Source organism: Clarias gariepinus, chromosome 5 (genome assembly GCF_024256425.1).
Source record: "Clarias gariepinus isolate MV-2021 ecotype Netherlands chromosome 5, CGAR_prim_01v2, whole genome shotgun sequence".
NCBI classification, from domain to species: Eukaryota; Metazoa; Chordata; class Actinopteri; order Siluriformes; family Clariidae; genus Clarias; species Clarias gariepinus.
The window spans coordinates 14,038,155-14,110,243 of record NC_071104.1 but is presented as its reverse complement, the minus strand read 5'-3'; the positions used below and the strand labels follow the sequence as shown (position 1 = coordinate 14,110,243).

Here is a 72,089-nt window from a genome sequence, read left to right as displayed (position 1 = left end):
AAATATTCTACCAACTTAAAAGACTACAAGCAGACGTTGTTTTATTACAAGAGACTCATAGACCTGCCACAGCTATAGATGAACTTAAAACAGCTGAGTTCCCTAATGTGTTCGCAGCCTGCTATAACTCTAGGCAAAGGGGGGTAGCAATTTTATTACATAAAAATGTTACATTTACAGTACTCAACACAGTTATAGACCCAGAGGGTAGATATCTAATCATTAAATTATCTATATTTAATAAAAAGTTATGTATTGCCAGTATATATGGTCCAAATGTTGATGACCCCTCCTTTTTCCACACTTTTTTTACTGCACTTTCTGAACATCTAGACTGTACACTGATTCTTGGTGGAGACCTCAACTTTGGACTAAATAAGGAAAGGGACAGGCTCAGCACAGCTGGAACTCAGCGTAATTGGGAATCCACTAATATAGTTAAACAGTACATGAGCGACTACGGACTTTGCGATGCATGGCGATCTCTTCACCCCAACTGTAGAGAATATACTTTTTTTTCAAAAGTTCATCACAGTCACTCTCGTCTGGATTATTTTTTAGTCAGCAGCTCACTGCTGGGTGACATTTCAGACACAGAAATACACACCATAGCTGTCAGCGACCATGCTCCTGTATCTTTAACTTTAAAAAACAAGAAGGACACTCCACCAAGTAAAAACTGGAGATTTAATACATCATTGCTTAAAGATGAAGATTTTATTAATTATTTTAAGAAAGAATGGGCTTTATATCTAGACTATAACGACCAGCCTGGAACTTCAGCATCTGTTCTCTGGGAAGCAGGCAAAGCTGTGATGAGAGGTAGAATAATCTCATTCTCATCACATAAAAAGAAAAGAGAAAATAAACATATTCAGGAATTAGAAGAAACAATCAAATCTCTAGAAGAAGCTTATGTATCCTCTCAGGAGAAGGAAATATTGAAGAAAATATGTAAAGCAAAACTAGAATTAAATGAAATTATTGATAAAAATACTCAGTTCTTAGCACAAAGACTCCGCTGGCAAAACTTTGAATATGGTAACAAATCTGGTAAATTCCTAGCTAACCAGTTAAAAATAAATAAAGAAAAAACAACTATATATGCTGTTAAAAACTCAACTGGAGACACAGTATATGACCCTGAAAGAATAAACAATACTTTCAGGGACTTTTATGAATCTCTTTATTCACCACAGATGAACCCGTCTAAAGAAGAAGTTGACCAGTTTCTTGATCATATAACTCTTCCGAAATTATCGGACAACCAAGCGATGGCATTGGATTCTCCACTGACATCAGATGAACTCCAGGAAGCCTTGAACAGTATGCCCAATAAAAAGGCTCCAGGTCCAGACGGCTTCCCAGCGGAATTCTATAAAGAATTTTGGACAATTCTGGCACCAACATTCAACAGAATGTTGCAGGAATCTAAGGAAAATGGTAGACTCCCGCCAAATATGAATTCTGCTAACATTAGTCTCTTACTAAAACCAGGCAAAGATCCGGTACTGCCTAACAGCTACCGTCCAATATCACTTATTAATGTTGACATAAAAATAATCTGCAAAACGCTCTCAAAAAGAATAGAGAAGGTAACCCCTCTCATAATCCATCCAGACCAAACTGGTTTCATAAAAGGAAGGCACTCCTCAACTAATACGCGCAGATTACTTAACCTGATAGACTATTCATGTAATAAAAACCTTGAAATTACAATATTGTCTCTAGATGCAGAAAAGGCTTTTGATAGGGTTAATTGGAATTTTTTATTTGCAACTTTACACAAATTTGGTTTTGGAAACTCCTTCATAAACTGGTTAAAAATATTATATAATTCTCCAACAGCATGTGTCAGGACAAATGACCAAACATCCTCCAGCTTCCATCTTAAGAGGGGCACCAGGCAGGGATGCCCTCTCTCCCCTTCACTTTTTGCAATTTTTATTGAACCACTAGCAGCAGCTATTAGACAGACTATAGCGATTAAAGGCATTAAATGCAAGAATATAGAACATAAAATTAGTCTTTACGCAGATGATGTGTTACTTTTTCTCCAACATTCACAAACCACTCTCTCTGAGGTAATTACATTAATAAACTCTTTTTCAAGAATCTCAGATTATTCAATAAACTGGTTAAAATCTACTGTTCTTCCGATTAACTGCTCCTTTCAGTCCTCCTCCTCCACTCCACTACAATCTGGAAATATTAAGTATTTAGGTATTAATGTCTCACCTAGGCTCGCAGATTTAACAAAATTAAACCACATCCCACTCTCAAAGACGATAGAAGATGATCTAACCAGATGGAAGTCTCTACCCATATCACTCATGGGAAGGGTAGCTTCAATAAAAATGATGGTTTTGCCAAGAATTAATTACCTATTTGCAATGATCCCAAGCAAACCGTCATCTGACTGGTTTAGATCTCTAGACTCCTCCATCTCTAAATTCCTTTGGAAAGGTAAACCCCCGCGTATTAGCTTAAAAACACTACAAAAGGCCAAGGACAAAGGAGGTCTAGATCTGCCGAACTTTCACCACTATTTCTTAGCCAACAGGCTTCAACATTTATCAGGGTGGTTAAAACACACCCTCTTAGATGAGGCTTGGCTAGATGTAGAACAGGCACTATGCAATAATATAGAGATTTCAGATCTACCATTCATTAGCTCAAACATCAAACGACATGTTTGCTTCAAAAGTATCAGTATCAGCTCCTCTCTGACAGCATGGTGGGAGTTTCTTAAAATGACTGAGTCTTCACTAATCCCATGCAAACGCACTCCCATATGGAACAACCCTGACATAGTACAAAACAATAATATGATAAACTTCAGGGACTGGGGTGGTAAAGGTATTAAATACTTGGAACATATATTCGAAGGGACAGATTTTATTCCTTTTGATATATTGGTCAATCAATATGGGATGAACAAGAACAGATTTTTAGAATATCAACAAGTTAAATCTATAATAAAAAAGAAATTTAATTCCGATCGTATCAAATTACAAATACCACCAAGAGTGGCAGAATTCCTTAACCTCAGGACCCCCAAATTATTATCTAAAATATATAGGACACTATCCAAAATAGATGAATCAGTATCGATTCCTATTGCAAAATGGGAGGCAGATTTATCAGTCAGCTGGGACCACAATTTCTGGTCTCAGATATGTTTAAAACCTTTTAAACTAATTAGAAATCCCAGTTTACAATTAATACAATACAAAATTCTGCATAGAGTGCACTACACAGGTCATCGGATGTTCCGGATGGGTCTTACAGCTTCTAACAACTGCTCACACTGCCAAAACAACACACCTGACAATTACATACATGCTCTATGGTTCTGTCCACCTGTTCAGAAATTCTGGTATGAGATTTGTGAAGACTTATCAAAGTGTCTTAAATGTTCCATTCTAGCCTCTCCTTCAGTTTGCTTGTTAGGTGACCTAGAGGGTGTCACTACAGAGGTCAACACAACCCACATGGCTTTCACCGCCTTATGCATTGCTAAGAAAACTGTCCTCATGAACTGGAAAAATAGAAATAATCTTAATATCAACCAATATAGAGATCGTTTGTTAGACTATATTAGTCTTGACACGGCGTCTGCTGCCACATTAGATCAATCTCTCTGGGCTCCTTTGATCGGCTCCATTACCTAGTGTGGCTGGGGGCCGCAGTTCTGTCCGGTTTTGGTCCTGGTTGCTGATGCGGCGGGGGGGCATGCTGGCCTGGGGCGTCTGGGCGTTCTCGGGGGGTGGGTTTCTTGGGGGGTCCGGCGCTGGGGCTGCGGTCCTGGCCTGGAGGGGGCGTGGGTGGCTCCTGGGTGGTGGTTTTTCCCACCCTACCGTCCGCAACGCGGCGCTGCTGGGGAGGCCCGTATCGGCGGACGTAGGTTGCCGGCCTGGCGGCCGCACCGCTCCAGGTTAGGTCCGGGGGGGGTTTGGGGTCCTGGGGGCGCTCTACCTCTGGGCTGGGGTTCCGGCTGGGCCTGGGGGGCCTGGGTCCTGGCTGGTGTGCTGCCGGGATGTGGCTTGGTGCTTGCCCTGGTGCCCGGCCCTGGGCGGGGACCTTCGACGCATCAGTGGAGCTGGGGGGCCTCTTCAGCTGGTGAGTGCGTTTCTACCATCTCTTTGCAGGGGGGGGGTCCATTACAGGAGGAGGACGGGCCTAACTTGGGTGTCTATTGTTCTATGTAGTCTGGGAGTCGACTGAATGTGGGGGTGGGAGTATTTTTATTTATTTATTAATTTTTTTTTTTTTTCCTTCTCCTTCCCCTCTGTTGTGGGGCCTGGTGGGCTGCCCCGGGCTCTGCGGTGGCCGGTGGGGCCGCTGCCATGGGCACTGGTTTGGATGGGCCTGGGCCCCCGGCCCTGGGCGGTTTTTTTTTTTTTTTTTTTTTTTTTTTGGGCAACGGGGGTGCCTATGGGGGTCAGTAGGGGAGCTGGTCCCAAGGGGGGGGTACTTGCCCCCTCCGATTATTTTCTCCCCATCCCCGATGCTTCCCTCTTCCCGCTCCATCACAACACCATACAGGTAGGGCTTTGGGGTGCGGGGGTGTTGCTGGGATGCAGGGGAGGTTTTTCTTCCCTGTCTCCTTGTAACCACCTGCATCTCAATTTTATATCACATCTTAGACACTCTAATTACTTACTGTCATGTTACACATACATATAGGGCCTTGGGGGTGGGCACACTGAATGGCGTCCAGAGGGCGGGCTGTTTAATCAGCCTTACCTCTGGTGCCAGTGCCCACTTCCCAATTTTAAGTGGCATGTAGACATTTAGGGTTACTGGGAGGGGCAGAGCTGACACGAGCTGCCGGAGGGTGGTCAGTGTTTTGCCCCTCCCTTGTTTTAAAGCACTTTAGAACAACACACACCAACACTACATTAGAGCGGGAGGAGCGAAGCGGGGGTCTTCCTTTTTTCCACACCCCCGTTCTCTATCCGCGGTCCAGGGCCGGGGGCTGAGAGGAGGAGCTGGCCGTTCGGTCGGGGTCTGGGCTGGTGGTCCTTTCCGCTGCTGCGGGGACCAGGGGGGGTCTTTCTGTCCCCACGACGGAGGGAAGTGGGTATATGGGGAATGTGAGTGTGTATACTGTCTATTTTTGTGTGTCTACATGTGTGAGTGTGTGAATATTTGTTTGTGTGTATGAGGGTGGGAATGTATGTTTGTGTATGTGTGTGCCTGGCTGTCTACGTTTAGGTGTCAGGTCAGGTCCTAGACTCCACCTCTCTCTCAACATCCCAGGCCCCCCCTGCTTTGCCACCACACACAGCTGTGGGGTGCTCCCAGCCGCTGGTGGGTTGTTGGTTTCTGGCTCCGGGGCGGGGCGCTCGGGTGAGCGCTGGCTCACCTGCGGCGGTCGCTGGGCGGAGTCTGGCTCTCCTGGCTTGGCTGGGCACCGGCTGGTGGTTGGGGGGGGCTCTGGGATCTCTGGACCCAGGGACCGGACTGCCTCGGAGTGGACGACCACCGGCGGAGCCTGCGGTCCTGTCACCACGGCCCCCTGGGGCATCTACACTGGGGCTGCTAGATGACCCCCCTCTGGGCTCTTCGCTGCCCCTTTCGGGGTGGGGGGGCTGTCCCTGCGGTGGTTCTCCTGAGACTCCTGTGCTCTGGGGGGCCTCTGGATGTCTGGGACCCGTGTCTCCGCCGTATCTGCTCCATGCCTCGCGGGACGGGACTGTGGTCCCCCACACACACTATTAAACATTTACATGGAGAAGCCCTATGAACACAAGCGCGCTCACACACACAGGTGTGCACACAAACGATCACACTGGTGTACAAACAGGTGCTCACACACACACTGTCTTTGCTGTTGATTTAAAACAAAATGTTTATTTCAAAATATTTTATTAATCAACAGGTTTTGGGATTTGTGGTTTGCCGCGAGTCGTGCAGGTGTTGGTTGTGGCTGCGGTTTCTCTGCTGTTGTGTCTTCTGTTGTTTTTTTTTCTCTTTTTCTTCGGCAGGTGCGGAAGCAAATTTTGATTGTATTCTCTCCCCCCTCCCACCCCCCCCTCTCTTTTTTTTTTTTTTTTTTTCTTCTATTTTCCCTTTTTTTTTTTTTTTTCCCCTCAATTGTTTGTGTTTATTTATTTTTATTCCCTTTTTTTTTCTTTTCTTTTTACTCTCTTCTCTTTTTTTGGTCCCCCGGTCTTGTCTGTTATAATATTGGAAAAAAAAAAAAAAAAAAAAAAATGGCTGTGAATGATGATAGAACAGCTACACATACACTCTATGTGTTATCTGTGATACTGACAGGCCGGAAAAAAAAAAAAAAAAAAAAAAAAACATTAGTCCTGTGTGATGTTCAAGACCTTCCGCACACAGCTTTGAGCTGGCTCAACGAATTTAACACTAGAAGCGTAGAGTACCAGTCATTTGACCGCAATGGGGGGAAAAAATCTAATTCCAGGACTCTCTAGATAGAGCAGGAGCAGAGATTTAGTTCAAGCCTAGGTGTGATCACAACCCCCTCTTAACGACCGTGCCAGGTGGAGATGGAGTTTCAGGTAAAGGTCGCTTGCATGCCATTGCCCCTGCTGCCTTTGCCGTTTTTTTGTGCACACATAGCTCCTTTACCAACTCCAAAATAAATCTCCTCCTGCTTATGGTCACATTCATGCACTGTTTATAATGAATATGTGCATTGATTGCAGCCAGGTCTAGGAGGTTGTAAAACGCAGCCACAGGCCAGCGCCGGGTGCCTCTCTTTACTGAATACAGCTGCGCCAACTTTAGTGCTGTTGTAGTAGGAAATTGTTTCAGGCAGTTTCTTTTCGCCATTATCAGTTGAAACTGCCTGATGCATTGTGCTCAGAACGCATACATTTTTCTTTCGTTTTGCCTGGTAAATCGTGAGCGTTATATTTCTTCCTTTCCCCAGGAAAGGCTCCACAATACGCATTACAATGGTGTCTGATAACTGCCGACCAGCCGCCCTACTGTCGTCTTTGTGATCACACCTAGCGATTTGCTTGTTCTAGGCTGTCGATCAAATATCTCTCCACTTGAAATAGAAGCACAAAAAACGCGAGACGGAGGGGCAACATGCAAGGGATTTTATGCATCTCAACACATAGTATACTAAGCTGTTTATAAAGTAGACACAGTTTTTTCATTTTGTAATCTTTCTCATGTTTACCTTGTACTGTACAATATATATATATATATATATATATATATATATATATATATATATATATATATATATACACTCAACAAAAATATAAACGCAACACCTTTGTTTCTGCTCTGATTTTTCATGAGATGGACTTAAAGATCTAAAATTCATTCCAGATACACAATATTACCATTTCTCTCAAACATTGTTCACAAATCGGTCTAAATGTGTGATAGTGAGCACTCCTGCTTTGCTGAGATAATCCATCCCACCTCACAGGTGTGCCACATCAAGATGCTGATCTGACATCATGAGTAGTGCACAGGTGTACCTTATACTGCCCACAATAAAAGGCCACCCTGGAATGTGCAGTTTTGTCTTACAGCAAAATGCCACCGATGCCACAAGCATTGAGGAAGCGTGCAATTGGCATGCTGACAGCAGGAATGTCAATCAGATCTGTTGCTCGTGCATTGAATGTTCATTTTTTCACCATAAGCCATCTCCAGAGGCGTTTTAGAGAATATAGCAGTATATCCAACTGGCCTCACAACCGCAGACCCCCTGTAACCACACCTGCCCAGGACCTCCACATCCAGCAGGTTAACCTCCAAGATCGTCTGAGACCAGCCATTCAGACAGCTGCTAAAACAATTGGTTTGCATAACCAAACAATTTCTGCACAAACTGTCAGAAACCGTCTCAGGGAAGCTCAACTGCATGCTCGTTGTCCTCATCGGGGTCTTGACCTGACTCCGGCTCGTCACCGTAACAGACTTGAGTGGGCAAATGCTCACATTCAATGGCGTCTGGCACGTTGGAGAGGTGTTCTCTTCACGGATGAATCTGGGTTTACATTGTTCAGGGCAGATGGCAGACAGCGTGTGTGGCGTCGTGTGGGTGAGCGCTTTGCTGATGTCAATGTTGTGGATCGAGTGGCCCATGGTGGTGGTGGGGTTATGGTATGGGCAGGCATCTGTTATGGACGAAGATGCACAGGTACATTTTATTGATGGCATTTTGAATGCACAGAGATACCGTGATGAGATCCTGAGGCCCATTGTTGTGCCATACGTCCATGAACATCACCTCATGTTTCAGCAAGATAATGTATGGCCCCATGTTGCAAGGATCTGTACACTGTTTTTGGAAGCTGAAAATGTCCCAGTTCTTGCATGGCCACTCACTCACCGGACATGTCACCCGTTAAGCATGTTTGGGATGTGCTTGACTGGCGTATACGACAGCGTGTACCAGTTTCCACTAATATCCAAGAACTTCGCACAGCCATTGAAGAGGAGTGGACCAACATCCACAGGCCACAATTGACAATCTGATAAACTCTATGCGAAGAAGATGTGTTGCACTGCATGGGGCAAATGGTGGTCACACCAGATACTGACCGGTTCTGAGTCCCCAGGCCCCAATAAAGCAAAAAAATGCACATTCCAGGGTGGCCTTTTATTGTGGGCAGTCTAAGGTACACCTGTGCACTACTCATGACGTCAGATCAGCATCTTGATGTGGCACACCTGTGAGGTGGGATGGATTATCTTACTCACTATCACACATTTAGACTGATTTTGTGAACAATGTTTGAGAGAAATGGTAATATTGTGTATCTGGAATGAATTTTAGATTTTTAAGTCCATCTCATGAAAAATCGGAGCAGAAACAAAGGTGTTGCGTTTATATTTTTGTTAAGTATATATATATATATATATATATAGCTCCCTGCCATGGATTGCCCCCCCCCACATAATAGCTATCAAATATTATATTAAAACATAAATTCATAGGTTTATTATTATCAAATATTATATTACTATTATAATAAACTTTAGGCACGCCGTCAATTTAAGAGACAGCCGTCAATTCTTGTATAAGGTTTATTTTGTAACACATTTATATTTCAGGGGTTTGTCATGAATATGCAAATAAATAATTATATATAATAAAATAAATATTTTTATAATAAAAAATTGGACGAAACTAATTTTATTGTAAAATAAACAATATAAAAGTATACATGTTTTATTTGAAAAAAAATATTGATATTTCTATTTTTTCATATACATTTATTTTTATATTGCTTATTTTATTGTCTCATGTAATTTGTAAACCAAAACCCTATGAATTTCTGTTCTAATATAATTTTTGATAGTGATTATGAAGGGGGGGCAATCCTTGGCAGGGGGGCATTTCAGCGCATAACACATGGTAAAAATAAAAGTGCAAAATTTCTCTCGCAATTTTTCCATTTCGTCAATCAATCGGAGGGGTTGTGATCAGTGTTTCTACTGTCGATGCATATCGCCTTTTAAACCAACCGGCTATACTTATCATCAACAACAGGTCTGCTCGAAGAACCAACTTAGCAACATCGTAATTAGCACAATGATCTTATCTTAGATGTGTCAAGTGACGAATGAAGAACGGACCCAAGGTGCTAAACAAGAACTAGGAGACTACACAGGCTAGGAGAATTCACAGGTTAGGGTATAAAGCATAACAGGTTAGGAGCTAAACATAACTGGGGTTAAACAAAAACATAAGAAACCCAAAACAGGACGAAACACAAACAACTTAAATAACAGAAACAGAAAAGGAACTAAACAGACCAGGAGTCAAGGGAGAAAGGGCTTGACACAGAGACATAAAGAATTCACAAAAGGTAACTTAACAGATGCACGACAAAGGGCCAACTAAAACACAGGACTATTTATAATGAAACTAATGAGCCACCTCGGTTCAGGTGAGCGCTCCAATCACCTGACCGAGGTGCACTCTGGGAAATGGAGTTTAACTTAGAAAGGAAACAAAGGAAACAAAATGGAGTCTCTGCGGATGGCGCCCTCTGGTGGTATGCCGTGACACTGGCAGAGAAAAGAAAAGAACTGCAAGCACTAATCAAGAAGGTTGGGCAAGGTGGACACACTGCGTCACTGTTCATTCCACAGCCCAAAAAATAAATACATAAAAATAATTATAAGACAGAGCAGTGTTTCTGTGTAGAGCAGTGTGTGTGTGTGTGTGTGTGTGTGTGTGAAGGGGAGAGGAGGGCTATGTGTGTGTGAAGGGGCAATCAAGTGCAGACTGATACAAAGAGAGAGAAAATGAATCTTTCCCCTCTTTAATAATACTTGCTTTTGCTTTGCCTGCGCACACACGTGTGTTATAATAAATCGTACATGTGCACTGTACACACACGCATACAAACACAAAATAAAATATGTTTTACGCGCACACACGCAGTCACAGTGTTATAGTAAACAGGAGAGGCGTGTACGGATGTTAATTATCCGAGTTAGAGGTGCACTAAGACAGAGGAGGGAAGACGATTACCCACAATTTCGCAGTGCAAGAAATAGAAAAAACATTGGCTTAGTTGATCACGTGACGCTCTGCGTCGAAACAAGAAGCGCGTGCGTGCTATATGATACTCGGTACTTGTAAACGAAAACATGCTTGTTTTTTAAGTCAAAATTTATTACAAATATTTGCTCGTCTTGCGGACCACCCGCAAACCCCGCTACTAGCAATCCGTGGTTCCACTGTACTTATATTAGTAAGCATGTGTGCATGCAAGAGTAAAAGAAAGAGAGAGAGGGAGAGAGAAAGAGAGAGGGAGAGACACACACACACAAACACACCTGAATTAAGGGTCAGGGTTCATACGGCAAAACCACTGTTTAAGGAGCTTCGTAGGGTCAACACAGTCTGGAAGTTTTTGCCACTTTAGACAATCATCATATTGAACCCAGTTTTAATCTGGTTCCTCCCTATAAGTGCAAACAAACACTCAAATCCTTCAAACAATGAACCACTGAACTCCACTAGCAAATAAAGCAAGGACATTGGGACACATGAACCCATAACAGCTCTAATAACTTCGAAGAATAAAATAACTAAAAATAAATACTACTAGATTGCATGTCAAAGCAAATGATTATGCACATTTTATATTTAAATGCAGAACCTTCTTGCTTATTCTGTTTCCATCCACCCCCTTAGAGTTCTGTCTGCATAACTTAAATAAAAATAAAATAAGATATTTAAAAGAAAACCAGGCCAGGATAAAGCAGTTACAACCAGTGTTGCATTTTTTAATGCACATATTTCACAAACCTTAGATTTAAGTAGATTTAAGTATTTTTAACGGTGTTGTACTTATAGATTATTAAAGATTACTTGAAGCCCTCTGAACTGCTAGAATTTTCCTTTAAAATCTATTTGCATATAACTATAAATGTTTTCAATGTAATGATAGTAAAATTGGTGTATGTTTTTAGAAGCTAAAAATTGTTTAAATTAAAGCATTTCATGAAAAAAAGAAAACATTTTTACTCGCTAAAAATCTGTAGTGCCTGTAACCATGTCTAATTCATGTTGCAAAATTTTAACAGTTTTGCATTTTAGAATAATAAATTTTTTTTCAGGTTTGTCTTTTAACGTAAAATCAGCCAAGTTTCATCTGAATGACAAATAAGATTATTGAGATATTTTAATTTTTAAAAAGGTACGGACACTACACCTAAATAAAACATTTTTTAATCACCAATACCGTATTTTGGCAGATACTATTCTAAGAGTACTTTCTTAATAAATCAATCAATAAATAGCATATTTGTGACCCAAGAAATAAAAAGTAAAGAAATAAAATACATGAGTCTTGCTTTTTGTGTGAGTGTAATTGTGTGTTTTTAAGAGAGCATTTTTAAGCTTACATAATATCTTCGAAATATTCAGTGTTGTTTTTCTGGTGTCTGTACCGGACTTCCTTCCAGTAGTCCTCAAGCTTGTAACCTACTGCTACGTACCATGCTGCTACATTCAGTATTGTTTTGCTGCAAAGGGACAAACTAGCATGCTTAAACACACTCTACACATAACAAAACTGCTGCTAATCAGAGTGGGTATAAAAATCAGTCTGTGGTCTGTGGCCTGTGGTCTTGAGAAACTGAACATATACAGTAATTCTTATACCCAATGAAGCAAAACATTATGGTCACTCACTGGCAAAGCAAAAAAATCATCTCTGTATCAAACTGTTTATTTTTTCTTCTTTTATATTGCTCTTGATGGATAACGACTAATTCCCCTTTGACATTTTTCTTCATATTTTGGCCTTTTCAGGCGCTGTATCTGCTGGATATGCTTCTTCTTTTTCTTTTTCTTCCTTGTGGTATTTACACAACTTAAAGACTGAGAACTAAGGGCAATTTTCCTAGATGTTATTCTAAAAGTGTATATGTAAGTTGAGCTGAAACCATTTGTCCATGACAGCTTTACATCACAAACTAAAATAAAGGATCTGCTGCTAACACACTTGTGTTTGCATTTTTTAGGAAAAAAATATTATGCGTGGTTAGGAAGTTTTGTCAAATTAAAGTAGCTGAAATAAGGCAATGATACAGAACATTTGTTCACAAGACTTTTTGAGAACTGTGCTGGTGGACTAGTGTTTATGTTTTAAAATGATGTGAAAATGATCTTGTTTGCTTGCTCACAATATACAACAATATAGTGATTATCATTTTTTTAAGTCACTTTTTGAGTGTAAAGAGTCTATGCGAGAAGGTGTGAACTATCATTACTAAGGCAGTGATTCACACCTGAGAAGACAAAGGCCTGCATAGTGAGCTGCATAATGAGCCATCAGACAGGTATGTGACTGAGAGAGGAGAGTTATAAGAAAGAATCTAAGGACAAAATAAGTTTCAGTGATTAGGTTATTTGAGAATGTATTTGACACAAAAAAACTTGGGATTCACTTGCGAGTTCAGTTAAACAGTTTATTAGGCCTAAACAATTAAAGTTGACTTTTTAGCAGCATTACTATAACAGAAAATATAGCTGTTATCACAAATTACACATAAATTACATGTTAAAATATAAAAGTGTAAGAACAGTGCAAAAAAAAAAAAACACTGATGATGCCAATAAGAACTTAAATCACACTTTCAGTTTTGATCGTACAGACAAGATCTATATACTGTATTAATCGAATCTGTAAAGTGTCTACTTTTATTTGTATGCACACATGTTAAAAATAAAACTTTGTGCATTAATAAAATAAAGAAAACAAACTAGGTGCGCTGTCCGTCGCTTTGGTCTGCGTAGACTGCAGGGAGAAACACGTCATTAAAATGAACTGAAACTCCACAGAGAGACACAAAATACATATCTATAGAAAGTCTGAATTGTCTACTTTTACATTAACCAATTCAACTCGAAAACAAATAATCTGTTTTTATGTAATCCGTATGAAAGTAAGGAGTGGTACAGACATTAAATGATTACCTGGCTCACCTCAGTTCATTTCCATATGAACAGCTCGAACACTGGGAGGCGGGATCACGTTAGCTGTAATGAGCCGATACAGGAGAATCTGTACCGCTCCTTACCTCTTTAGTTTAGTTCTCATTGCGTGGCCACACATCACTTCCACATTTCCACATTACCGATTAGGCGCGTGGTACGTTGCCTAACATCACTGAATGAAACAAGGCTTCTAGTGTTAATCCATCAGTTGAGGATTTGAATTTAGATGTGCCTAATTTCCAAGAGGAAATATCAATGCTTGAAGCAGCTAAACCTTCAATACTTTCAGGGAATCAGTTGACTACTCAGCTTAGAGCCTACTCGAATTAAGACAGAGAGAAAAGGAGGAGTTCTCCAGACTCATTTCTCAACAGGAAGAATGCCTGCGAGCAGAGTTCAAGTTGCAGCTTTAGCATGCAGTGTAAAATGGACGAAATGAAAGATCTACTGAAACTGAAGGATGCAGCGGTGAAAGAAAGTAGTCGAAAGATTAAGTAAGACTTGATAAACAAAGACACTTCAACTCCCATCTCAGGTAAACCATCAGTTAAATTCCGCTTAATCACAAGGACATCAAGGACAACAAACAGTTGCAATGAAGTGTGAGGATGAGTTAAATGGTGGATGCACTTTGCTACAGATCGTGAAGAAACTTCCCAAAGATATAAAAAAAAGAGGCTTACTGTTAATTATGAGATAGTCAAGTCTGGTCGTTTGCCAAAGTTGGACGACGTAGTCAGTCTTGTTAAATCAGAAGCTGCTAAGCGAGCAGATCCTATCTTTGGAAATTTTGTTAGTTCAATCAGTCGAAACTCTCCAGTAAGTTCCAAATAAAATACAAGTCTCAATAAGAAAAAGCAGACCTTTGCAACAGTCAGCAGCTAAAGACTTGACAATATCATTTACATCAAAGTCAGCATTTAGATTTAAATGCCCAAAGTGCGCTGACCGACACTTTCTAAATCAGTGTCAAGCTTCTAGGGCTCTATCTGTCCCAGAGCGTCTAATCTTTTTTCAACAAAAGCAACTCTGCCTGAACTGTTTTATGGGAGGTCATCACAGTGCTGTCTGTACTCGCAGCTGGGTATGTAAGGTGCCTGGATGTGGCGAAAACATAACAGTTTCGCTCTGCTTGATAACGGTTCCAACGAGACGTTTGCTTTTAAGGATTTAGTTCATGCACTTACGTTGGAGTCACGTAAAATGAATATCAAGCTAAACACCATGGAGATTAAAGTGGATTTGCGAATTGAGGATGCTCAATGGAAGAATTTATATCTCATGAAGGGAGAGATCATCTGACCATAGGTTTGGATAACCTGGTCACACCTGCAAGAAGTTGCAGACACAATCAGCATAGCAGAGGTGGATCTAGCTGATGAGGTTCATCTGTTGATTGGTCTAGATCAACCTGACATACTTGCTCCTAGAGACACACGTTGTGGTGAGTCCGGCAAACCCTACGCAATTCCTACTGGCCTTGGGTGGAAACGATGGTTCTACAGCTTCAGCTAATTTCATCCAGGCTGATTATTCTCTACAACAAGCAGTTAAAAGAGTCTGTTGTCTAACTGACGAAGTTGACAAGCAAGTTCTGGATCTATGGAATAAGCAAACAGTCAAAAGGGATGGTCACTACACATTGCTGATTCCATTCAAGGAACATCCACCACAAATACCCAGTAACTGCACAATGGCTGGACACCGATTAGACCTTCTAGGAAAAAGATTAAAGAAAGATCCGACATTGCTTTAGAGGTATACAGAAGATAGCAGAGACTCTTTGCAGAAACGATATGCAGAAGAGGTTGTTGACATCAATCAAGAAGATGGTCGCGTGTGGTACCTGCCACATCATCCAGTGCTACATCCACATAAGGCTGAGAAGGTTTGTATTGTCTTTGATTGTGCAGCAAGATATCAAGGTACTTCATTGAATTATCACATTCACCAAGGCCCAGATCTTACCAATAAGCTACTAGGAGTTCTTCTTAAGTTTAGGCAAGAACCTATTGCTCTAAATGCGGACATTGAGAGTATGTTTTATCAAGTCCGAGTGCCATCAGATAAAAGAGACATCTTGTGGTGGGAAGATGACGATCCTGACAAACCACCTAAACATTATCGCATGACAGCTCACCTTTTTGGAGGTGTCTGAAGTTCTAGTGCTGCCAATTTCATTTTGCAATGAGTTTTTTTTATGTGGATTGCCTCAAATCGGTATCAAACGAGAAGGTTCCCATCAAACTTGCTTATGAGCTCTGCAGAGGAGGCTTTAGATTGTTTAGCAGAGGAGGCTTTAGATTAAATAAATCATTGAGCAATTCTAAAGAAGTGATGAGATCAATACCAGTGGAAGACTGGGTCGAAGTCACTACATAAGGTTAATCTTGATCAAGAGGATTTTGTAATAAAAAATTTAAGAATTATGGGATCTTGTAACATTATGATAAAACGTGTTTAATTTTTTGTCGCTCAAAATATGCATCACAACCGCCGGCATGTGATTTATTGTACTTTTCAAGCCGCAATTTGCATTCCATTCCAAAGTGTACTTCAGAGGGTGCGCCCTACTCCATGCTCCTTTTGCTGTGAATGTCAGTGTAGGAAACTTCCCTCTACAAAACTCCACCATTCGGAACACTTTACAAAGTCACCAGCGCTGATGTCACTTTCTCTGTATTATTGATGATAATAATAATAATAATAATAATTGATTAATCTTTTTTTGAGCTCCTTTTATTTGGTTGACTGCTAACTGCACGTGGTAAAAGGATGAGGTCACAGAGAAGCAGACAGAATTTTTGGGTTGCTGCAGGTAGATAATTTAAGTTCAGCTTTTTATTTCTTCAAAACGGAGAGTAGGGAGCGCCCTGCCCCCAGGGGTCATGAAATGCAAAAGTATTTTTTTTAAATAACGAGCGCACAGATTAATTAATCATGTGTGCCCGGATTAATAAACCAAGGACGAACAGACATTGAGTATTTTATTTGAAAGTAAGATTTAGTTTTCTCTGTAGCAGTTTGTTGATTACATAAATGCAACACACTGTAGTTTTTTTATAAATAGCATAAAAAAAAAAGATAATTGCAGAGCTATCTTCAATTTAAATGTTAAAAAAGATTTGTGGCTCTTTGTGGGGGTTTTTTTGTGGGATACGGGTCCAAATGGCTCAATTGTGTTTAAAGGTGGTGTATCCCCAAATTGGGAAAGACTGTAACTCCTAAGAATAATAAGGGGTGAGGCAGTTTATGGAACCGGCTGTTATGAGAGGTCATATAAGAATGCACAATGCAGTTGGAATGCAGTTGGAATGCAATACAATGCAGTTGGAATGCAGTACAATGCAGATGTCATGCAGTTGGAATGCAGTTGAAATACAGTACAATGCAGTTGTATTGAAATAAGATTCTGTAACGTTCATTATAAAAAAGAACTGCAGTTTCTGCGATAAAAATGCTGTAAGGATGTGCAGCAGGTTAGAGTGATTAAAGATAGAGATAGAAATGTACTGATGCCAGGAGGGTGATGGAACGATATAAGGAGTACTTTAAAGAGTTGATGAAGGAGGAAAACGAAAGAGAACAAAGAGTAGAAGAGGTGACTGTTGTGGAATAGGATGTAGCAAATATAAGTTAAAGTGAGATGAAAAAGGCTGGTGGAGAAGTACAAAGAAGGTAATAAAGAGTTTGAGTTGTGGACTTCAGTACAAAGCAGGTGAGGAACTACCAGACCCCCATCATCAACAGGAGCCCAGTGGAGAGAGTGGACAGCTTCAGATACCTCGGTGTTCACATCACGCAGGACCTGGCATGGTCCTGTCACATCAACACTGTGGTAAAAAAGGCCTGGCAGCGTCTGTACCACCTCAGACGCTTGAGAGACTTTAGACTGCCCTCCAAGGTGCTCAGGAATTTCTACTCCTGCACCATAGAGAGCACCCTGACGGGAAACATCACGACCTGGTTCGGGAACAGCACCATGCAGGACAGACGAGCTCTACAGAGGGTGGTGCGATCAGCTTTTTCTATGCATATTTGCACACCATTATATTTCTATTTGTACAGTACATTTCTATTTTCAGTTTCTATTTTTAGTTCTATTTTTCCTAGTTAAATTTTATTTAATTTTTTTATTTAAAATTTCTATCGTATTTCTTTTATTCATATTTATTACTATTATAAGCTTTAATTCTCTTTTTAAGGTCACTGGCGGTCGTGTAAGCATTTCACTACATTTCGTACTGTGTTTGACTGTGTACAGTATGTGACAAATAAAATTTGAATCTGAATTTGAGTTGCATTGTGTCTTTGTAGATTTAGAGAAAGTGTATGTGCTGTAAGAGAAGCTGTAGTGTTGTATGAGAAAGTCTGGAGTGGCAGAGAAGTATGTTAGAGTGGTACAGGACATGAGAGCTGTAAGACAGTGTTAAGATGTGCTGTAGGTGTGAGAGAAGAGTTAAAAGTGTCAGGTGTGTTGTGCGATAAATAAGTATCAGTGAGAATGAAAGGAAAGGTGTTTAGGACAGTGGTGAGACCTCCAAGTGGCGATGCTCTACCGCTTAGAGACACTTTAGGCACTAAAGAAAAGTCAGGAGGCAGAATTGGAGGTAGCAGAGCTGAAGATGTTGAGGTTCTCCTTGGGAGTGACAAGGATGAATAGGATCAAGAATGAGTTCATCAGAGGGACAACCCATGTTAGATGTTTGGAGATAAAGTCAGAGAGGCCAGATTGAGGTGGTTTGGACATGTTCAGAGGAGAGATTGTAAATTTAAAACTTTGCTAAGAGATGAAAATTTAATAGACAGCAACAAACAGTATGTTGACATACACTTAGCACAAAAACATGGTTAATGTCTATAAGCAACATGCACAAAGGCAGGATCACCTTTCTGTGTCAGTTAAGAGCAAGAAGTTATCAGCAGTGGTGTGTGTAGAAATCTAGAAGCAGGATACAAAGTGTAACAGCAATGTAAAACTGATTAGAAGTAAGTAGTAAATCTAAATTAGGGGTATATGTTATTATGAGGACATGAAGTTAGTTGGTGTAAGAGAAGAGGATGCAGAGGATAGGCAGATGATTCGCTTTGGCGACCTCTGAAAGGGAACAGCCGAAAGACAAAGAAGAAGAAGTAGATTACAAAAACAGTGTATAGCTCTGAGGATACAGGGCAGAGCTATCAGAGCAATTAGGAACCTTCCATCCTACAGGCTTTTCATGTGCAGAACATTACCAGCAGTACTAACAGTCTACTTCACTGTTTACTGTTTTAAAAATACATACTGGGAGTTGTTTGCACAGAGTATAGACTTGTACTTTGGCCTACAAATCCATTTTGGCCAACATAGCCTTTTGTACTGACACATAAAGGTGTTCCCAAACCAAAAACTATGGCTTTGTTCAGGGCAAGAGACACTGTCTACAGGTCAGGAAACAGGCTGACTTACAGGAATGCCCAAAGTAAACTGAGAAGGGCATTAAAGAAGCTACAGTAAGTGCTACTTTAAAAATAATCTCCATATAGAGAGGTATTAAAACCATAACAGACTACAAGAATAGCAGCTCACTGACCAGCCATACTTACTGAAGCCCTAAATCAGTTATTTGTGCACCTTAACAACCACACCAGCAGAGTGAAAACTCAAACACCACCACCACACAGGGATGGGCCTGTACTTGTCTTTGAGTGCCACGGGTGATATCCACTGTGAGGATGATTGACATCTCTAAAGCAGCAGGACATGTCAAGCAGTCAGGTCTTACAAGGACTGGGGGGGGGGCAGTCAGGAATGTGAAGGGGGCACCATGTGTACACATCATGTTTAAGCACTGTTTTTTACCCTGTGCTTATAGTAACAGTATTGACCTTGCTAAATTGTGTTGTTAGCTGCGTCCAAAGCCTAGAGAAGTGGATTGCACACTCAGGCCTCTACCTTCAGACCTGTCCAACTTGGATGTCCCACTTGAAGACTAAGCTCCTGCTGGTGTAGCTCTTAAGGTCACTGAGGCACGCAAACCCCCTAACCATAATAAGGTGGCAATCCCTCAAGGGATTGTATGGAATACAATATGGAATTTGTAGTCTGAATTTGTAGTCTGTTAGTGAGTTACAATTAATTAATTCGTTTATGCTTTCAGGCTTTTTTGTTCAACAATTTGTTCTCCAGATGTCAAATCCATAATGCTGGAACTGCAAGGAAAAAAAGAAAAACCCACATGAATGAGTAGGGGAGTATACACATTTAACTGGTACTAATTTGATGTATGTGAGAAAAATAAAAAAAATACAAGAAGAGAAGAGCAGTGAGCAGGTAATGCCATAATGGTTCATCGTAATAGTGCATCAGTTGTCCCTAGTAGTAGATTTAATTTTTTTTCTGAGTATTAATCATTTTTATGTTGAGTGATTGTCCTTAGTGCAGCTGTTTAAATGTAGGTGATGAGTTGTTCTGCAATGCTTTAGGAAGGTAACCCTCTGGGTCACCTTTTGATATTTAGTTTATCCTCTTCTATTGAGGAAAGTGCATCTGCTCTGATTTTCAAGCATCCGTAAAATTGATCTACTGTAGCACATTCATTGCAGAGCACCAAGCATACACATATACCCATCAACAGGCAGTTTAAAGTCACTAATCTCTCTATCAGGTTGTTTTTAAAGGGGGAAGAACACCTAAACCTCAAGCTGTGACACTCTCATCACACAAAGATTGTCTGAAGTCATGCATAATCCTTATATTAACTAGGGCTGAAATAAATGCACATATTGATCACATTTTGTAGAACTGTCATCATTTGTAGAACTGTAATTGCTTGATTAATTTAATATTTATAGTTTTCAACGGTTCTGTATGCTTCATTTATATGTTTTTTCTCTATCTGCAGAGTCTTTCTAGCCCCAAGACATCTAGCCAAACACATCCGGCTCTGAGCTCATTTCCTCTTCTGACACAAAAACTGGTAAATACATATTTTACAGTATCTAGTTACTGTATTCATCCCTCTGCATTTATTGTTTACAATATTGTTGTAACCTGTGTTTTAACCCTTTAGTCTCCAGATCTCTTGATAACACTTCTGCTGACACTCAGGACATAACATGGCATTAAGATATTTTAAATAGTTAATTTTTTCTTGTATTCAGGAAGAAGACAGCTCTGGTCCCAAATTAAGACATCCCTTCTAAAACGAAAGCTAGAGGAAAAGGTTTAAGTACCACACCAGATATTTTTCTAAAATATCTGGTAAGGAAGATAATGGTAGAGATGGTAAGAAGGCACAATTTGGAGATGATAAGATTAACAAGAGCACAGTAAAGAAGGAACAGAGCAATGAATTCAAAAACATCGGCCCTGAGGACCAGCAAAACTATGAAGTTCAGTATCTGCAGGCCATGGAAAAGATAAAGTAGCTTCAAAAAAGAGATCAAGAAAAAGGACGAAATGAAAAGGTGAAAAAAGCATTACCAGTGATCTGATATACAGTAAATTTATTGATTGCAATTCTTATCCTATGCTTCCCTTAAACACACACACACACACACACACACACACACACACACACACAGGTGGACAGGCTAGAAAATGAGAAACACACTTTCTTGACCAGCCTGCAGAACCATTTAGAGAAAATAAAAAAAGGAATTTGAAAAAGTGAATGTGACGGATTAAGAGGTCCAGACAGATTTTCCCTCCTCCTATGAAGAAAGTACAGTAATATCAGTAGAAGCCTTGAATTCAAAAAGAGGAAGAGACCCACAGGAGCATGAGACACAGGACAGACCATAATATGGACAAGAAAACAAAAACAAACAATTAATCAGGTAAGATCTTTAGAAATTCTAGAAATATACAAGACAGTAGTATTATATTAAAATCTATATTATTTATTTGTACAATAATAGTTTGTGTTTTTCAAAAAAATAAAAAACAGTAGATTATTTGCAGTTTTAGATAGTCGCCATAGCACCGAGATGTAACACAATAACTCAAGCTAAATTTTAGTCTTAGACTAAGAGAACTCAGACAAAGAGTGTCCGGTCTCCTGGTCACCTTTCTTTCTTTACTGGACCTGCAGCAGGTGAATTACGATTGGAAAGTCATTATGAAAGTACTTAATATGCCTGACATAAATTGATATATATATACAGTGGAACCTTGGATTACAGACATAATTTGTTCCAGAAGCGGGCTCGTATTCCAAAACACTCGTAAATCAAAGCAAATTAGAAAAATCATAAGAAATAATGGAAACTCAAATTATTTATTTCACAGCCCCAAAAAACAAATACATAAAAATAATTAATACAAAATATAAAGTAAAGATAAAACAAATTAACCTGCACTTTACCTTTAAAAAAAAAGTAAAAATAAATCCCGACAGATGTGTTTCCGTTTATGCGCGCAGACGCTGTGTGTAGGTGTGTGTGTGTGCGTGTGTGTTTGGAAAGACTGTTGGGTCGGGAAAAAATACCCAGGAACATTGCTAATGAAACTTAGTTAAGCGCAAGTTAAGTTGTGCGCAAGTTAAGTTGCAAGTTAAGTTGTTATATCTGTGTGTGTGTGAAGCAGAGCGGGTGCTTCATACACACACAAACACACACACACAAACATTTATTATCATTATTATTATAATAATTATTATTATTATATAAAACATAATAAGATAAGAATAAATAAAATGATAATAAAATTTAGTGAATAATTTATGGCAAGATACATAATTGAGTCAATTAGCAATAATTAAGTTAATTATATAAAGTTTTTCAGTTTGAGCTGTTTACCTAATATGTGTGTGTGTTAGGTTACACTTTCATTTCTCAGAATTTTATTACCTTCCTGTCGAATAACTTTCACTTTCATTTCATTAATACTGTCCTCAGGTAGTGTCAATATAACCAGCAGTAGTTATGTGGTAGAGTCTTGGGGCGGTATGTGAAGAAATCATATCTGTTATATCGTAAATCCATAATCTATTTAAGTTTTAAACAAACAAAACCATTAACTTAATCCTAGAATTAACAGGACCTAATAAATGGAAGCTTAAACTTAAGTATATAATTCTTCTTCTGAACTACAGAATTCTCTATTCGACAAGTTGTAGATGTGAAACTGATGCCTGGCTTATATCTGCATATTGTTCTAACCTATAAAAGGAAAAAAAAGTATTTGATTTTGGGTATTGTTCTGAGGTTAAGTTGCTTTTAACAGTTTTAGTGGTTTGCTTTTATTATCATTTTATTTATTTATTTATTTAATTATTATTATTATTTAAAAGGTATGGGTTAAAAATGTCACATTGGCACATTAAATGAGTGGCACAACAAATAAGTGTTTGTCCTCTTGGTCCAAATCCTTACTCCTAAAGAAATCCTCACAGTGACACTAGCTCATCATGAATATCTGAAAGCAGATATCGCCTTCCGTAAAAAAAGATTCAGGATCCAATAACTTGAACAGTTTTCAGTATCCCAGATGGCATTTGCGACCTGTTTTCTTTCCACCTACAAACAATTTTCTTTTTAAAGAGTAATTGGATGAGATTAGTATGAACAAAGAAAATTAAGGTTTTCTTTTTTTTACTTATGTTCTTCTGACAGCATTCTAAGACATTTTAAAAGACATACTAATAATATATATATGTATATATATATATATATATATATATATATATATATATACTCAGCAAAAAAAAGAAACGTCCCTTTTTCAGGACTGTGTATTTTAACAATAATGTTGTAAAAATCCAAATAACTTTACAGATCTTCATTCTAAAGGGTTTAAACAATGTTTTCCATGCATGTTCAATTAACCATAATCAATTAATTAATATGCACCTGTGGTCACAGTTCTAAAAACGCAGGACACTAAAGATACTTGTCTACCGACTGTGAAAAACACCCAAAGAAAGATGCCCAGGGTCCCTGCTCATCTGCGTGAACGTGCATTAGGCATGCTGCAGGGAGGCATGAGGACTGCTGATGTGGCTAGGGCGATAAATTGCCATGTCCACACTGTGAGACGCCTAAGACAGCGCTACAGGGAGACAGGAAGGACAGCTGATCATCCTCGCAGTGGAAGACCACGTGTAACAACACCTGCACAGGATTGGTACATCCGAATATCACACCTGCGTGACAGGTACAGGATGGCCACAACAACTGCCCGAGTCACACCAGGAACACACAATCCCTCCATCAGTATATATATATATATATATATATATACACTTAGGAACTTTGTAAAACATTATTTCTCCAGAAGGTTATGATATGTGTTTCTGTCACAAAACCCTCGGTATGAACCCAATACCCAATACGTCTCTTCTCCTATGGTCTTATACCCCCCAAAAAAGATTTTCTCGGCCATAGAGACAGGAAACAGCTGAGAGTGGCAGGCTCTTGACCCTTGCCTTGAGATGCCTTGAATAAAAGCACTTCACAACACTGTTAAAATTTACATAACAAACACTGTTTTGGTAAGGCGTAGATGTGATTTCTGGGTCAATTAGAACAGTTGCTTCAATTATAGCACAAACAGGCAATCCTCTTAAGATTAAAGGTTTGACTTACTGTTCTGCTCCTGTAGCCCTTTCTCAACAAGGTCTGATGCTTTGTACATGCAGATGCTCTTCTGCTTACCATGGTTGCAGAGAGTGATTATTAGAGTTTCTAAATCTTTCCTTGCAGCTTTTACAAATCGTTTTACAACAAAGGGTTCCCATCCACAGAACTGTTGCTAACCTGATGTTTTTGTTGATTAAATGGGTCCATTAAAATTTTAAAACCAGGAAAAATATTACAAGTTTTCACACGTCCCACAGGTGGATCATAACCAGGTTGTAAGTACTTCTTCAAAATGCCAAAAGAAGAAACAAGAGCAAGAGACAAAAAATAAAGAGTGAGCAATTTATTGAAAACTGCATTTAAACTCCAACAGGCTGGTCATCAGCTGAGCAAAAGTTTAAGACTTCAAAAGTTAAAATCTGTGCAAAAAAAAAGGCTTAAATATCATTGTCCTTTAGACATTTACACTGTCATGATTTCCTAAAGGCCAAGGATTTCTGTTCATGAATGTGGCAGGATTGCTGACATGCACAAGCAAGGGCTCTTCCAACGCACAATTGCTGCCGAGTTTAGATGCCGTAAGACAGCCATTTTAAAAAATCTTGAGAGTTATGGGACAAAGTTATGGGCCAGGGGTAGCTCAGTGGTTAAGGCATTGGACTTCGGTTTGGAAGATCCCAGGTTCAAACCTCACAACCACCAAGTTGCCACTGTTGGGCCCTTGAGCAAGGCCCTTAACTCTCAACTGCTCAGATGTGTAATGAGATGTAAGTTGCTCTGGATAAGAGCGTCTGCCAAATGCGAAATGTAAATGTAAAAATATTAAGTGGTGGACCCAAAAAGAATTTCACTGGCACTAAGCCAGAGGATAAGTTGGGCTGTCCGTGAAGACATACTGTAGGCCGATCCTCGACTCAAATTAAAGGTCCCACACATCCCATTTTTCATTAAATGTTAATATGATTCTTTAGGGTCCTAATGAAGAGTTTGTAATATACTTTAATTAAAAATTCTTAATGGTTGTGTAAAAAAAAACACTACTTTTACCTGGTAAAAACTAGCTCTGTTTTCAGCAACCTGTTTCAGTACATGTTCCTTTAAATGCTTATGATCTCTGCTGAGCACGCCCCCCAGTTCTGTGAGGCGTGTCTTCACAAAACACGTGGGGTATAGCCACGGGAGTGCAGTCCAGTGCGTTGTGGGCAATGCTTTGTGGGTAATGCAGTCCAAACTGGAAAACGCTGGAATATAGAGCCTGAGCCAGTTTTCTTAAGTAGTTTTTGGTTTGATTTAAGTACGGAACCCACCCGGAAGTTTGAAATATCGCCTGACAACGGAGAAATTAAAAGACTGGACATGCATCGACTCGATTTGTCTTTCTCATCACTGCATGGGCATGAATTAACGGGCTGTTACGCTGCTGCGAGCAACAACAACAAAAGCTTACTGAGAGAGATACGAACGCGATGTGTTTACTAATGTGTTTACATGACTTCTTAATCTTTGACAGACACCGTTATAAACCATCTAACGTTACAAAGGTAAGCACAATATAGTTTTCCGACTACGTACACAGTTTGCAACTAGACGATCACCGTAATGCATTGTTTATTGTAAACAGGCGATTAGGAATTATATTGTGGCGTGGGCGGGGCGGCGGCTGACGACCAGCATGCTTTGCGGGAATGTCGGTGTGTTCACCATGATGGGGAAAGGTGTTTGGGTTAGTGACTTCGGCCCTGTTGTGTGTGTGTTGAGGTGTGTGACGTGTGAAATGTGCTCTAGTTCAGGCTGACGCTGAATTAGAAGTAGGCTCCTGAGTGAAGGTGCTGCTCATGCCATTACCGGCTGTGTGCTAAATAAAGTACTCCCAGCCATTGCATTGGGTAGCAAACAAGCTCACTCGTCTCTCCAGCATTCTTCTCGGCGTAAAAACGCTACATTGGTGTCAGAAGTGGGATGGAGAGTAACGGGTGCGAGCGCACAACGGAAGACCTACTGAAAATCCAAGCGGGCCGCCGAGTAGCGGAGCGACTTCTCGCGAAGAAGAAGCGCTTTCCCGACGGCGCTAAAGCGAGCACACCACGGCAACCAACGCGGAGCGGTGAAGTGAAAATCCCGGCGCTGGATCTCGGGGCGGAGGCTGGCGCAGCGCAAGCGCCGGAGCAAGCTACAGCTCCGTGCGCCGTTAGCCGGCAAAGCGACCTGCCGCTGCGCGAGGCCGAGCGCGCTGAGGCCATATCGGCGGTACATCACGGCGGAAGAGCCGAGCGACCGCCCGCAGCTCAGTGGCGCTCAGTTCGTGAACCTAGCCGGGGACAGGGCTACCCGTCGCGGCTAGGCAACGAGCAGCGCTCCGACGTTTCGCGGCGAGGCCGAGGCACGGGACAGCGTACACCAGCAGCCGCTAAACTAGCGCCGGGAGGACACTTGGGAAGCCGCGCTGGGCTTCACATTGACTGTGTGCTGGATGGCGTCTTACTGCGGGCGCTCGTGGACACCGGCTCCACTGTTTCGCTGCTGCGCTCTGGAGTACTGGGGCAAAGCAAGTGTGTTCGCCGACGGCCTGATCCTGCTTTCAGCATCTGCACCGTTGCTGGGGGCTGCGTCAAGGTACGGGCGTGTCACACAGCGCGAGTCCAGGTGGGTGGTCGAACTTTTACACACCAGTTCTTAGTGGGGAATGTCGAGGAGGACTGCGTTTTGGGGTTGGACATTTTGGAGAGATGGGGTGCGGTGCTGAACTTGTCCAGCAGAACTCTGCGTGGTAACTTCGGGGTAGCCAGGTTGCTCGGACCCAAACCACAGCTGGACAGGTTAGCAGCACACACCCGGGGGGCGGAACTTCCGGTAGCAGACCGAGCGGGAAATCTGCGCGCAAACACCGGCGCTTTACCTCGCCGGCCGGGCAGCAAAGCGCGTGGCCGGTACTGCGAGCAAGTGGAGCGCCGTCTCGATGTAGAACCCTCGACGCAGGACGTTCCCCCCGTGCAGTCCTCCAGGCTCTCCGGTGGTGATCAGCCGTCCGAGCCAGCGTGCAGCCGTCTTACTGCGTCTCCCAGAGCGTCACCCACAGTCGCTCCGCCGGTCTCACAGCTGAACTGTGAACCGCTCATCGCCAGACAGAAGGGCCCCACCCAGCGCTCGCGGGCACCGCTGCAAGACTTTCGGGTGGGGGCACCTATGGGGCGAATGGGCGTGGACACTCACAGCCAGGGGCGAGATTTTGCTGCTGGCGAGCAGGTGTGGGTGTGTTCCTCCGGAAGGAGAAGGAGGGGGCTCTCGGCCGGGAGTGTGTCTCACTGGGTGGGCCCCTGTACGGTAATAGCTCGGCTCTCCGATGTCATCTACCGGGTGCGGTTGGCGGGGCGGGCACGAGTTTTGCTCCACCGGGACCGTCTTGCGCCTTGCCAGCCGCACGCCGGGGAAACATTGAACTCTGTGGAGGCCGGACCGCCTCAGGACTGCGTTCGCGTTCATCCCTCACCTGCCAAGGGACGCCGGCGTTCCCACCGCCAGCGCCGACCGCCTCCACGCCTCCAAAACAAACTTGGTCATGGTGACCAGGGACGGTCACAGCTCGGGTGGGGGCAGTGTGGCGTGGGCGGGGCGGCGGCTGACGACCAGCATGCTTTGCGGGAATGTCGGTGTGTTCACCATGATGGGGAAAGGTGTTTGGGTTAGTGACTTCGGCCCTGTTGTGTGTGTGTTGAGGTGTGTGACGTGTGAAATGTGCTCTAGTTCAGGCTGACGCTGAATTAGAAGTAGGCTCCTGAGTGAAGGTGCTGCTCATGCCATTACCGGCTGTGTGCTAAATAAAGTACTCCCAGCCATTGGATTGGGTAGCAAACAAGCTCACTCGTCTCTCCAGCATTCTTCTCGGCGTAAAAACGCTACAATATAGAGGCGGATGTACATAGAGAAGACTACATAACCATGTTCTATGAGAGTGTAAGTTAACTTACACTCCACATTCATCGTGATTATTTGAAAAGGCAATCTGCAAAGATTCATAGAAAAAGAAATTACACTTACCGAGCCTGGTAAAGATGAAGCACGAACACAAAGCGTTAGTACAGATTCATTTTTTAGGAGCTGCTTCCTAGCAAAACCTGCTTTATATTGACCCACGTTTATAAAGCAGTCTGGTAAAAAATTATTAGCGCAAACATGAACGCATTTAGGTAGATCGGCAGGGACGTTAGCTTTAAGAACAAGAATCAGCCACTGTGTCCAGAGCGGCTCAGATGTCGGTAGTGAATGACAACTGCTGTGTTCGCTATTACACCCAACAACTGTACACCACACTCGCTTAGGCAGCATTTTGCTCCAGCGACGAAAAACAATGGCTGACAGCCACTTCTCACTCGGAGCGGGTCTTTGCTAAAACACCAGTGTCAATCAACTAGTGTAGGAGCGGCCTCTTTTGGTGTGGCGTCACATTGCCAGGCATTTGAGATTGGCCTGTTTTCAGAAGGGGCAAGTTATTTTAATAAATGAACTGGGCGGCTCTTTATCATTGTAGAGTGGTTGTATACACACTCTCCTAACACACATTTCAGTTCAAACAGCTTGAAAAAGTGCATTAAGGCCCTTACTGATGCTGACTGCAGCCCAATAACCATAAGTCTGCATTTGCGAAAGAAGGGCTTAAGGAACAAAAACAGTCTTCGAAAGTCATGTCTCCTCCCATACCACAAACTTGCCTCTTTGAAATTTGCATGGGAGCACCAAACATGGATGAAAGATGGAAGAAAGTTTTATTCTCAAACAAGAAAAATTTATTCTGGAAAGTCCTAATGGCTTCCAATGATACTGGCATAGCAAGGAGATCCCACTAAAGATGTTTTCTATGCGGCACAGTGGAGGAGGCTCCATCATGATCTGGGGTGCTTTTTTCTTCAATAGGAAAATGGAGCTTCAGGTTGTGCAGGGGCGTGAAATGGCGACTGGCTATGTAGACATGTTGCAGCAGGCATGCCTATTGACTGAGGGCTCTCCTTTGTGTGGTAATGCTGGAGTCTTTCGACAGAACAATGCTGCAGTTCACCACATCCACCTAATGAAGGACTTCTTCCAGGACAATAACGTTACACTTCTGGAACAAAGAAAAGAACATCAAGACAAACAACATATAAAACTATAAAGACAATATATAAAAAAAGGGAATAAAACTGAACAGGTAAGCTGAAATAAAATCAGTAGCAGCATTAAGCTCACGCTAGTAAACTAATTACTTATTTTAATTATTATGGTAGTCAATATTAATTAAAAACAATTCTGGGAAACGTTATTTTGAATTAATATTGACTACGATAATAATTACTAGCACAAGTTAATGCTGCTACTGATTTTATTCCAGCTTATCTGTTCAGTTTGATTGCCATTCTTTTCATTTGGCTCTGGTAGATCAGGGGAGAGGTGCTGATCATCATCAGCAGGCACTGGTTCATCATCACTGACCCTGCTGCACTTGCAGCTTACACTGATGAGTGGTATATCTTACACTGCATCACGATGATACCCCCTGCGAAATTTTCATGATATCTAACAAACAATAAGGCCAATTTATCTTTTCCTTTTAAAGTGTTTAGGTGAAATTCCACTCATACAAGTGTGACAAATATGCAAAGAAAAAAAAATCAGGAAGGGGGAAGTACTTTTCATGGCACTGCACATGTAGTCAGATTGTTCCACTGGGATAAAACTGTGCCAGGTGGAGTTATAGCACTTTCAAAATCATACTAACATTACACTTCACTGTAAAAAAAAAAAAAAAAGCGTGAAAAACGGTCAAATGACTGGCAGCAACGGCTGCCAAACAAAAACCATAAAATTAGGTAAAATACTCTAGTTACAGAAATTATTTTATCTTTTACAGGAAAACGCAGTTATTTTACACATTTGTCCTGAATTCATACAGTTAAACAGTTTCCTTAAACGAACAGCACTAGAAGTTTAGCAGAGAAACACCGTTATTTTACAAATTTTTGCTAAATTTATACAATTAAAGCAGATAAAATGTTATTTAACAGATTTTTTCTAAACTTATACGATCAATATTAAACAATCAGCACTAGAAGTTTAGCAGTGAAATACCATTAATTTACAGATTTTTCTTAATTTATATGATTTAACACATTCATTAAAACAGCACTAGACGTGTGGCAACAGAATGTTTTTATTTTACAGTTTTTTCCAAAATTATTACAATCAAACACCTTTGATTAAGCAAAAGCATTAGACATTTAGCAGGGAAACACTGTTATTTACAGATTTTTCCTAAATTGAAGATCAAACACCTTTAAATAAAGCAATAACACAAAAACCCTGATATTTAACATTTCTTTCATATATTTTTATGAACACACATGTTCAATAAAGTGATAACACAAACTCAAGATTATAATATTTGTAAAATAGCCTGTAGAACTGTGACACAGTATAGTACAGGTAAGATGCAAAATACAATAAAAAGAAGTTCAGTTTTATAGCATTACAGTAAAATCCTTAAATGAAAACCAAAATGAAATATTTAGACTATTGTGCTACTGTATAACAGTGGAACATTCTCTCTCACAAACCTAAACATTGCTGTGAAATATCCTTCACTAAAAATCTATGAAGAAATTACGATTTCAAACAAGATTCCCAATGTACCAATTAAAGATGGTTTAGAAACTTTATTACAAATAAAGTACAATGTGGCCCCTTTTTTTTACTCTATAGTTCTTATATAATGTATGTGTACAAATAACTTTAACTTTTAGTTCAAAATCCTAATGCCTTAGTGCAAGTAAGTCAAATCTAAAACATACCAAAATAGCAAAATGGACAGTCCAGTGTATCCAAGAAAGATCCTCTTCCAAACAGGCAGTAAACAACTGGATCCTTGGTGCATTAGGGTGGATTGGAAAAGAGAAGAAAAGAACACATTAAACAGCCCCTATTATGCTTTTTCAAATATGATCTTTCATGCAGTGTGTCTTGTAGCTGTATGTGAACATAAACTATCTGCAATATCTGTAACGCTGACAGTGACAAATTTTTCTCTGTTAGCAAATCAAATTTTACTCTGTTACGGATCCATGTCACTCCGTAACATATTTGTTAACGTTACCACACTCTTGTTAATGTGACCGAGCATTCATGCTCGTTTCGCTTAAACACTTTGTAATTTAAAAAAAACTATTAAAAACGAGAGCACACAAAATCCTTTTTAACTGTTTATTCTCCACCATTCACCAAAACTGAACTTGCGAAGTGCGCATGCCTATCTACGGCAAGCCCCGAGGGGAAAAATGCACGTGAGGAGAAAATGCATGAGTAGTAATGGTAACCCAGCGCTGGCGTTATTTGTTTGGACGAGAGAAGAAGAGATTGCTGAGGATAATTTTCGTTCAAAGATTTTTCAACCGGATTATCTTTGACTGGACATATTCCCCGGACTTCTCACCCTCCATCATCGGCCTCCTGGAGTTTATTAACCCTGGTGAGACGGAACTATACTCCTCTAACACATACAATAAACACGGACTTCGGACATTTTCCACTCACTGGCGTTCACATACACATACCGTTTATTACATATCGTTGGTAAATATTGTTTATATCTTTATTTGGTTGTGGTGCACCTTTTTCGTTTACTTTATTTAGTTTTGTATAATACACATTTGCTTTATCTACTTTTAAAATTAGCTGGTCGTTACACGGTAAAACCGATGCCATCTTTTCTATGTATTGACGGGTCCCCAGAGCCGTCATTTAGTTAAGGTAATGGGTGTTTCGTTTTCCGACACACGCTGTAGCGGTAGACCAATTATAAATCACTGCACCATCTGACCAATCACAGCAGTGAGGGCTCACGGAAAAGAGGGGTTTAGACAGACTGAATCTTCGAACTGCTTCACACGAGTCGTTTACGAATCATTTAGAAATGGGGTAAAATTAAATCTATTTTTGGAGAAAACTAAAGTGTTTTTTGACCTTGCATACATGTAAACCTGTTTTGGGAGACTCATTAAGCAATATTAGCAACCTTTAAAATGGCATAATAGGACCCCTTTAAGATCTTAGTATCAAAAGAGAAACATTTTCTCTGTTGCCCAAGAAACAGATTAACAAAAATACTCAAAATCAATTGATTAATAGATCAATTGTTGAAGGAACCTCAAGAACTTAAGAAAGAAACTTAAGAACTTAATAAGAAAAGGATCTCTACACAGTAAAAAAAAAAAATGACTCAAAATGACCCAAGGTTGAAGGAGTTAACTTTTAAATCACCATAAAAAGATTCAAACTAGTCTTATATTGGAAACCATACTTACTAGCGAAGGACTTGTCTCTCTACTGGATTCCTCTTCTCCCACATTCCAATGTTTAATCTAAAAATGTAAGCAAGTTTCATTATCACTGGCAGTAATCAGAGCTGGAAAATGTTAATGTACTGTACATATCACACAGAAGCAGGAAGCTACATATACATAGAAGTTTTCAGCATATCGTTCTCTATAGAATTAGAATAAGATGTGTCAATGTGTCAACTGTATTAAATATATGTGAGAATATTAACATGAATACACATTTATTTTGACTGAAATATTGATATTAATTTACTGAAAAAGAATGAGTACAAATTCACAATGTTTGTGGAAGTTTACATTTGAAGAGTAAAAGCAGCTGTTAATGTAACATAAGTCTTCTCTGACCCTGTCAGGCTAACAGTGTCAGACATTAATACTTATACTGCAGTTAGGTTTCAGAGTACAGTAAACCCACTGGCTCTCTCTCAAAATTCTTACTCTTGCCCTCACTCTCGCGCTTATTTAAATGTGCCAGTAATGAAGCGGTAATCAAAAACAAGATTAGAATGTTCCCACCACCAGCTTCTGATTGGCTGTGACAGTTAACACGGAGAGTTTGTGGAGTTTTCGCTAACGATTTTGGTACAAAAATAACACCATAGTTACCCTCATACAGCTATTGCTTCCATTGCTTCCATACAAGCAAAATATCAAAATGTAACTTAAAGCGCTGCTTTAAAACAGCTACACAGCAAATACATTATCCTTGTGTCAGAATATTCAGGTATGCATCAAGAAAGCTGATGGCTAGATTGCCATGGTAATATTTCAGAACAAATGTCATCAAAACTAAATAAATATATTTTTTGATAAGTATCAGTCTCCTAAATTCTCTTCGCATTCTTCGAAGGCATGAAGCAGATACTATAGCCTACATGTAAGTAATGTAAGGATAATCTTTTAAATAGTCATGAAAAAATGCTAAACTTGCATCTAGAACTTAAATGTCAAAGTATTATAAAATTAATATGATTTACCTCAAAATTACAAAGAAAAACATTAAATTTTTAGTATGGACATTAACCTTTATCTAATGAGTTTTGTATTTATATACAATTTATTATTGTAATTTTACATAAAGTTATACATAATTTACAAAAACAGAAAAAACACAGTAAAAATAATCTGGTATTTTTACTGTTAAAAAAAGTGAAAAAAGTATTTAAGTAAGACTTAAAAACAGTCAACTTAGTAATTTACACATAATGTCAACTTAGTAATTTACACATAATTTACACATAAAACAGTCAACTTAGTAATTTACACATAATGTCTGTAATTTTACAGAGATTTGTATGTAGTTTTTTAAAAAAGGAAAACTACTATAAAATTTAAAAGTTATTTTCAGTGTTAAAATTACAACTTTTTTTACAGTGTGATATGAATAACTTTAAATGATAAATGATTTTTAATGCCCTCTTGATTCAGTATGAGACAATGCAAAGAATATTTTCTAACAGCCTGTAAATGATACATTTTGGCAGTATTGTCTTGCATTTTTTGAAATAAATAAATAAATAAAAATCACAATACTGCCAAAATGCCTCATTTTGCTGTCAGACTGTTTTTAAGCCTCCTGGGTCTATGTGAGACTGGTGCTACGGGTCACTGAAAAATATTGTCTTTACAAGTAGTTTTATATGTTGTTTATCTTAAAGTTCTTTCCTTTGTTTCACAAATATGACCCAATATATGTTCAATGATATTTTTTTACGTTTTTGTATTGTGTTTTATTTTTTTATTCTAGTAAGTGGTTTTAAAAAAGAATCTCCACTTTAAAGAGCCAGTGTATTATGATGTGGGCTGCTGGATCCAGCCTCGCTGTCCCTGACTGTAATGTTAGAGCCGCCAGTAGTGATGGGATTTATGGCTATTTGAGGGGATCCGGATCTTGGTGATCTGTTCCTTTCAAAGAGCCATTCAAAAGAACGCTTCTTTTGGCTCTTTTTAAATATTTAGTAAGTTTTAAGAAGCCAACTTGAGGGCATCTCAGTTTATCCTGGAAATAATCACTGGGAGGAATGATGAGGTGAGATTTGTTGTTAATTAAACTCAGATATCACACACCAATATCTGAGTTTGAATTATTCTGAAATATTGATTATTACCTCATTTGTCATGTGTGGACTATATTCCATAGGGTTGCACAACATTTTTTTGCACTGGAGTACTCACGTGAAGGTTGCGTGGACAACTATCATCATGCTGTTACGCAGTAGCACTCACCCCTTGCGCTGGGTGCGCCCCTCCCCCATAACTGTTCTGTCTCGCGAAGGAGCTAATTTGTGTGCATCTGTGTGAAACACGCATAGGGAAAAAAGAACGACTCCCCCTCAGCATGTTTATGAGCCGTTCAAAAGAATCGGTTCGTTCGCGAACATCACAACTCTAGCCGCCAGAGCCTGGGGAACTGTAACTTTCCTTCACGCCAAAGGCAGAATCTGTTTATTTGAAGCATCACACCACATTTACCTCTAAAGCTTGTTCTTCATTTTGCGTAACTTTCAGCTCCACCTTTTCTTTTTCCTCCTTTTCATTCATGGAAATTAATATTAATTTGCCCAGAGAAATACATCTGCATGCGCGGTAACTTACTGTAAACACACGGACTTTGTCGGCGGCGCTCGACGCCCTCATCCATACGCGTTGAAATAAGATGCAATATGGTTTTCGTCATTTTTTTTAAATACTGATTTTTTTTTATTTTTAAGTACTGACTGTGCCGGCTCACATTGACCAGCGGCCCACCGGGTAAACTCCCGGTACTCCAGGTGGCCAGTCCGCCAATGCTTCAGAGGAACCTACAGGGTACACAGATTTTGTTAAGCCAGTGGGTGGAGTTTTTTTTTTTTTTTTTTCCGAAGTCAGTATAAAAGTCAATGCCTTGTTCCAGAATTTCAAACCAGTAGAGGAGCCTCCTACTTGTTTATAAAAAAGCTTACTTTAGTATTGTAGACAGCAGTTTTAAGTAAGGATGGAACCAATAAGAAATGAAGGAATACCTTTAGGCTTGGTAAGTATGGGCTTTACTTAGATTAAACTACAACTATAGTTATAGTTATGACTAGAATACTACTACTAATACTACAACTAATACTACTACTAATGATAATCATTTTACATAATTATAATAATAATAATTATTATATTTTTATATACTGGAACAATAAAAGTAAAAAATATTCTTAAAATAATTTTCATATGTGTATCTTTTGTTATTTATTTATGGCAAGATACATAATTGAGTCAATTAGCATTAATTAAGTTAATTATATAAAGTTATTCAGTTTGAGCTGTTTACCTGATCTGTGTGGGTGTGTCAGGTTACACTTTGATTTCTCAGAATTTTATTACCTTCCTGTTGAATAACTTTCACTTTCATTTCATTAACACTGTCTTCAGGTAGTGTCAATGTTGTTCAGTCAGGAACAACCAGCAGTAGTAGTTACAGTATGTGGTAGAGTCTTGGGGCGGTATGTGAAAAAATCATATCTGCTATATCGTAAATCCATAATCTATTTAAGTTTTAAACAAACAAAACTATTAACTCAATCCTAGAATTTACTGGACCTAATAAATGGAAGCTAAAACTTAAGTATATGATTCTTCTTCTGAACATAGCTAAGCTACAGAATTCTCTATTTGACAAGTTGTAGATGTGAAACAGATGCCTGGCTTATATGTGCATATTGTTTTAACCTATGAAAGGAAAAAAGTATTTAATTTTGGGGATTGTTCTGAGGTTAAGTTGCTTTTAACAGCTTTAGTGGTTTGCTTTTATTTATTTATTTATTTATTTATTTATTATTATTATTATTATTATTATTATTATTATTTAAAAGTTATGTATTTAAGGATTCTACTCCCAAGTGGAACATTAAATAAGTGTTTGTCCTCTTGGTCCAAATCCTTACTTCTAAAGAAATCCTCAAAGTGACACTAGCTCATCATGAATATCTGAAAGCAGATATCGCCTTACGTAAAAAGATAACTTGAACAGCTTGGGTTTCAGTATCCTAGATGGCATTTGCAACCTGTTTTCTTTCCACCTACAAGCAATTTTTTTAGAATAGAGATTAGAATGAACAAAGAAAATTTGTTTTTCTTTTTTTTTTTTACTTATGTTCCTTTGACAACATTCTAAGACATTTCAAAAGACATAGTGATATATCTTCATAAAGGAACTTTGTATAAACATTATTTCTCCAGAAGCTTATGATTCCCACAGTTTGTGTTATTAATCGCTCTTTCATGGCAGTTCAAATCTGGAGCACTAAGTGAATTTTGAAAAAATATTTATTCAAGAACCATGATTTTATATTTTTTCATTCCCAAAGATCAGTCCATGGTACCTGCACTCAAACTCCACTAGCCACACCTCTGTATTCAGTGCTATAGCAGAACTGATTGGTAAGTCAAATCTGCTTCTTCATTCATTTTTTTTTGTTTGTTTTATCCACCATAATTCTGGATTGCATTTCATAAACATCTGAAATCATTCATATTATAAACTTTTTGTTGCTTGACAAGGGCAGTAATGGATTAATCTTTATGAATGATACATCTCCTACACATAGCCCTGAAAGAACTGGACACCAGGAGGAATTATGTAAAAATACTGTTTGTTGGCTGCAGTTCAGCCAATATCTCTTTCTCTCTCACTGTCAGCACTAGACCCGCCAGGGCCTAAACCGTCTCAGGTTGCTTTGCTGTAACCCTGTTCCCTGAAAATGCGGGAACGAGATGCTGCGTGAAAACGCTATGGGAAACATCTTGTCATGTTGCTGGTTGTGAAGCATGTGTGTCAAAAATGCCAATTTTTTTGCTTTTATAGCCTCGGTGGGTGACGCTATGGGAACAAAAGTGCCAACGCCGCCGCACTGCAAGTGTGTGGACTCCAAGGTTGTGTAGCGTGTGCGCACAAGGCCGAGAAGGTCTTAGATCTATCGAGGACCCATGAGCCCAGAGTAGCATGAACATCCAGACTATAAATGTAATAAATGTGTACGGAGAGGACAACCCTCCGTGTCACACACTTGCTGCAGGGGAATACCTCTTGCTAGTGCAATAGATGAGGCGATCCGCCTGGTTGAATGATCCCTGATACCTAGAGGCGAGTGAGCCCACGCGCCTCATAGGAGGGGGCAATAGCCCAGTGTAGTGGGGGCCACCACCCGTTGCGGCCATGTAAAAGCTGCTCTGACTTACGCCACTAGCTGATGCGGTGGACGTAAATCTGAAGAGCACGTACTGGACACAGTAAGTGAAGTCTTTCCTGCTCCGAAGCTGTAAAGGCGGAGAACAGAAGGCTTTAAAACAATAGGATGCATATTGGCAAATGTGTGCGGAGAGGACCAACCCTCCGCGTCACACACTTGCTGCAAGGGAATACCTCTTGCTAGTGCAATAGATGAGGCGATTCCCCTGGTTGAATGAGCCCTGATTCCTAGAGGCGAAGTGAGCCCACGCGCCTCATAGGAGAGGGCAATAGCATCTCTCATGCCGCTTGTGGCCGCCAAACATGTAAAAGCTGCTCTGACTTACGCCACTGGCTGATGCAGTGGACGGAAATCTGAAGAGCACATACTGGACACAGTAAGTGAAGTCTCTCCTGCTCCGAAGCTGTAAAGGCTTGTTGGGAATAGAACTTTTGGAAGATAGTTAGTGAGGATGCAAAATGGCCCTGACTAGCCCAGGGGCAAAGTCTAGGCAGGATGGGGAGACTGACAGATCTCCAATCCTCTTAGAGAGGTAACACCATTTAGAAAAAACATCTTGAGGGCCAGAAACCTGCACTGAAACAATTCGACAGTGGACTGGGTCTACCTGCTTCGTCATGCACCAACTTTCAAATACAGTTACAGGGGAGGCAACTCTAGCACTTAGAATAGTCTTAATTACGCTGGCTGGAAGACCAGCTTGACTTAATTGGTCCTGTTCAGGGACCGCCAAGGCGTCCAGACGCAGGGGCTGGAAGTCAGAGAGTAGTAAAGGGGACATTTGCTGATCTTTCGAGGCAAAGAGGTTCACCTCCACTACATGAAATTTTCCCAGAATGTAAATCGCCCTGAGGGACAGGAAGCTGGTGCGCTAGCTATTTAGCGGCTGCTGGAGGAAGTGCTTTAGGGCCCAAAATAGAGCCATAATTTTGAGGCAATTGATGTGCCGCGCAAAAAGATGGCCTCTTCAGCTCCCTTGGGCTGGACGGTCATCTAAGACCGCACCCCAGCCCATGAGGGAAGCGTCTGTCGTTAGAATCTGCGACGACAAGACGAACTTAGAGTGGGACCCAGAGTCAGAAACCGGGGTCTGAACCACATAGGAAGGGTACGAAGCACCTGGCGCGTAGTCTTTATTGGGGATTGGCCCTAGAGTGAAATCCCCTGGTTCTTAGCCACAACTGAAATGCTCTCAAGTGCAGAAGGCCCAAAGGTGTCACCGTGGATACAGCTGCCATGAGAGCTAAGATCCTTGAAAGTGATGGTCACTTTCTGGTCTAGCTTGATTTCCTTGACGGTGTTGAAAATGGATTCGACTTGAGCGGGAGACAGCTGTGCCCGCTTACGCTCAAATTCCATGTGACACCCACAAATGTTGTCCTCTAAACAGGAAAGAGCATGCTTTCATGGCATTGGATCTCAATCCTAAGAAACAAAGATTAGCTAGGACAACATGCTGATGTCGAAGTGCTAGCTACTAAGACTGGGCCAGCCAGTCATGTAATTCAAATACGGATGCTGTGGAGTCGTAAGGGCCAGAACTACATCCATGTATTTTGTGTATGTGCGGGTGAGAGAGCTAGACCAAATGGAAGGACCCGATACTGGTAAGCTTTGCCCCTGAAAGCGAACCTCAGGAACCTCCTGTGTTGTGGCAATATTTCTATTAATTTTTTTTAAGATAGCGGTAAAGCCCGCAAAATCTAAAAAATTGGACGCAGCCCCCCGTTCCTTTTGGGAACCAAAAAATACAGAATGTAGTAGCCTAACTCTCTGTCTGGTAGGGAAACATGTTACATGGCCCCATTTCCTTGCTTGGTTGAACGGGGGGGATGTTAGATGTTCGGCATCCTGAAACATGGAAGGAAAAAAACCCAGAAGAAATAACATTTTATTGAAGACTGGAGTTGCCCGAAACACCAGTGGTGGCGGAGCAAGAACACCAACCTCCTGGGGGTGCCAGGGAGAACACTTCATTCTTTAAAAGGAATTCTGCGTGCCTCTCCTAATTGGGGGGTCACCCCCCACGGTCCTGGGCACATGAACCTCAGGGCTTCTTTGTGAAGACAATATGCCAGTCTGACCTCTTTTGAGGCGGATTGCGTCACGCACCCCAATCTTGCAAGGGGGTTCCCAGCTCAAAAGCACCTAAAAAATCTCCTTGTGTGTTTCACGCCTCGCAACAGTCAGACCCGGTCGAGACTTGGTGGCCGACAGTCCCGACTCTTGAGCACGGCGGGGAAGGAATTTCCTGAAGCCTTGTTATATAACTTCGCCTCATGAACCTAGTGGCGACGGAGTTAACAACATCGCCAAGTAGGCAGGGAGGCGTGATGGGGCATTGAGGAGGAATACACAATCCTTCTCCTTGATGCCCCTGAGATTCAACCACAAGTGAATATAGCTTACTCCATGAAAGGGTTAACTCATATGGAGATTGCTAAGAAAAGGGGAGAGAGTGTCGTTGAGGCTCCGCCACCCGACAGAACCTGCCGTTTATGTTTTTATTTATTTATTTTAATTAATTTATTTTTTAAGTGCTTAGAGGCTATTACCATCTCCGCGGAAGCAAGAGAGGATGTTTATCCTTGCCCATTCACAAGAAGCGCCAGGGCAAGATGTTTCCCATAGCGTTTTCACGCAGCATCGAGTGTAGCCTTTGAAAGGGAACTCCTTCCATACCCGTTGTTGTAGTTTTTTTTTACATTAGTACAGTGGAAAAAAGAGGCAGCATCATTACTACCTTAGTCATTAAAGTACTGCCATCCAAGACGCTAAGAAACATCCTAATGGAAAACATCACTGTCTAGTTTGGAAACAGCAACAAGAAAGTTAGGCAGGCTGAGCATGTTCTTTGGTCAGCTGACTGCACCAAATTGTGCTAGAGAGAAAAGTTTATTGCATTTAGTTTATTTAGTTCATTTCATTGTCCTAGAATGAAAGGACATTTTTTTTTCATTTGTTTGGGGGAGAGAGATAGCCAATTCATATTAAATTTAAGAGCAAGAGACATACTAAAACAACATGCTTTGTATAATTTCAACTATTGCAGTTTTTGTCACTTTTAAACATAGTGAATACTTTTATACTATTTAGCTGCACAAGTCTACATATGCAGTGCATAATTGTTGGCTTATGCACTGCATATCTTATTGCATAGCGCAAGCAATTAAACTATGCCAATGCTTAGCCAAAATGATATTACCTTAGCTCACTTCCTAAACTAGTCTTTTCAACTCACGACAGGTTTTACGTACAAGTGTGTGTGTGTGTGTGTGTGTGAGAGAGAGAGAGAGACCAGACCTTAACCACATTGAGAATCTTTGGAATTTGCTGCAGAGGACTTTGCCAGTGGTCCCTTTTTTAGTGCAAGATCTTGAAGAAAAATTTATGTAACTCTGGACATAAATAAATGTTGTGACATGGCATAAGCTTATTGTAATGATCCCACAGTGAATGCATGCCGTAGTCAAACCAAATGGTGGTCCAAGTGTGTGACTTGTCCATGCAATGTAGTTAATTTTCCCTGTTATTTTCCTACTGACAGACAATGCTTATGACCCAGACGTCAGTGCAAAACAATTCTGGATTGATAAAACAAAAATCAAAGACCAGGACTGCCTCATCTTTATGGATAATGGAAAAGGAATGAACTATGATAAGATGCGCAAAATGTTGAGGTATGGTTGTTTTTATAAAGCCTGCATAGTGATTAGCTATAAGATTATTTAGAAATACACTTTAACTAAAAAGAGTGATTACCAACTCTGCAAACAGTACACAGTTTTTTTTTTGTTACTGACAGTGCTCTCTCTCTCTCTCTCTCTCTCTCTCTCTTAGTTTTGGCTTCTCAATTAAGCAGACAGAAAGCCCAACAAAAAATCATGAGCCCGTGGGCCAATATGGTAATGGTTTTAAGTCAGGTTCCATGCGCTTGGGGAAGGATGTCCTTGTGTTCTCAAAGAAAGATGACATCATGTGTGTGGGTCTCCTGTCACAGACTTACCTCGAGGAGAAACAGTATGTCATGGTGCCTATTGTGGAGTTGACCAACACCGGACATATTAATATCCTTTACGTGGAAAAAAGAGAAAAGTGGATTGATTTCATAGGAATCTTGGATTGAATTATTGAATGTAAAAGGGGAATAAAGATAAAAAACAAAATATATATTTCCCAACAGTTTGAAGGTACCTATTTACAGTCAGGTCCTTAACCTCACTGTTCACCTAAACCAGAGCATAAAAAGAGTCTTCATGCTATCTTGACAAGTTCTTTGTGTAAAAATAAGGAAGAACTCCTTGCTGAGTTTAGTGTGATTGAGAGCTTGTGCACCAACTCATGTGGAACTCGCATCATCATCTGGAACCTACGCAGGTGAACATACACACAGTACATAGAGTTTAATATGTGCTCCTATAGTTTTGTATGAAAGCTCTGTTTAGTTATGACATTTTGTTTTATAAGGGGATGCAAATTTGGTTATACTGTTAATATTATGCAGTAGTATAATTGTTATTGTTATTAGCATTAAATGTCTCCTGAAATGTGCTGCAAATGTTTTTAGACAGCATAGGCTACTTTGTTTAGCTTAATGGCCAAGGGCAAAGAGCAATATTGTGGTTGTAAGAAATAATGCCATAAATTCTCATGATGCTTCCACTGCCAATTATTCTGCTGCAGGACATCTCCAGGAGAATTAGAATTTGAAGTTATAAAGAACCGCTACGACATCCGGGTCCCTGTTGATGATGATGAATATGATGATGTTGACGATGGCACCAGGAAGAAACTCAAGCGAAATGCAAAGGGTAGCATCTCAGTGCCTGATAGTAAATATTCACTGCGGGTAAGAATTTTACCAGAAAATATTATATAAACATTGAGCTGTTGGCTGAGTTCACTGTGGTAAGAGGGGTATTTCAGAAGCAAGATGTCAGACTTGCTAACATTGTAATACATATATTTGAGTTAGATTTAAAATGCTTTTGCCTTGGTTGAAAACATGGGTCTACTTGCACAGGGTTTATTATAAATCAGAATTCTAATAGAATTTGTAATTAATACAGAATAATACAGGTCAATATTAAAGTGAGAGAAGAAATAAGGAATAGAATTAAAGATAATTCATATGCACCAAACATGACAAATTGTCACAAGGAGAAAGGAAGAGAGATCAAGTATTAAATTTTTTTTTTTAAAAAGGTCTATGCAACCCAATTAAAATAGTAGGTTTTTGTGACGTATCAGACCATTAATGTGACCAACAAAATTTTAAATGAAAAGCAAATATACATTCTTAGGGAGGGAAAAAATATGTGTGCACAGCATATATGTGCACAGCATTTTATTATAGGTGACAGTGCTCAGAATTAACTGATCACATTCATATTCATATCTTTACAAGTTTTTAGTTTTATTTGACTCTTGTGCCTGGTTTTTGCTTCTGTGTGAGGTCCATGCTACGCCTACACTGTAACCCATGCAGGTGGTCTCCAGCATTGTGAGGATTTATACTGTACGTCTGTACAGTTGCGTACCGATTGAAAAGTAGTTCCCTGTGAAGTAGACTAGAGAATTCAGCCATATTGATGAAAAACTCTTTCTTTAAAGAAAAAATACTTTCTTTAATCTTTTTTTAATTATAGAGGCTAGTAGTCTGTTAAAAACTTGATGGAAAAAAAAAATAATAATTTCTCTGTAGATCTAGTAAATGGAATAAATAATGTATTGAGGAGTCATACACATTTCAAGGCTAACTGAATTTTGTAATAGCATAAGCAGCCACAGGTATCCAAAGTTCTTATGCTGCCAGGGTAATGCATAGAGGAAGTGTCTGCGCTGATGACATTGCAAGGTGTTCTAAATGTTGAAATTTAAACATAGACACAAATTCAGTGTTTAAAGTAATTGTAATTAAATACAAACTGTGTAAAAAAAAAAACTGTCATTTTCTAAATGTTTTTTAAAGGAAGACAGAAACATGCAGATATTTGTATAGAAAATATATTTTTTATTGCAGGTTTGGTTGGGAGAGTATAGCCTAGTGAGGCTTAACCAATTAGCATTTCTAAACAAACTTACTGTAGAGTGACAACCAGACTCAATACAGTGTCACTTGAAATCTTATCGTATTCATTACATAAGTGTGCTATACAACCCCAACGACTGCTATTCTTCTCCTAAAGTTGTATACATATGTGGCCATTAAGAATGCGCGTGTTTTCGCGCTTGAGATGCCGCAATTTAGCGTGCGGCGTGCCCCTACTTGCCGCAAGCAAGACTCAATACAGTGTCATTGAAACGCCACCGTCAACTAGTGGTTTGGTGGTATAAATACAGGGCGACGGAATAGAGCACAAGTATAAATGCTCAAAATGTTATTGGTCACTTGGGTAGCTACATGGACAGGCAGAAGCATAAAATAGCCTTCACACTACAACATAGTGTCATTAAAAAAAATGTATCATAAAACACTTTAAAGGACACCTACAACAATTACAAGACGATATAATATGTTTTTCCCCACATCTTACTTCTTATCTAGAATTTATTATTTTTTTTAATAACAATCAACAAATCATAATGATTTTCTCAGAGTGTTGTGTTATCAGATCATGCTCCAGTTGTTACAGTATGTCTATATCTTTCCCTAATTGCCCTTAAATAAAATGGTGCTTTAATAAATTTTCATTTGTTGATTATGATTTTATGAAATTCATGAAAGACCAGGGCCTGGTTTCTCAAAAGCTTCTTATCGCTAAGTAGTTCATAAGTTGTACCTTAACCTCTCTCTTAACATTATGGCGCATTTCCCAAAACGTTCGTACGCTTAGTATCACTTAGGTAAGTCACACGTTCTTAAGGTTGGTTTGGACCTGCAGGACCCTAACATGCAGAGGTGGACTTTGAGGTCTTCAATCCTCCACAGAGGGCTGCACTGTATGCTGCTGGGGTCGAGGCAAGGCAGCAGTTGATTCAAAATGTTTTTGTTTAAAATATGTTGTATTTCTTATTAGCCATCATCCATGACTGGATGGCCTTTTTTTTTACATATTTTATTTTATGATCAAATTTGATTTAATTAAATAAGAAAATAAACTTGCTAAAATGTCGTATTGCTGATAAATCTTGATTTATCTAATGGCTAGTGAACTTAGGTCGCAAGATTGGAAGACAGCTTCTCTCGCCGCTGCTCTGCCTCAAGCACAGCAAACCTTTTTCAAACACTCATCATCTCCATCTCGGATTAATGTCGGTACTCTGCCACTGAAAACGAGTCTTTAAAAAATAAACATTTACCTAAATAAACATTCTTTAATTTTGGAGTAGTGCACTCTTCAGGCTCGACGGCTACCAGGAGAGGAGGGTGCTGCAGGCTTCAGGGTCATCGGGGAACATGGTGTGCTGGAAGGTGGCGATGGTCTAGCCTGTGAGCATGAGGCATGCTCGGCATCACCTCTTCTCACATCAATCCTCCCAGGGATTCTATGAGAGGCTGATTATCCCATTACGGCCAGTGCCTTCTCGAGTGGTGCTAGTGGCGACACTAAACTAGACCAAGCACCTGTTCTTGCCCAGTCTCTTCGGACTGCAGCAGTCCTCAACTTGGCATGGCTCGAAAAATCGTGCCATGTTTTCTGACATCCTGTCAGTCAGTGGGTGCACCTGAACCGGAGGCAGCCATCTTCCTCGCAATCTCACTCCATAGTTTTTTTTTAGTGCTGTTGCACACGTTGTTTCTAAAGCTGGCACGTTGTTTCTAGTTCATCTGATGAGAAGCTTGGTGCCCTTTTTTTTGTTGCCTCTTCTCTACAATCTTCTCCATCTTATCCCTCTCTCTGTTTAGTGTAGGTAGGTTGCTTTTATTGAAGGCCACTACAGGTTACATGAAAATATTAGCAACAGTTTGGTGATTTAATTTATATATTTCTCTATTATCGCATGCTATTGATAAGTTAACCCATGTCGAAATAAACGTTATTGGAGGAATTTAGTGCAATGTTTAATTTGCATAGAAAGTGCCGTCTTTCTTAACGCTGTCATGCAAAAGGAGTCAAAAATCGATTCCTGAGCAACCAATGTCAACTAATTCAAGACCTTCACTGTTTTTAGCGCCTTGTAACTTCGGACATAAGAGGCAGCGACTTAAGAAGACTCCTAAGGGACAGTTCGAGAAACACACTTAGAAAAGTAATAACTTTACGTAAGATATATCTTAAAAGTCTTCTTAGCGCGCTAAGAGTGTGCGTTATCGAGAAACCGGGCCCTGAAAGCTTACATTAAGGGGAATAATCTCCTACACTGCAAATATTATATAAAAAGAAAGCACATAAAGAATAAAAAGAATTGGCTAATCAAATCAAAGAAATAGATCAACAATTAAGTTATATTTTAAACTCCTGATTTATATTTAAAAAAAAAAACAAGTAGAATTCCAAATTAAGTATGAACTCTTTTCAACACATTTAATTGAATGCCAATTATTTAATAGTAGGAGTGAATTTTACATTTATGGTGACAAATCAGGGATATTATTAGGTATGCATCCTCAATTAAACAAGACCCTCCTTTAAAGATCTAAAAGAGATGGTTGTATGGCTCCTCCCAATTTATGTTTATACCTTTGCCGTTTTGCTGTTGGGCATATTCCCATAACCGACATGGTCGGCTAGCCTTGGTGGAAATAAAATAAACTCTGGCAAAAATATTTGCATGCCTTGGATCTGCACTGTCCCTCCCCTCTATTAAATCAATCAATAATTTTTTAGGTTATTAGGCATACTTTGAGAATTCAGGTTCAGTTCAGAAAGTACAGTAATTCTTTAGACTACTCATCAGATCTATTGTCTTCACAGTAGTTCTTTAGGCTACTCTTCAGATCTATCGTCTCAAATCATCTCTTTCAACCTTCTTTACATGATTTTAAGAATGATACAGTAACGTTATCGAGCTTTGCAAAAATCTTTATTTTTTTATGATAAGTTTACATTGTATGAACAGCTGTCTGAAAAGTATAATTTAGCCAAAACTCAATTTTTCAGATATCTGCAAGTAAGACACTTCATTAGCTCTTCAATACCAAATTTCCCTGAGGCTCCTGATGCAAATTTTATTGATACTCTCCCCTGCATATTTAGTCTAGATTAGTGGATCAGAGTCACACCACTTTGAGTCAAATTAAAACTGCTTGGTAAAAAACTCTAAATCTGACATTGTCAGATGAAACATGGCACTCAATCCTTCCATCATCTTTTTCAAAATCTCAAATTAAGTTTATAGTTTATTTTATTTGATATTTTACAGTAGTTTTTACCTGTGTACAATATTGTATTTTATTTCCCTTTACTTTGCATACAAAACACAGACTTCAAACATTTTCTTCTTTTCTGTTTTTTTTTATAAGGATGCATTAACACAGGTAATTTACTCAGAAATTATTTCTTAGACATGTAAGGCTGGCTTAGAGTTGGGGAAGGGAGGGGTAGGGTGTGTGTGTGTGTGTGTCTGTGTGTCTGTGTGCGTGTTTGCGTGTAAGGATTGTAAAGGTGTGCCTCTGCATTGGTGTGTCTTGTAAGTCCGATGTGCTTGAGGCACACACTGCATGTTTATTTAAATTAAAACAATAAAAATATTGAGAAAAAAAGAGGAAAGAAAAGAAGAAGAAAAAAGATTAGCGCTGCCAAGAGACCTATAGCAACATTCAAGGAGTTACAGAAACATCCGGCAAATACTGGTCACTGCCTGTGTGCGACAACTTGTCTCTTATATTTTTCACTTGTCCTGTTATTGCTAAAATGGTTAGATGGAAACTGTTGCATGAACAAAAAGCAAAGCAAAACAAAGGCTGCTTATAAAAAAAGTTATCTTTCAGTCAACAACAACTTAAGTATTGTAACTTTAGAACATATACAAGGGTTTAGTCAGAATCTTATCAATAACCTGTGAAATGTCTTGATGAGGACTGTACACAGAGTGAAATCAAATAAACAAGTTAAGATGTGCCAATTGCTAGACACTTAGCTACACAGTTAACTCAGGTGTCAAGATTAAGTTACCACTGATTAATGTAGTCAGTTTTTTTTTTCTCCTCATTCAGGCATACTGCAGTATCCTGTACCTAAATCCAAGAATGGAAATTATACTTCAAGGGCAGAAGGTTGAAACTCAGCCTGTCACAAAAACTTTAGCAGATGTCTCTACGGACACATACAAACCTGTGTGTGATCCTCCCCTAGTATCCTTCGGTTTATAAACATATAAATATATGACTGATGTGCACAAGCAAGAGCTATTTATTAAATGATTAAAAGTGTTTTAATCCTTAAGTCCTTGTCTCAGGAAACAGAATTAGCTGTCACATTTGGCTTCAATACAAAGAGCAAAGAGCACTATGGATTGATGATGTACCACAAAAATCGCCTCATCAAAGCCTATGAGCGCGTTGCCTGTCAGCGCAAGGTAAGATTTTCAATAATTCACAATGTGCTTCATTTTATTTCATTTATCTGTATACATTCTGTATAACATTAGGAAAAAGAACTAATCAAGAACACACACACACACACACACATGCCAGCACACACACATACACACATGAGAGTGTGTGTCATTGTGCTACAAAAATGCGTTTTTAAAAAAAAAAAAATGTTAAGTTCCTACTGCAGTTTTATTCTGACATACAGTAAATGTGATATTCTTAAGTGTTAAGTCTTATTTGGCTTTTGAGTTATGATACAATGAGCCAATTGCCACAAACCCAAACAAGTTCCAAAAACCTGTAAAACATATCCCTAGTAAAAAAAAAGTATACTAAGTATATTAAATCCTAGCATGCCAAAGCATACTTAAATGTACTTGCAGCCAGACTAATGACTAGTATACTTGAAGTTTGCTATTTTGGAACAACTAATTTTGTACTAAGTGTATTTAAGTTGTAATTAAATTGTACAAAAGTACAATTTTAAGTGTATTAAGTATACTTTTGTGTGCTAAAGTGGAACAACTTTAAGTATACTTAGTACACTTAAAGTATATGCCTGTGTGTGTACTAACGTACATACCTGACAGTAATTAATACAATTTAAGTATATATTTAATATATTATAAGTACATTACAGCTATTTTTACTGTGTTACAAATACATGATTAATATACTATGAGTATATATTTTTATTACAGCAGTAGCTGTTATACTTCTTGTCAATTACAAATACTAAAAAAGTACACTTTGCGGTTAATACAAATATATTTTATTGTATCATACAGTACATAAAACCTTCTATATTACAGTATTGCAAATGTATTACCAGTACACTAAAGGTGTTTAGGATAATTTACAAATACTGAATGTATTTTCTACACTATAACATGTTTTTGAAACACATTACATTAGTACAGTAATTATGAGGGAGATTTTATTCATGAGTTCAACAGATTTAATTTGCACAAGGTTACAAAAAAACTGTCCTATAGTTTATTTGTATTTAACAAACACCCAAACTAAAATTTAAACTGTAGTCTGAACAGACATTAGTATTAGAGTATACAGGTACAGTATTAGTTTAAACCTGGTGTGTGGACACAGACAGACATTAGTATTAGAGTATACAGGTACAGTATTAGTTTAAACCTGGTGTGTGGACACAGACAGACATCAGTATTAGAGTATACAGGTACAGTATTAGTTTAAACCTGGTGTGTGGACACAGACAGACATTAGTATTAGAGTATACAGGTACAGTATTAGTTTAAACCTGGTGTGTGGACACAGACAGACATTAGTATTAGAGTATACAGGTACAGTATTAGTTTAAACCTGGTGTGTTGATTCTGTTACACAGAGACTGAAAACAGGCCGAGAGCTACGGAGCATTATACCACAAGCAAAGTACATAAGATTTAGCAACAACACATTAGACAATACATTCTATAGTTTAAAGTATGTACTTAATTACAAATTACCTAACAAAAACCGTTAAATTTACCTTATGCCGATGAAAATAAAATAATAACGATACGAACTAACGCACGCGATGATGCAGCTTCCAGCCGTTAATTCAAACTAGAAGTGGAGGACTGGGGAGCCAATCAGAGAGCGGACTTTCCGAATCTGCCCGCCTACAAACAATTGGCTGGTGGGGCGATACTAGCATATATATATATATATATACTAATACTAGTCTATGGGTTGCTGGAATAGATACAAAGATATCACACTGCTGCAGTGTGTCACTTTATTCTGTGAGCGCACAGAAGAGTGAGAGAGTGCAAACATAAATTATCTTGAACAGGAAAAAATTATTTTCAGCGCACAAAAACGAGTTTAACATCGCGCGCGCGAGATAGAGATTTAGCGTGCAGAAACGAGTCTAAAAGCACGAGAGAGTAGTGCACTAAATATAAGTACATTTAAATGTAACTGATAATATACTGAGACTTCCAAATATTAAAAATTGTTTTCTAATGTATACTTTCTGTACATTTGTACAATGATTATTTCGAGCATATATTTTTTAAAATATACCAAAAATACATTGAAAAACAAGTTTAAATAAGTATACTTTGGAAATTAGACCAACCTTTCACTTAAAGTATATTTTCCAATAATATATTTTTGAAAAGTGTACTATAATACAATTATTTTTAAGTATATTAAAAATTTTATTCCAAAATTTGGTAAAAGCATGATGTTAGTATACTTTTTATATATTAACTGATGGTACAATTTTTTGTTAGTATATTTGCAATGTACTATTGAGGATTTCAATATATTTGTAATACACTAAAGTGTATTTTTTTTTCACTGGGGATAATAACATACAATTCTGTTACCAGGCCAAGGACAGCAAAGGAGTGGGAGTTATTGGGGTGATAGAGTGTAACCATCTCAAACCAACTCACAACAAGCAGGACTTTGTTGATTCTGTAGAGTACAGGTGTGTTTGAGTAACATGTTTAGATGATCTATGACTTTCAGGTGTGCAGGAGTTAATAATCCACATAGGATTGAATATAATACAGTATACAATATGAGTATTGATATTTTAGACCAATTTACTGATGCAGTTAAGGATGCCATTTTGTGTTTGTGCAGGAGAACCATGGCGAGTTTAGGTAAAAAGCTTGAGGACTATTGGAGGGCATATACTTATGCATATGAGAGAAACTACATTAAACCTTTCGAGGAGCCTATGATGCAAGTTTAAAAATCTTTCTCTCTCTTTCTGTCTTTCTCTCTCTCTCTCTTTCTCTGTCTCTCTGTCTGTCTCTCTCTCTCTTTTTCTCTCTCTTACACACACACACACACACACACACACACACACACAGAAACATAGTGTTATATGTCATATGTCCTGCATATGTATGCTGACACAAATCCAGTGTAAAAGGTTGACTGAAGTTGATTAAAACAAGTGCATATCCACATACAAAAAAATACATGACTTTGTGGACTTACAGGAAGCAACCAAAGCGTGTTCAGTGTAATGATTGTCAGAAGAAGCGAAAACTTCCAGATGGCATTGATCCTGAAAAGCTCCCTAAGGAATGGTTCTGCTACATGAACTCTGACCCTCAATTCAGGTGTGTTTCTCTTCGTGTGTGTGTGTGTGTGTCGGTGTGTGTGTGTGAGTGCATACACTCATGTAATTATTTGATTCTCTCAGGAGTTGTGAGGTTGAAGAAGAACCCGAGGATCCTGATGAAGAACCCAGAAATCAGAAAAAAAACAAACCACAGTGAGGAATGAATCCTGTCATAAGAAAAATAAATTCTTCTAACATACATATATTTTAATGTTATATAGGCTGTTCCAATAATGTTTAGACCTTTGCAAAATTATTGATATTTTAGCTGTCACCACAGTGTACTGTAAGAGGTTTTAGGTTATTAATGTAACTTCACTGTGTGGACTCCCAGCTTTAATTTGAGAGCATTTGCAGAGGGAGGGGTTGTATACAAATTTCCATAATTTCATTCTGGACACACAAATCTGTTTAAATAAAGTAATTTAATTAGCAGTCTGATACTGACATCAGTTAACATTATCATAAACAGTCAACTTGCACGTGTACAGTTTTTATTAGGTAGAGCTTGGTGACTTGGTGATTAATGGGATTTGGGTTTTTTAAATAACAATTTAACCAAATATCTAAAATAGTGAACTGATTAAAGTAAAACTCAACTTCAATTGCCAATTCTTATAGCATCATCAACTATATGCAAAACTAGTCAAAAGAGGTTTTATTAATTTAAAATAGTGAACATTCAGGTGAAAGGTTTAGAACACTACCAACTTTGATGAAACAGCAAGGCAGCAAATGGAAATGGATACAAGTTTAAGATATTAGTAGCTCCAGCCTGTATTTCATCATATATTACAGTTCTTTACTATTCAAGGCTTAATAATAATTAATTACTTATCTTAAAAATGATTACGTATTTAACCAATTGCTTGCTCCAGGCAAGTTTTGATTACAAATTCAAGAAAATGACCAGTAGCACAAAATCATACTTACCTCTACATGTATTTTCAGATCTGTGGAAAAATTCTTGTAAGAAGAAATGATATGGGAATGATGCAGGCAGCAAAGGCATTTAAAAATGAATTACTTTTTCTTCTGTTTGAAATGTACTAAAGTAAAATAAAAGTGCCCAAAATGGAAATATATAAGTACAGATACTTTTAAAAAGAACTTTATAGTACAGTAATAGATTCCATTTGTTCCTGTCACCACTAGTTGTTTGCACTTAAATTATATAAGCATTAAAATAATTTTAACACTCTTTTTTTTTAGCACACTTTTTTTTTGCCAACACCCTTTTTATGGAACCAAAAGATAATTGAAAAATACTTGTCATTAACCTGTACAGTATCATGTCTCTGTAATGTTGGAGGAAACCAGGGTACTTGGAGGAAAATCCATCAGGCATGAGGAAAACATGCAAACTCCATATAAACAGAGTGAAGGAAAGATTAGAACCCCCAACCAGTGACCCCTGACCCAGTGGTGTGGGGAAAAATGACGCCAAATCAAATATACAGTACACTCTTTAAAAGAAAAGCCAGATTAAAAGCATTCTAAAGGATGCAGGTGTTAACAACAAAGAACTTCATTAGAGTAATATACAGAGGGTTCATGGAAATGATTTAAGTCTCAAACAAAGGAAGACCATTTTTAATGACAGCGTGAGCATGCTTGATTGCATGATTTCTTTTTATTTATAGTATGCCTACTGATAAAATTAGCAGGAGTTTATGAATTCTAAAGTTTATAATGTAGATTTATTTGACAACTTAGAAGTCATTGCCATTGGCTGAAGGTAAAACTAAAGCCAAAATAGCCCCAAGGACAATTCAAATCCAAATAGTATATAGATCAGGCAGAGCATCACCTGTAAAGAAACCCAGCATATGGTAATGTGGATGGGTTCAGTGGTCAGACTTTTGACAGTCATTCACTGCACGGTATTTACTACCAATTAATAAAAATAGTAATAGTTTATAATGTTGCTTGGTTTGACCAATTACTTTTTTAATACTAAAAATGCTGTGATCCCTCCACTGTTCATCCAGTTTGGCTGTAAATGTCCTCAAATTAAATTTGAAAACCTGCACTTTGAGCTTCATCTTTATGTTTATGTTCACGTAAGAAATCATGTATATTGTAGTTAAAGGCTTAATCAACAACTTTCTCAATGTAGAAATATTTATGAACCTGACATTATATAATCTTGTGTTTGTGTTTAGAAACAGTAAGCAGCAAAAGAAGATGCAGCAGAGGGGAAAAAATAAGGTGATATCATGCTTTATTAAAACAAGATTTATTTAGGGGTTAACAGGACAGATAAAAAAATACACTGCTGAAAAGTGTAGACAGTCAGTGTGTAGATAGTCCAACTTGGTTTTGGGCCATAAGTCATTTGAAGCAAAGACAATTTTCCCCCTTTTTATCAAAGAAAGCAAAGAGGATCAGTCTCTATTCATGTATTATTTTTTATGCATTGTTATTTAAATGTATGAGCATAGGTAATTTTAGAGTTGCCAACCATCTCAGGAAATACAGTTTTGTTCGGTATTTCGAAACTAAAAAACCTGTTCCATATTGAACCTATACGGGATGCCATTTGTTCCATATTTTTAAAAGGTCAGTTCAGGAATGCATACTTCTGACTTTATACAAAAGTAAAATTACTCACAATTAAATGAACCCCCAGTTTATTTAGAACAATATGAAATTACACTGTACTGTATAGTTTGACAGGCATATTTCATTTGTCTGTTTTGTGTGAAATCAGAGAGGTTCCTTGTTTCCATGTGTGTGTGTGTGTGTGTGTGTGTGTGTGTGTGTGTGTGTATGTGTGTGTGTGTGTGTGTGTGACACACACACACACACACACACAAACACACACGCATACACACACACTAATGAAAACATTGCTCTTTCAAGGAAATCTTTTTAAAAGTAAAGTGCAGATTAGTTTGTTTAATTTTTTTCTTTACATTTTATATATATATACATTTTATATATAAATATTTTTGGGTTGTGGAATAATTCATCTGAGTTTCCATTATTACTTATGCAGAAATTTGGTTTGATATATGAGTGCTTTAATATACAACCTTTTGGAAAGTCCTTTGCTTACAATCTGATCATTCAATCTGATTAGCTATGCAACCTGTGGCAGATCATTTAGTCCCAAATATTTTATGCATAGCCTCAAATATTTTTTCCTTAAGGTAGTGGTGGATGGATTCCCTTTCAAAGGCTACAGTCAATGCTGCGTGAAAACGCTATGGGAACATCTTGTCATGTTGCCGGTTGTGAAGCATGTGTGTATCAAACACGCCAAATTTTGGCTTATATAACCTCGGTCGGGTGACGTCATCTGATTAAACGCACCTGCAAGTTATAAATAGGAGTGAGCCGGAAACATTCCTCAGATCTTTTGTCTTCACAGACCTTGTTGTGTATGCGTCTGTGTTTAAACCAGCAAAATAAGAAAGTGTTTAACTCACTTCCTTGTTGGATCAGGAAATTTCTCTGTCCACTCGCAAGCGCGCGCTGCGCTTCTTGTGAATGGGCAATGATAAACACTCTCTCTCGCTCCGCGGAGATGGAAATAGCACCCAAGCACCTAAAAAAAAAATTAGACGGCAGGTTCTGTCGGGTGGCCGGGGGGGCGCAGAGCCTCAACGACGCTCTCTCCCTTTTTCTTAGCAATCTCCATATGAGTTAACCCTTTAATGAAGTAAGCTGTATTTATCCTGTGTTTTTCTGCCATCTCCTTTTTTATTTGTTTAAATATAGTTGAGGTGGAAGCGCAGGGTTATATGATGATGCCCAGATAGAAAAGACGCTGCCAGGCTATCTCTCTCCTGGGACATCATCCTCCCTGAAAAGCTAATACTTCCTTTCAAGCTGTGTAGACTTTTATCTTCCCTGGAGGGAAAAGCTTTTCAGGCAGCAGGTCTGGTTGGTGCTCCATTGCACACCATGACGGTTTTGCAGGTCTGCCAGGCTGACCTGCTGAAAGACTTGAGTACTGGCGGGGCTCTTCAAGATAGGGCGTTCTGGAATTACGCCGGGCCACAGACTTGTGGCTGAATCTCAGCGGCATCAAGCATAGGATCACGCATTCCTCCCTGATGCCCCTATTTCGCCTTCCGGCCTGTTTGGCGATGTCGTTAACTTGTTCGCCACTAGGTTCATGAGGCGAAGTTATATAAACAAGCATTCGGAAATTCCTTCCCCGCTGTGCTCAAGAGTCGGGACTGTCGGCCACCCAGTCTCGACCGGGTCTGACGCTTGCAAGGCGTGAAACACACAAGGAGAGTGTTTTTGAGCCGGGCAACCTCTAAAGATTGGGGTGCGTCGCGCCGCGCTTCGCAATCCACCTCAAAAGAGCTTCGACTGGCATATTGTCTTCTTCAGAAAGAAGCCCTGAGGTTCATGTGCCCAGGACCATGAGGGTGGCCCCCCAATGGGGAGAGGCACGCAGAATTCCTTTTGAGAGTGAAGTGTTCTCCCTGGCACCCCAGGAGATCAGTGTTTTTGCTCCGCCACCACTGGTGTTTCGGGCAACACCAGTCTCCAATAAAGTGTTAGCTCTTCGTTTTTTCCTGCCATGTTTCAGGATGCCGAACATCTAACAGAGCCCCCCCCCGCCCGTTTAACCAAGCCGCCAAGCTGCCCCTTTTAGACAAAATGCAGCGTGAAAACTACTGCCAAGCATATTTCCTTGGCTACTAAGCACTGTAGAGAGAAACTACAGGATGCAATTCTCACATTACCCTCCGTGTTTCAACGGCGTGGTCTCCACTTCCGTGAAACCGGAAAGTGCGCATCTGTTGACAGAAGTTGCTGGCAAATGTGGCCATGGAACATGTTCCCCTACCAGACAGTGAGTCAGGCTACTACAGTCAGAATTTCTTGGTTCCCAAGAGGAACGGAGGGCTACGTCCAATTTTTAGATTTTCGCGGGCAGCTTCAAAATGTTGACTGTCATGTCAAAATGTGATTGCTCTCAAATCCTACCAAGCGATTGATTTGGGACAATCGATTGAAGGACGCTTACTTCATATAGAAATATTGCCACAACACAGGAGGTTCCTAAGGTCGCTTTCGGAGGGCGAAGCTTACGAGTATCGGGTCCTTTCATTTGGTCTAGCTCTCTCACCCGCACATATATACGAAATGAATGGATGTAGTTCTGGCGCTTACGACTCCAGGGCATCCAGGGTATTTGAATTACATAGACGACTGGCTGGCCCAGTCTCAGTAGCTAGCGCTTTGACATCAGCATGTCATCCTAGCTCATCTTTGTTTCTTAGGATTAAGACCCAACGCCACGAAAAGCGTGCTCTTTCCTGTTCAGAGGACAACATATTGGGTGTCACATGGGATTCGATCGTAAGCGGGCACAGCTGTCTCCTGCTCGTGTCAAATCTATTTTCAACACCCTCAAGGAAATCAACCTAGACCAGAAAGTGACCATCACTTTTAGAGATCTTAGCTCTCATGGCAGCTGTATCCACGGTGACTCCTTTGGGCCTTCTGCACATGACAGCATTTCAAATTCATTCCTTTTGTGGCTAAGACAGGTGATTTTACTCTAGGGCCAATCCCCAATAAGGGTTACGCACCAGGTGCTTCGTACCCTTCCTATGTGGTTTAGACCCCGGTTTCTGACTCTGGGTCCCACTCTAAGTTCGTCCTGTCGTCGGAGATGCTAATGACAAATGCTTCCCCCACGAGCTGGGGTGCGGTCTTAGATGACCGTCCAGCCCAAGAGAGCTGAAGAGGCCTCCTTTTCGCGCGGCACATCAATTGCATCGAAACGAGGGCTCTATTTCTGGCCCCAAAGCACTTCCTTTAGCAGTTGAGAGGCTATCATGTCCTAGTGCGGGTGGACAACACTATGACAGTCTCATATATTAATCGCCAGGGTGGACTGTGCTCGCGCCGCTAGTTATCTAGCGCACCAGGTTCCTCTCCCTAAGGGCGATTTACATCCCAGGGCATATGAATGTGGGAGCAGTTGTACGGTCCAGTCAATCTCCGACACACAGGGAACGGAAACCCCACCCCGATGTAGTCAGTCCATCTGGAGAGATTTCATGTAGCAGAGGTGAACCTCTTTGCCTCGTAAGATCAGCAAATGTCCCCTTTGCTACTCTCTGACTCTTTTCAACCCCCCCTGGGTCTGGACACCTTGGCCCGTACGTGGCCCAGGTACGCCTTTATGCATTTTCCCTGATAGCTCTGCTCCCGGGAGTCTTGGCGCTCAGGCGCAGGGGACGATATTTCATCCCCAGCCCAAGCTTTGGAACCTTCACGTTCTGTCTCTGAAGGGGACCAATTAAGTCAAGCTGATCTTCCAGCCAGCATAATAAAGACTATTCTAAGTGCTTGGGCTCCCTCCCCTAGAAGAGTATGCCCTCAAAAGGAATGTATTTGAAAGTTGGTGCATGACGAAGCAGATAGACCCAGTCCACTGCCGAAAGGTTCAGTGCTGGAACCTCTGCCGGGAAAGTTGTCTTCGGGCTTGTGCCCTAGTACTCTCAAGACATACGTAACTGCTATTTCAGCCTGCCACGTCCTGATCGATGGGGTTTTTACTGTGGGAAAACACCCTTTTAGTTACCCGCTTCATATATGGAACTAAACGGTTGAGGCCACCCACCAGAGCCACAGGCCCTTTTGTGGGTTTTATCTATCGTGCTCAAAGGTCCAATTAAGACCCCTTTTGAACCACTAGAGTCAGCGCCCCAGGTTTCTGACCCTTAAGATGGTTTTTCTAATGGCCAATACCAAGAGGATTTGAGAGCTGGCAGTCTCCCTATCCTGCCTAGACTTTGCCCCTGGGCTAGACAGGGCTATTTTGCATCTTCACTGAACTATCTTCCGAAAGTTCCATCCTCAACATGCACCCTATTGTTTTAAAGCCTTCTGTCCTCTGCCTAGCTTCAGAGCAGGAGAGACTTCACTTACTGTGTCCAGTACGTGATCTTTAGATTTATGTCCACCGCATCAAAGCAGCTTTACACGTTTTGGGGCCGCAACCGGGGGGCGGCTGCCACTACACTGGATGAGAGATGCTATTGCCCTCTCCTATGAGGCGCGTTGGTTCACTTCGTCTCTAGGAATCAGGGCTCATTTAACTAGGGGGATCGCCTCATCTATTGCATTAGCAAGAGGTATTCCCCTGCGGCAAGTGTGTGTGAAGCAGGTAGACCCAGTCCACTGCCGAATTCTTTCAGTGCTGGAGTTTCTGCAGGAAAAGTTGTCCTCGGGCTTGTGCCCTAGTACTCTCAGGACGTACGTAACTGCATCCTTACTAAACTATCTTCCAAAAGTTCTATTCTCTACATGCACCCTATTGTTTTGAAGCCTTCTGTCCTCCGCCTTTACAGCTTCGGAGCAGTTGAGACTTCACTTACTGTGTCCAGTACATGCTCTTCATATTTACGTCCACCGCATCAGCAGCCTTTACATGTTTTGGGACCGCGGGGGGCGGCCGCCACTACACTGGGTGAGAGATGCTATTGCCCTCTCCTACGAGGCATGCAGGCTCACTTTGCCTCTAGAAATCAGGGCTCATTCAACCAGGGGGATCGCCTCATTTATTGCACTAGCAAGAGGTATTCCCCTGCAGCAAGTGTGTGACGTGGAGGATTGGTCCTCGTACACATTTGTTACATTTATAGTCTGGTTGTTCATGCTACTCTGGGCTCATGGGTCCCCGAGTTAGCTGCCCAGGCATAGTTCTGAGACCTTCTCGGCCTTGTGCGCACACGCTACACAACCTTGGGGTCCAGACACTTGCAGTGCGGCGGCGTTGGTATTCTTGTCCCCATAGCGTTTTCCTGCAGCATTGAGTGTAGCCTTTGAAAGGGAACGTCTCGGGTTACTTTGCTGTAACCCTGTTCCCTGAAAAGGCGGGAACGAGATGCTGCGTTCCAATGCCGCACTGCCCACAGGACCGGACGTCCGTTCAGACAAATCAATCTGAGGAATGTTTCTGGCTCACTCCTATTTATAACCTGCAGATGCGTCTCATCAGATGACGTCACCCGACCGAGGTTATATAAGCCAAAATTTGGCGTGTTTGATACACACATGCTTCACAACCGGCAACTTGACAAGATGTTCCCATAGCGTTTTCACGCAGCATCTCGTTCCCGCCTTTTCAGGGAACAGGGTTACAGCAAAGTAACCCGAGACGTTTTCACACTAGGAATTTATATTGTGCCCAGGAACAATTGGTTTACCCTCCCTACTTCCCCATTGCCGAGCATTCATATTAGTTTTGTTCTTAATTCTTGGCACACTTGTGTATTTACAGTCTCCAATACAGTCGGTGAAAGTTCAAGTCCATCCTCTCACCAATTCATCTATTCAAATAACACCCCCAACTCAGAACATGTTTTTTCCTCTTGCTTCTAAAAGGTATGCAGTCTGTCTTTCTGTCTCAATCTCCTTCACAATAGCATAGCATTATTAGTATAATTTTAATTATGGTTTATTTTCATCATTATTCCAGGAATGAAAAAGACTTGTGCCTGGATAAAGTGAACCCAGTAAAAAAGAAAGCTAGGACAGAAGGTTTGATAACAATATTCCAATTTTGTCCACACGTTTACCCGATACTGTATGTTTAGCCATCTTATGATATAATGCAAAATCATATAATTATGATTCTACCAGAATATTTCCTGCAGGGATCGAGTTCACAACATGCAAATGGTTTGTGTGTGGTCATTACAAAAAATTTGTCTCATAAAATATTTTGTGCCTCTTTTAGCTCTCTCTTTTAGCTTACATGTTTATGACATGTTGCTCTGACTGACAAGCCAAGGAGAGACAATAACTCTTTATACTCACCCAGAAAGTATGGCTAATTTTGCTTGTTTCTCTCCTTACCATGTAATTATTGTAACGCAGGAGCTTTTTTCAATTTGTTTGTTTTTGTTAAATAATTTAGGAGCTTGTAGGCTTCTAAAAGTATTACTTATCATTCAAGGCTGATACATTCCACCTTTAAAAGTTGCAAATGGCAGAGATTTCAACCTGTACCTAAAATCTGACTAAAAAAGTCAGTCATAGAGTAGCCAATGCATTGCCAAAAATACGTGATTTTGGGAAGACTGACTGTAACAAGAGAATCCAGAGGAAACTCAAGTATACACAGGAAAAACACAACCTTAGAATTAATTGTGCTTGTTTATGCAAATGCTTATGTGCTTTGTTTTTCTTTGCATATAGATTTTGTGCAATGTGAAGTAGTAGACGAAGAAGAAGTAAACAATCACTCAATGTCTACACAGCACTCTCACTCAACATATGTAAGAATTGTTACTGATGACACCGAGGACACAAATCTTATTCATCAATAGTTGTGATATACAGTATGGGAATTCAATAGTATTAAAAATAAGTATTTTAATAGTATTGCTTGGTCATTTTTTTAGACCTTCACGTTCATGTTGAGACTTCTAACATACTGTAAGGTTAAAGTTACAGTATTCAATCCCAATTTTTCACAGCTTCAATTTAGGTTAACATGTCATACTGTAGTGTATATGTTAATTGATTTAATCTGGCAAACTTTTCACATTAGACATAATTTTAAAACACTTGTTTGGAGATCTACAGTATTTTAGCTTTAATTCACTGTATCAGAGTCTGAGTTTGACTCGCTGCATATAGTTTTCAGGGAATAATTTAATGATTTTTAGTAACATATCATCCTAAACAAAAAGTATGAGGTCGGCAGCATAATGTTGTGGGAATATTTTGCTCCAAAAGTGGCTGGTAGATTTCAGAACATAGACTATCATAGGTCCAAATGTAATGAAATGCTGAACAGTATGGCAGTGGCGGTCACCAAGTCCTGACCTGAATCCCAAAGACAATTAGTGGACTGAACTAAAAAATTTGACTGAGCAAAGTGGCCCATAAACCTGACCCAGTTATGGCAGTTCTGTAGAACAAATAAGCATGTTTTGGAGATGTTTGTGAAAGACTACCCAAAGAGTTAGATTAAAGTTCAAGCAGTTTTAAGCAATGCAACCAATTATTAACAATCAATGTAAAGTTTGAACTGAAAATCCAATATAGTAAATAAATGTTGGAATAAATCTGTCTCTTTGCTAATATTTTAAATGATCTTTTATGGAAATAACGTTTATCTATCCAGTGGTTAACCCCTTATACTGGGTAGGGTCACAGAGGGTCCAAGCATCCCAGAGAATGCATAGGATAAGGCAGTGGTTCTCAAACATTTTTTGTCATTCCCCACTTAAGGGGGTGGGCGAATTTTCAAGCCCCACTTGTCAACAAAATGATAACGGAAATGGCCAAGTGTACTATTTATTGAAAAACCAATTTCTAAACCAATTAGATCAAATATCACCAAGTTCAAAACAGATAAAATACACATGCAGTTGTTATAACAGGCTTACTTTGTCACTTATCTAGAGCTTTCTTTTAAAGAAGTCGAGTGGCTTATTAACGTGACTGGGGTGTGTTGTCGATAAGTGTCTTCCTACTTTGTCTCATGCTGACTGCTGCCAGCGATTTAAGACACAAAACACACAGAGGTCTCTCCTCTGCCCCCATCCCCACCATGAATCCAAGCGCAACATAGGCTTCATCATGTTTTCCTTTCGGCTGGATTTTTGGTTGATTAGGCTGATGGAGCTGAATCGCCTGCTTTTTTGTGGTCCATGTAACAAATGTATCCATTGATGTTATTATGCCCACTACATACAGTACGCTACTGTGTTATGATCTAAAATGCCCCCAGAATATAAATTATATTCATAAATAGTAAACAACATGTATATTTTTATATTGCTTAGTTTATAATAAAAATCGTTTTCTGTAATTTTTCACCACAAACAATATTTATTTAGTGTAATTTGTGATAAATAATTTATTTGTACCTTGACAAACCCCTGCAAATTAAATGTGCCGTAAAATAATCATTTTGAGGGATTTGTATTAATTGTCTGGACGGCTCTCACGTGCCTAGGTTTAATTATAATAGTAATAATATATTTGATAATAATAAACCTTTGAATGTATGTCCTAATATAATATTTAATAGAGATTATGTAGGGGTTGACAATCCGTGGCAGGGTGACATTTTAGCGCATAACACCTGTTTGTGTCCGCGGTAAAGTTAGTTTTATATTCCCATCTCAGAATTCAATAGCTGTGTAAATAACCCCGCGAATAATATACCCACATATAATTCCTCTCTACATTGTCTTAAGCTACATCCGCCTTAAATTATACATGTTTAAAAGCATAAACACCATTATTCTCTACGGCGCAACAAATTATTTAGGGATCATCGCAAAATGGCGCACACCAACAAAAAGCGTAGAACGATATTGATCTTTCCTTCTGTTCAGCGCCTGAAGGATCAAAAAGCAACTTTGTTACCACACTGGAAACTAGAAATGTCAGACTAGTACTGCCTGATAAAATATTAATGTTTAACAAAAATACAGAAACATCAGCATACATATAGGAATAAATGAAATTACATATTGTAGTGTTTTACCACCGAGAAGGATGTTGGAGAGACAAGTGAGCTGACTTGCTGCCCAATGCAATGGCTGGGAGTACTTTATTTTATACCCACAGTCAAACAAAAGCATTAACAGCACATTCACACAAGGCCTACCTCCAATTCAGCCTAAGCATGACCCGGGGCACATTCCTCATGTCTCACACACACAACACACAAACAGGGCAAAAGCCACCAACCCAAACACCTTTCCCCAACATGGTGAACACACCGACATCCCCGCAAGGCATGCTGGTCGTCAGCCGCCGCCCCGCCCACGCCACATTATATAATACTGAATGTTTCCTTATATATTGTTCCTCTGCGACGTTAAATCGTTATGGTCGCACTATGGTTCCACTTTTTCTCTGATGTTATTTTAATTCACTTGTATTAATGATCCATTTCTTTGCGTGTGATTGTTTAGTTTCGAGTGTCCGATCTTTATTGTCAATAAACAAAAGCATGAATTAGAATAGGTACTTTCCTATTATTTTTCAATAATTCCCTCCTGTTCATTGTGCCCCACCTGTCATGTCTGTATTCCCCACTAGTGGGGCGCGCCCCACACTTTTTAAGAACCACTGGGATAAGTCATGTTAGACCTTGAACCGGGTGCCAATCCATTGCAGGATAGAAACACAAACACTGTGGGTTCTGAGAATGAGGAGAACGGGCACACTTGGACATAGACTGGAGGCTAGAACTGGACTCTACTAAGCCACTTTGCTGCTTTGTAAATAATCGACATATGCTCAGTGATTTAACACATAAATGTATGTTAAAAGTAAAATATGTGGAGTTGAGAAAACGTTTGTTTAAATGCCTTTAGCTTCAGGTGTATGTAAACTTTTGGCCTTGATGGAAGTTAAGTCCCAACATATTATGTGTGCTTGTGCAATTTTTTTTATAAATAGTAATTTTCTTGTACATTTATTTCTGTTCAACAGCCCTCAGGAGGCACTCAGGAGCTATTCATTTCTGACACAGTTAAACACTGTGCTGACAATGGGGCATACAGGTATCACATTCTATCCTTTACAAACTGATGCCAATTGTTGATGTTATTCTGACATGTTTTTGTAATTATAAAAACAAGGCAGATTTTTATGTTTTTATTGTCCTTTGTGTTTAAAGGTTTCAGTGCTCTGATGCTGGTCAGTTTCAGTGTAAATTGACCAACCTTGTCTTTGAGATAAAAGCGAGTGGGAATGTGATTTACAAAGTCCTGTCATGGGAAAACAGTCAGTTGGAGCGTATTGGCCAATTCAAGCCTGCAGGACCCCTGTACGAAATCACATCTTTACAATCTTCAAGTTTTGACCTACTCCTCCCTCACTGTGAGATAAATACTGGTATGTATATAAACATCCATACAGTGTTGTAAATGAACATGCTAATAGAGTGCCAATCATTGAACACTCTCATTTTTTGGTGAAGAGTAAACTAAACGGTTGAGTTTTCAACTAAATGTGAATTTACATTTAACATGCAGGGCGATGAATGTGAGCAGCAAAGACTTTGTTCATTTAATTTCTACAGACAGCCCACACCCTGAGACCTGCAAATAATATACAATATCCTGGAAATATTTGGAAATTGAGAGAGAGTGCACACACATACTGATTGGTCTTGTGCTAAGTGAATCTTTAACTCTCCATAGTGGTTGGAGCTTTACATTAAATCTTTCTGAATCTCTTTATCAGTCCAGTTGAATCTTTTGCAGCACCATGGCCGAGTCTTCAAAAAAAGCAAAAAAATAATGATCAAAGCAGTAAAAAAAATGGCAGTTTAACTTTTAATCTAAATAATCTAAATAATCTATTGCCCCTGATGGGTTTATTGTTTGTAAAGACATTAATGTGTGTTTAACAGCCACATTCTTTCATTAACATCTGTAAGCTATCATTATTTAAACATTATCTGAACGTGCTGTATTGAGGCCCTGTGTGATGAGGTCAAGCTTGTTTACTTGTATAAAGTTCTAATAGGATATATAAACAACCCCATAAGTTGCAATAAATGTAATACCATACCATACCATACCATACCATAGCATACTCTATATGGTCTTCATGTTATATGTTCTGCATATACCCAAGTTGGTACAATCACTAAGCAAAGTAGTACACAAGACAGTGTAATAAGGAAGAGGATTCATTTTATGCTTTTGTTTCCTTTATGGAGCACAAAATATTAGGGAGGTCAATCAGAAGTGTGCTGCTCAGGTATTTCACAGTTTTTTCAGCAGAAAATGAAGTTGAACAGAGAAGATCGTAAGAGCTTATGTACTTTAGTACTTTCATCTTCACAAGAGCACAATCTGCCATTCAAGATGTGTAAGCATTTGGGCAAGTAGTATGTTTCAGCAAACAAATGAGCATGTTTTCCCATGGCTTTTGTTTGGGTTGTAGTGGTGCTGATGGGTTTTTGCAAGGTGGGATATCTGAACGAGCTGAAGAAATGCATTACCAAATCTCTTAAGTCAAATCAGTCTTTTTTTGCAATAATGTCCAGTGCAGGTAGGCTTGGGATAGATGGGTAGAATGAGATCAGCTGTGATTTCAGCTTAGTCCTGAAACACACACAACATGCTCTCATGCACACCCTGAATAACAGTCACACACAGATAGCCCAGCATAAAGACAGACAGAGTCAGTAAATACATTGTGGATTCATTTTATTTGTTTAGAATTTGTTGAGAATTCTTTTTTTTTTTTTTTGCCCAGTTCTGTTTTTTGTTTTTGTAAAGGCCAGCACACCACTGCACTGCAAGCTCTACATATCCCTGCTGAGGCTTGCACCTGCACTTAATGCTTTGTGCAGAGGATGGAATAAATTAACCACATATCTTATAAGGTGGGGGGAGTGTTATTTGTTGCTTGCCAAATAGCTTGAACCAAGAAATTAAACAATTTTACCTTTTTTTATAACACTTAATAACTTCAATTTCTTATTATGATATGATATTTTGGGGTTGAACTGGCTGGTTTCGATTATTGGCAGGGTTAACCCCCCCCCCTTAAATTGCACCTAGGACACCCGTAACTATTTATACAGGGTACCATAATTATAAATAAAAAAAACATGGGAAAAAAAACAACTTTAAATATGTCTGTCCATATTTTCAGTTCTTTGCATCACTGCCTCTGTTTCAGATACATATAATAATCCGAGTGGACTGGCTGTGGCAGAATTCAGTGAGGGTAGTCTGCAGATCCTTCAGCGCCCAAAAATAACAAACACACATGTGACCTTAGATATCCACGGTTCCTTCTTGTTTGGCCTAATAAAAAAATCATCAGGGGGAAAGCACATCAATGCCCAAGTACTTCTCTTTTATGAACAAATTATTGGAACACAAATGGGGAAAAAACTGTACATTCACTTGTTGCCAGGAAATGTGTCAGTTAAAGAGGTAATCTACAAATCTTTATTTTTTACATTTAAAATTTATGTAAATCTTCTTTTAATGTTTTTCTTAATTACTTTTCACTTGACAATACAGGTGCAGAAACAACATCCAGGCAACAAGTATGTTATGTGCAGCACATGTCAACTGATCCCTGGTAAAAAATACAAACTGCTGTGTGAGCCCGGTGAATCCCAGCCAATGGTAAACTACAGGTTCATTTGTGGAGAAATAATATTTTCTGACGCATTGAAAAAGTGTATAAACCTGGTTTTTGGTTTTCTTAGGTTGAGACATTTAACTGTGACTATGACACTAACTATCACCCCACATTTGAGATGATCCTTAATACTGAGGACGAAGACTTCAACTTGAGTCTTTTGGATGAATTTAGCCATACGGTGTGGGAGACTCTTCTATTTTCTCCTACAGGTAGCTAAGAGTTGATTTATTGTATTGTTTTTTTTTTTTGTTTGTTTGTTTTCTGGCCCATTTTAATTTGAATAAGTAAATAGTTTAGAGCATTTGATTACACCAGGGAGTCATATGTTTGTCTGACAAGAATTTTCTGAACCTTGATTGATGACTCATTTCTTAAACAAATATGTAGGAAGGCTTTTTTTATGATTATAAAGATGATTTTATTTTAGTTTTATACATTAGCCTGCATCAAACAGAGAAAATATGGGGTTAAAATGGGGTTAGTAATTGTCCAACGCATTAAAACCTTTTAGGATAATGCTGAACTGTGAATATTATGGAAAAAAACTTTATTTGAAAAAAAAAAAAAAAAATCAACACTCAATATAATGAGAACTGACAGGATCACAAGAAAACCACTTGTTAGTAAGACCGATCAGAAAACAAAAAGCTGAATTTGCTAGTAAGCATAAAGATTGGAGCAATTTTAAAAGGTCATGTGGTATGATGAGTTCAGATTGACCCTATTCTAGAGCCACTGATGCAGAAGGGTAAGAAGTGAAGCACATATAAATGGATCCATCAAACATAATGCCTAAGCATGCTGGAAGCAGTGTTATGGCCTGGGGTTGCTTTAGTTGTTCAAGTGTAGGCTTAGCAATGTTATTTGGCAAAAAAATATAATTATTTGATGACCTGAATATACTAAATGACCAGGTTATCACATCAATGCTTTTTTTTTCTTCCCTGATGACATGGACAGTAGCCCATTATTCTAAACCATTTGCAATCAAAAGTAGTTAAAGCCTACTAAAAAGGTCACTAAATGTCACTAAATCATGTTTTGCACTAATTTGCACATTGATCGTATCATCACAGAGTGTTTGTAAAGCAACTAGTATCACAGAATATGTGGCTGAACCTAGGGGCTGAACTTAGGGGGAGCCTAGTGGTACTCTCAAAATGAGTTGCTTTTAGCTGTCTCCAGTCCTTAAACCATGAAAGAAAGTGTTCAATCCAGCAGCAGTGTTGTCTTAAAGCTTTTATATGAAATGAACATGTAGCAAAGTGTAAATGTAGAAGATTATTTATAGTGATATTTTTACTTATTTTTAATTTAAGTAAGTAATTATATTTAATATTATTGTTCATTTATATTTTATATTGTATTATTACATTATTTTATATTGTATATTATTGTATTATACAACTTTTCAAAAAGTCTCTAGATTTGTTGCTAGTTGCTTTAATAAAAGTCCCTAAACAGGTATTTAAAGTCTTCTAATATACAGTGTCTTGCAAAAGTATTCAATCCTCCTGAACTTTTCCACATTTTGTCATGTTACGGCCGTAAAAAAACCCATAAATGGTATTTTATTGGAATTTTATGTGATACATCAACACAAAGTGACATATAATTGTGAAAATGATAAATGTTTTTTTTTTCTTTTCTTGCAAATAAATATCTAAAATGTGTGGCATGCATTTGTATTCAGCCCCCTTTACTTTGATACCCCTAACTAAAATCCAGTGGAATCGGTTGCCTTTAAAATTCACCAATTTAGTAAATAGAGAAAGATTTCCTATGCTTTGAACATCTCACGGAGCACTGTTCAATACATCATCTGAAAACGGAAAGAGAATGGCACAACTGCTAACCCGCCAGGACATGGCTGTCCACCTATAAGAAGTCTCATTTGCAGTTTGTGACAAGCCATGTGAAATACAGCAAACGTGGAAGAAGGTGCTCTGGTCAGTTGAGCCCAAAATTTAACTTTTTGGCCTAAATGCAAAATGTTATGTTTGGTGGAAAACAAACACTGTGCATGGTGGTGGCTGCATCATGTTTTCTTCAGCAGAGGGAAGCTGGGTAGAGTTGATGGCAGAGTTGTGGACTCGAGTCATGTGACTTGGACTCGAGTCAGACTCGAGTCATGAATTTGATGACTTTAGACTCGACTTCTCAAAATATAAAAAGACTTGCAACTCGACTTGGACTTTAACATAAATGGCTCGGACTTTCACTTGGACTTGCGTCTATTGACTTGTAAAGACTTGCTACTTCCCATAAAAAGCCCAAATATAAAAAGTCTGTTGACACGGACCGCTCTATCTCTGTTTATGTGTCTGTGCGCATGTGTGACAGAGAGCATGCGCGCATTCGGCACGACATCCAATCAAAGTACCGTAGATTCTTTTGATTCGACAGCGTCCAACGTGACAACAACGTGGTACATGGTTGCCAGGGTAGCGGTTTTACCGCACAATTGGGCTATTTTAGAAAAGGAGTTGCGGGAAAAATACAGAGTTGCGGGTTTTTTTAGCCTACATTTATAATGTACCGCGGCTGCAAAAAAATAAATAAAATAAAATAATTGTGGACAAAGATAAAAGGGAACCTTTATTAGTGGGTGTTGATCCCCGGGAATTAATACTTGGCAACAAACGCTGCTGCTCACGAGACGCGAGTAGGTGCACGCGCCACATGTGCTTTTGACATCACAATTCAAGCATCATCATTACGTCACTCCATGAGAGCGTTGTAGTCAGAAGCGTCGGTTCGGTTGTCTGTGGATGAACAAGCAGCATTCTAAAATTTCAGGTAAATGGGGAAAGTATGAAAAGTTCCAAATGATGATAGAAAAGCATTCTGCAAATATTGCAAATGTGAAGTAAGAGCTCACCACGGTGATCTGGTAGCTCATGCTGCGACTGAAAAACATTTTAAAAAATGCGCCTCCTTTCTCAAATGCCAGAACATTATTTGACACAGGCAGTTTCTTTCTAAGAAATAATGCACCTGTGAAAGAGGCAGAGTTGAAGCTGGCTGCCCATGTTGCTTGTCACTCAAGCACTTACTCTGTTGACCACTTAGGAAGAGTTGTGGAAGAAATTTCGAAAAAAAGGCATTAGTTTACATCGAACAAAATGCACAGCACTAATTAATTCAGTGATAGGACCAGTAGTACATGAAGACCTTTTGGAGGATCTAGGAAATGGACCATACTCTCTCATTGTTGTACAAGTTAAGTTAAGTTAAGTTAAGTACAAGTTAGTACTTCTGACTAGGGTCAGAAAATATCAGAGAGGACATGTTCTTATTTGACCTTTATTGTATGAGATTGTGTATGAAAAAAACAGTGTGTGATATTAAGAATTTGGGTAAGACAAAATGGAAAATGGGACAATGGATGGAGCCAAATCTTTGAAGGGCAATCTTAAAAGATTACACGTTAGAGTCTGCAAAAGACTTGAGACTGGGGTGGAGACAGCCAGAGCTACAATGGAATGGTTTAGATCAAAATATCTTAGAATGGCCCAGTCAAAGTCCAGACCCAAATCCAATTAAGATTCCAACCAAGATAATCTGTAACAATACTTGAAAATTGCTGATCACAGATGCCCTCCATCCAATCTGACTGAGCTTGTGCTGTTTTGCAAAGAAGAATAGGCAAAAATTTCTTTTTTAAGATTTGCAAAGCTGGTTGAGACATCCCCATAAGACATGAAGCTGCAATTGCAGCAAAAGGTGGTTCTTCAAAGTATTGACTCAGGGGGATGAATACAAATGCATGCTATACTTTTTGTATATTTCTTTGTAAAAAGTTTTGAGAACCATTTATCATTTTTCTTCTACTTCACAATTATGTGCCATTTTGTGTTGGTCCATCACTTACAATCCCAATAAAATACATTTACATTTGTGGATGTAAGGTGTAATTAGGCAAATATTGTTTAAAATGATACTGTTCACACCAGTTCATGATACTGGCAATTGTATGACGCTTGGTAATCTTAACTTTTTATTTGTATGTTTAATTTGTTTATCTCTATTTAGGGTACTGAAATTGTACACTCATACAGAGAGAAAAGGAAATAACAGACACTCTACTCACCAAGAGAAACATCCGGATGAAATGTACAGTAATATCAATGCAATCAGTGATATCAATTAACACAACATGGAAATTAGGAAATTATGCAAATTCCTCAACTAAAGTGAAAGAAAAATAGAAGCAGAATTCTATAAAGTCCTTTAGAAGAAGCAGCATTTATTCAAGGATGAACTTAAGGTTAGTTATATTAATGCATAGATAATCCTCAAAAGTAGACTTTTAGACTTTTTCAGTAAAGGTTAATAGATTTAAAAGCTTATTTCATAGATGATTAGATATAAGTAAGTATTTATACCAATATTTAGATTTTTTTTTTAATACATATATGTAATGCTAAGTTTGACAATGCATTTTATTAGTTTTTATCTACAGTAAACTATATCTAAGCATGTTTATAAACCATTTAAATAACTTTGTGCACTGTAATTTATACTTGTGGGGTGAATTTATGAATTCCAAAGTAATATCTATTGTATCTGCTATATGTCTAATTATCAATAGGACCTAAATAAAATATAATTACGTGCATTTTGTTGTTTGATTATCTGTGATATTTTTACTTCAGCATGCTAGAATTTAATACTTTAACAATGTTACAATAAAGACGCACATTTAATACTTAATTTTCTTAATACTCAATGCTATCAGACATTTTAATTACTTTAATTTAAATAATATTGTAATTAGCTTATAGCACATTTCAGTCTCTTTTGTGTGGTATTCAGTTGCATCTAACAAAATACAGCTAATCTACAGAAGCCACCGCATCTCTGAGAGGAGATTCCTAATTACATAATTTCATCATTTGTACACAATAAAATAAATTTATATGTTTATGGTTTAAAGACAACAATGATAAGCCAAATGCAACTCTATTAAGCTACCTACTGTAGGATCCAGGAATAAATGAGCAACATAACTGTTATTACACATTACACAAATAATGAAATTAGTCTCCATCCCTGAGAAACTTTTTTAGGAAAAATTAAACCTCTAACTGCATTCATAAACAGCAGGGGTTTAACAGAGGTTTAACCACACAGTACAGGTTGTCATCTACTTGCGAACGAGTTCTGCTCTAAGAGGACGTTCGTAAGTCGGATTTTTTCGTAAGTCGGGGACAACGTGTGTCTTACTGTATACTCCTTTGACACAAAAATATATTAAGCATACCAATCCACTTGAGTCAATCTGTCCCCTTTTTCCAACACTGCCATCATGTGGCCAAAAACTGTAACCACACACATTCTCTCTGTGCTTTTAAATCTTGACAAGGGGAATCCTGGATGCCATTTTGTTTCAGAGTGAATTTCCACAAAAAAAATAATGGAAAATACAATGATTTGTTCTAAACTAAAAAATATCCATATAAAATGATTAATTGAAAATTCGAGTAAAAATAAAATGAATTACCTTTTAAAAAAATCAGGCTGTAAGTGAAGCAGAAACAGGAGTGGAGGGCGGGTGTTATTGGGTAGGACGACTTTAACACAGACACAAGTTCACATGCATGGATGTTGACATTACTTAGGCTACGTTTACACTGCAGGTCTCGATGCCCAATTCTGATTTGTTGCCTATATCTGATTTTTTGGACCGTCTGTTTACACGTTCTTTCAACTATGACTCTCATAGTTTACACTTGCCATGCCATCTGAAACT

At 39.2% G+C, this 72,089-nt stretch overlaps 1 protein-coding gene, 1 long non-coding RNA gene and 1 other non-coding gene across 3 annotated transcripts; 1 reads left to right on the top strand and 2 right to left on the bottom strand.

The window, feature by feature from the left end:
• Positions 1-30,238: 30,238 nt before the first annotated feature.
• On the bottom strand, positions 30,239-35,174 carry LOC128524338 (uncharacterized). Its single transcript, XR_008360505.1, has 3 exons — positions 34,993-35,174; positions 32,362-32,418; positions 30,239-30,925 (listed from the first exon to the last, which is right to left on the bottom strand). It is a non-coding gene; the product is annotated as an uncharacterized LOC128524338 (long non-coding RNA).
• Positions 35,175-35,288: 114 nt separating this feature from the next.
• Positions 35,289-70,945, top strand: LOC128524329 (MORC family CW-type zinc finger protein 3-like). Its single transcript, XM_053496854.1, has 22 exons — positions 35,289-35,410; positions 36,735-36,807; positions 41,164-41,296; positions 41,457-41,683; positions 41,846-41,993; positions 42,300-42,465; positions 47,716-47,853; positions 47,958-48,077; positions 50,454-50,554; positions 50,713-50,814; positions 51,078-51,200; positions 51,284-51,355; positions 53,368-53,413; positions 59,466-59,569; positions 59,664-59,725; positions 60,386-60,465; positions 63,650-63,720; positions 63,837-64,054; positions 65,858-66,117; positions 66,208-66,315; positions 66,399-66,543; positions 70,370-70,945. The coding sequence occupies exons 1-22, from the start codon at positions 35,372-35,374 to the stop codon at positions 70,375-70,377; spliced, it is 2,544 nt and encodes an 847-aa protein (XP_053352829.1). The 5' UTR covers positions 35,289-35,371; the 3' UTR covers positions 70,378-70,945.
• LOC128524896 (small nucleolar RNA SNORA23) lies at positions 53,900-54,049 on the bottom strand. Its single transcript, XR_008360723.1, has one exon. It is a non-coding gene; the product is annotated as a small nucleolar RNA SNORA23 (small nucleolar RNA).
• Positions 70,946-72,089: the final 1,144 nt, after the last annotated feature.

Coding starts and splice junctions, on each gene's coding strand:
- LOC128524329 (XM_053496854.1), top strand. CDS start 35,372: ATGGAACCAATAAGAAATGAAGGAATACCTTTAGGCTTG. Junction 47,854..47,957: donor CTGTGTGTGATCCTCCCCTA/GTATCCTTCGGT, acceptor TCCTTGTCTCAG/GAAACAGAATTAGCTGTCAC. Junction 59,726..60,385: donor AAAGAAAGCTAGGACAGAAG/GTTTGATAACAA, acceptor CTTTGCATATAG/ATTTTGTGCAATGTGAAGTA.